Source organism: Cervus elaphus, chromosome 18, assembly GCF_910594005.1.
Source record: "Cervus elaphus chromosome 18, mCerEla1.1, whole genome shotgun sequence".
NCBI lineage: Eukaryota > Metazoa > Chordata > Mammalia > Artiodactyla > Cervidae > Cervus > Cervus elaphus.
Genome location: NC_057832.1, coordinates 117921296 through 117990578, shown reverse-complemented (window position 1 = coordinate 117990578; position 69283 = coordinate 117921296). Strand labels below are relative to the sequence as shown.

General features: G+C 53.0%; 4 protein-coding genes and 1 long non-coding RNA gene across 29 annotated transcripts in view; 1 reads left to right on the top strand and 4 right to left on the bottom strand.

Annotated features, from left to right (window-relative positions):
• The window catches only part of GIMAP8 (GTPase, IMAP family member 8), a 15876-nt gene extending 10317 nt beyond the window's left edge, over positions 1–5559 (bottom strand). The window contains 3 exon segments of the mRNA XM_043871829.1: positions 1–85; positions 87–354; positions 5084–5559. The exon segment at positions 1–85 is cut by the window's left edge and continues 311 nt beyond it. Of these exon segments, the coding sequence (XP_043727764.1) occupies positions 1–85; positions 87–354; positions 5084–5244 (514 nt within the window). The 5' untranslated portion in view covers positions 5245–5559.
• Positions 5560–22971: 17412 nt separating this feature from the next.
• LOC122673958 (zinc finger and SCAN domain-containing protein 2-like) lies at positions 22972–32802 on the bottom strand. Of its 9 annotated transcripts, none has more exons than XR_006334851.1 (5): positions 27980–29087; positions 26657–27801; positions 26145–26227; positions 25558–25735; positions 22972–23917 (listed from the first exon to the last, which is right to left on the bottom strand). XR_006334851.1 is itself a non-coding variant. In XM_043871850.1 (3 exons), exon 2 carries the CDS (start codon positions 30279–30281, stop codon positions 29670–29672), a length of 612 nt encoding a protein of 203 aa, XP_043727785.1. In that variant the 5' UTR covers positions 30282–30309; positions 32583–32802; the 3' UTR covers positions 27104–27801; positions 27980–29669. The 9 variants fall into 9 exon arrangements, 6 of the variants coding, with proteins under 6 accessions (XP_043727785.1, XP_043727783.1, XP_043727781.1 ...); XR_006334852.1 differs by having other exon boundaries at positions 25558–25680; XR_006334850.1 differs by lacking the exon at positions 25558–25735.
• LOC122673959 lies at positions 32148–38649 on the top strand. 2 transcript variants are annotated; one of them, XR_006334853.1, is made up of 3 exons: positions 32148–32242; positions 35011–35117; positions 38290–38649. It is a non-coding gene; the product is annotated as an uncharacterized LOC122673959 (long non-coding RNA). The 2 variants fall into 2 exon arrangements; XR_006334854.1 differs by lacking the exon at positions 38290–38649 and adding an exon at positions 35826–38052.
• A 1264-nt stretch (positions 38650–39913) lies between these two features.
• On the bottom strand, positions 39914–61267 carry ZNF775 (zinc finger protein 775). 14 transcript variants are annotated; one of them, XM_043871844.1, is made up of 5 exons: positions 60585–60672; positions 51163–51234; positions 50419–50483; positions 49640–49757; positions 39914–42199 (listed from the first exon to the last, which is right to left on the bottom strand). In XM_043871844.1, exon 5 carries the CDS (start codon positions 42183–42185, stop codon positions 40683–40685), a length of 1503 nt encoding a protein of 500 aa, XP_043727779.1. In that variant the 5' UTR covers positions 42186–42199; positions 49640–49757; positions 50419–50483; positions 51163–51234; positions 60585–60672; the 3' UTR covers positions 39914–40682. The 14 variants fall into 14 exon arrangements, with proteins under 14 accessions (XP_043727779.1, XP_043727773.1, XP_043727774.1 ...); XM_043871838.1 differs by lacking the exon at positions 49640–49757; XM_043871839.1 differs by lacking the exon at positions 49640–49757 and having other exon boundaries at positions 39914–42196.
• Positions 61268–64630: 3363 nt separating this feature from the next.
• Positions 64631–69283, bottom strand: part of REPIN1 (replication initiator 1) — a 5187-nt gene continuing 534 nt past the window's right edge. The window contains exons 2-3 of one of the 3 annotated variants that reach the window (XM_043872778.1): positions 68727–68873; positions 64631–67410 (exon numbers count right to left, since the gene is read on the bottom strand). In XM_043872778.1, the coding sequence (XP_043728713.1) occupies positions 65705–67396 (1692 nt within the window). In that variant the 5' untranslated portion in view covers positions 67397–67410; positions 68727–68873 and the 3' untranslated portion in view covers positions 64631–65704. Of the gene's footprint in view, positions 67411–68726; positions 68925–69283 lie in introns of all 3 variants that reach the window. The other 2 variants (XM_043872776.1, XM_043872777.1) reach the window with 2 other exon arrangements.

Sequence of the window (69283 nt, the reverse complement as noted above, 5' to 3'; positions counted from 1 at the left end):
TACAGTTGCCAATGGGAATTACCAGAAGCAGGGCGTGGAGGCCGGGAGCTGAGAGCTCCAAGCAGTGCTTAATGTTGCGTCGCTTTGTTATCCACACAAGCGATGTCATCTATTGAGGAGAAAAGGTCGGGGGTGTCGATGACCACAACCTCCCTCCCCTGCGTGACCCCACTCTCTCTCTGGCACCTTCTAGTCACCGGCTGCTCACTGAGCCTGGACTCGAACACGGCTTCACCCAGAATGCTGTTTCCTGTGGCACTTTTCCCTGCACCACCCTTCCCTAAGAGAAGCAGCCTCACTTCCATCATGGAGCCCCGCTCTGACTTGCTTTCCTGACTTGGGCTTTGAGTGGTTCTGTTGGGACAAAAAGCAACATATCAGTGATTAACGCTCAGCTGGTAAACAATCCGCCTGCAATGCAGGATTCGATCCCTGGGTTGGGAAGATCCCCTGGAGAAGGGAACGGCTACCCACTCTAGTATTCTTGGGCTTCCCTGGTGGCGCAGCTGATAAAGAATCTCCCTGCAATGTGGGAGATCTGGGTTCAGTCCCTGGGTTGGGAAGATCCCCTGGAGAAGGAAACGGCTAGCTGTAACTCCAGTATTCTGGCCTGGAGAATTCCATAGACTATAGTCCATGGGGTCGCAAAGAGTCGGACACGACTGAGCCACTCACTTTCAGTAACCAACTCACAGGGTGAATAGAGGACCAGCGTGAAAGTACCTTCTCCTTCTGACTCTTTTCTCCGAGGATTTGGACAACTGAAGTCCTAGACTCAGACTAGACGGGGACAAGGAATCCTGTTTCCCAGATTCTTCTCTGTGTTCTTGTCTCTAGAACAAACCCATATTCTTGCTAGCTAGACCTCAATTCAGAGCTGGGTATTTCACCACCCTCCAGTTTCCTTCTTTTTGAAAATCAGCTTGGGAGGATTGGGGTTTATGAAGTTAGAAGTGGTTGTTGTAAAATTTGGGAAAACCTCAAAAATGATGGAGAGGATAAAATTGAACTGTACTCCCAACACCAAAAAAAAAAAAAAAAGCAAAAACAAAATAAATTTAAAAATAAACCCATATTGGTAAAAATGTCAAAATATTGGTGATTGCCTAAACAAACACCAACCCCTTCTCTATACACATCACCAACTCTACATGCTGGAGGAAATCTACACACTCACTGAGATACACAGGATAAAGCGCCCCTTTTTAAAAAAGGGGGGGGCACACAGATGGCCATGTGCTAATTAATCCCTGGAATTTGTGACCAGGTGCATCACTCTACCTGGTACGGGGCTTAGCCAGTGTAACTAAGGACCTCAAGATGGAGAGACGTCCTTGGGTCACCGTGGTGGTGGCAGTTTAATCACTAGGTTGTATCCAACTCTTGGCAATCCCATGGACTGTGGCCTGCCAGGCTCCTCCATCCATGGGTTTCTCCAGGCAAGACTACTGGAGTGGGTTGCCATTTCCTTCTCCAGGGGATCTTCCCAACCCAGGAATCGAACCTGAGCCTCCTGCATTACAGGCATATTATTTACCGACTTAGCCATGAGGGTCACCGAGGTGGGCCCAATATAATCACATTATGAGAGGTTCCAGAGTGAGAAGAGATGGGGGAACAGAAGCAGAGATCAGCAACCGAGAGGCTCGAAAATGCTACACTGTTGACTTTAAAGATGGAGGAAGAGGTCATGAGCCAAGCTGGAAAAAGCAAGAAAACAGATTCTCAGGATCACAGTCCTGCCCAGCACCTTGATTTTAGGACTTCTGACCTCCAGAGCTGTCAAATAATAAATCTTTGGGTTTTGAGCAATTAAGTTTGTGTCAATTTGTAACAGCAACAGTAGGAAACTAATACATTCTCTCTCCCAACTTCCCTTCCAGCTAAGGGTGTCCATGGGACCCCCTTCTCCCTGGTGAGAGCTCAGGGAATACTTGCTTGGGCCTTCTGGAAATGCTATTGTTTTCCTGATGGCAGGGGCAGACTCAAGTCGAGAGCTCCTGTTGTCACCCCTTGCCCCTTCTTCTTGCATGAAATTTTAATGTGATTGCAAGAATCACAGCAGATATTGTGGGCAATGAGGCAACAAATAAGAGGGACGAGAAGTCAACGTTCATCACCAAGCTAGAGGCGGCAGAGCAGAAAGATAAAGAGGGTCCCCGATGATGTCATTGAGCTGCCCAAACACCCCTGAAACCCCTTGGTTAAATAAACAATTAATAGTCTTACAAGTTAAGCTGCTGCTACTCAAAATGCAATTCACAGACTAGCAATATTGCCAACAACTGGGTTCCTGTTAGAAACGCAGAGTCCTGGGCCCCACCCCAGCCCCCTGCATCAGCACCCATAGTTTCACAAATTCCAGCTGATTCCCGTGAACCTTCAAGTTTGAGAAGTCTGGGTGGGAGTCACCTTCAGTTCCTAACTGATTCAGAATCCACAGAAAGAGCCAAGCTTCCTCGTCCATTTCTCCAGTAGTCCATCCTTCCCAGATGATTCTGTCAGGTACCAGGGACCCCAATTGTCCAAGTGTGCCCCAGGGTTCTCTGTTGTGTCCCCTGGATTTGGTCTATTTGTGAACCAGAAAGCCTTAATCACCAAAATCAATATGACTTCTAGTATAATTTTAAAATAAGTCCTACTTTTCTGATCGAGCAAGTCTCAACCCCTTGCACGTGTTCAAAATTTTCTTGCCACTCTCAGCTTTTTTATCTTCTCTAGAACTTTTCAATCAGTTGTCACTTTCCTGATGAAATGCTGAACATTATTGCATTGAATTCACAGCTTTGGTTGAGAAGAACTGACATTTCAATGCTGCTGCTTTTTGTTTATCAGTTTTAAATATGTTCTAATTTCAGCTGTGATTTCTTTCCAACCATAAATTTTAAAAAGTGATTATTAAAAAATATATTGGGAGACTGACTGTCTTTTCATTTATTTTTGAATGTTATTGCTCTATGGTCAGAGAACAACATCTGTATGAAATAGCTGTCACTGGTAGAGGTTAACTTTTTGGCCGAATAAAATTTTTGTAAATGTCTCCTGTGGGCTTGAAAGGAATGTGTGGCCTGTAACCATAGATGCCTTTCACAATCAGAGACCCCACCTCATGTCTGCTCCCTTACTTCCAGTCCCCTACTAGGCACCCCCACCTCCTGTATGCCGGGAAACCCTCCATTTTACACCACTTAGCATGTCACCTCCGTGTCAAGCCCTTCCTGGTTTTTTCAGATTGAACTGGACTTCTGCAATAACTTAACTTCCTGCTTCTACCCTTCTCCTAGAATCTGTCATCCTTCTACAGTCAGAGACAGATGGTATCACTCATCAGCCCCAAGTCCCCCAGTGGCCTCCCACCCATTCAAAGAAAAGGCAAAGCCTTCACAGTGGCATCACCAACTCAATGGACATGAGTTTGAGCATGCTCTGGGAGCTGGTGATGGACAGGGAGGCCTGGTGAGCTGTAGTCCATGGGGTCGCAAAGAGCCGGACATGACTGAGCAACTGAACTGAACAAGACCCTACCCGATCTGGCCTCATCCACCACCTGTTTCCACCTTGCTTTGTCTGCCTCCCCGATAGTCCTCAAATATGTGACCTTGGGGCTTCATGCTGGTGGCTCACCTGAGCTAGAACATTCTCCCCTCAGACTTATGCCAGGCAGGTTCACTTCCTTTAGGTCTCCACCAGACCGTCTCTGTGGTTCAAGAGGCCTTCTTCAGTCATCCTATATTTAAAAGCTACTCTCCCCCCACACCCCGCAAACACAACCCATCCCCCTGCCCTGCTTTCTTTTTCTCCACAGCATCCACTTTCAATGAAAGGTGCATTCACTTGCTTATCACTTTCTTGTTTTGTCTCCCCATTACTAGAAGGAATTTGTTCTGTTTCATTCACTAGCATATCTACGTCAAGAAGGCATTCGATAAATACTCGCTATGACTGAGCAGATGGTTACTGACTTGAAGGATGAAGAACCACAGCTGAAGAAGGTGAAGGAGAAAAGCCCTTATTCTGTGTAGCTATCTGAAAGTTCCCGCCTCTTATGAGAAGAGTACTGGTGGACTGTGAGGAAGGAATCAGAGAAGGTAGCAAAAGACATACACCTGCCCTCAAGAAGCTTCACCTTAGAGGAAATATAGGGCTGGGCTGAGGAGAAGCTCATCAGGGCCATGGATGGACGCCTGGGCTCCTCCCTACAGGCATCTGCTGGATCTCCACACGATGCAAGAGGCAAAGCCCATCTCAGCTCAAAACACGCACCTCCAAGGTTACGGTAAGGACAGAAGCCCAGTCACTGCTGGGACTCTTCTAAGAGCCTCTTCTGACCCAGACACAACCCTGTATAAAGACATCCTCACCCTAATTCCCTATATCCTGACTCTCCTTATTGCCATTGTAACACTGTTTCTATCTAGTGTTATTTGTGTTTACTTTTTTCATTTTCTCTTTGCTGTCCTTAGCATGAAACTCAATAAGCCCAGAGACCATGCCTGTCTTGTTCTATGTCCCTGAGTCCTAATATTATGTCTGGCATAGAGTATATGCTCCATGAATGGTGTGAAATAAATGGTGAGAGTGACAGATGTGAAGAAAGGAAGAAAAACTGTTTTTAGAAGTGGAGAGGGAGACTGAAGTGATGTCTCCCTTTGAATAAGAAATAATAAAAGAGTAATTTGAATAACTTTGAATAATAAAAGAGAAGTGACTTTACGTTGTTTCCTGATCAAGTTAAGAAGTGGTATATTTTTGTACATTAATTTTTTTAAAAGATTAGTGAGTAAATAAGCTTAAGGAAGCAGAGACCTTCAGCAGGTCAAAGAAAAAAAGAATTTATTTCCCAAGTACACATCATTGTTTCATGTGGTTTCTCATCATGATGAAATGGATGAGTGTTTATTAGGCTCCTTCCAGCCAGTGATGCCATATTGAATCAGAACTAATTTTCTCTCCCTCTGTGTGTGTGTGTCTATATATATACATACAATTGCCCAACCTGTACCATTTTCTCCCAAGGGTACAGAAAATCCTTTTAAGGACAAAAGGGAACCAACCCACCCCCATTCTCTCCTTGATAACTCACATTTTCCTCATTATTTCCCAGACCACTCTGGAGACCCCAACAGAGCAACAGAGAGAAAAAGACACACAGACAGACTTTCTCCAGAACTCCTGCTGACATTCTGAGGCAGCCTCCACCTTCTTCTCAGAATATAGGCCAAGGGGGAACATGGCTTCAGGCATCCATCCAAACAATGCTTCCTCCCATATCAAGGGCAGTCCACATGCACAGAAAAAGTTGGTCAGAGAAGCTTCTGGAGCCCTTCCTGGAGAGATCTCAGTCCCAGTCCAGTAGGAGGAAGGAAAAGAGTTCAGCGGTGACAGCCTAGGAAGCTTAATTTTAGATAAAATCTGAAAGTATTTTGGCTTTCTGACCAAACACTGACCACTTTCAATGCACAGTCAATGGAATCTTAATTGTGCAAGGGCTGGGAAATATCTTTTGAGCTTTTTTTTTTTTTTTTTTTGAGCTTTTGAACTGTGGTGTTGGAGAAGACTCTTGAGAGTCCCTTGGACTGCAAGGAGATCCAACCAGTCCCTCCTAAAGGAAATCAGTCCCAAATGCTCACTGGAAGGACTGATGCTGAAGCTCCAATACTTTGGCAACCTGATGCGAAGAACTGACTCATTGGAAAAGATCCTGATGCTGGGAAAGATTGAGGGCGAGAGGAGAAGGGGACGGCAGAATATGAGATGGTTGGATGGCATCACCAACTCAAGAGACATGAGTTTGAGTAGACTCTGGAAGTTGGTGATGGACAGAGAGGCCTGGCATGCTACAGTCCACGGGGTCACAAAGAGTCGGACACGACTGAGCGACTGAACTGAACTGAACTGGGAAATAACAGGAAAGTAAATGTGGAAAATCAGTGTCCAAATGGCCAGCTTCCCTGCCCCCTGCTTCTCAAGGAGGCGGGCAGTTATCGCTGAATTCCTGAGGGCGGGGTGGGCGGGTGCGGTACTCTGTGTCCCAGTAGTGAAATTAGGGGATTCGAGGAGCGGATCGCGCCCCTTGATTTTCTTCCAGGCCTTCATCTCAGCCCTAGGTGGGGAGAGCAGCCTCTCCCAGACCTGCCCCTTCCTGGGAAGGCTGCCCTCCGGCATGACTCCCGGGATGGCGGGAACCTCTGGGTGCCCCCCCGCCCCCCCCCCCCCCGCAAATCCCGGCCCCACAGGCTGGAGCGGGAGGGACACCCCAGAGCCCCCAAAAGCAAGCCCTCAGGCGGCCGTGCCCCGCCCTGGGGGTCGGCCGCCTTCCCCTCCCCCATCCCCGCCCCCGCCCCGCACACGCACCTCGGTCCGGTGCCCCGGTCTGCCACAGCCTCAGCGCCGCCGGGTCCCGCCGGCCGCTGGGCTGGGTGAGGAGTCCGCTCGGTCCGCTCAGGGGATGGAGGAGCCGCGCGGGGAGAGCAGGGCAGAGGCAGGAGCACGTCGGAGGAGGAAGAGGTTTCTAGAAATAGGTTTCGAGGGCGGTGGGAGGGGAAGTTCAGTAAAGCGACGCCAGATCCGCAGGGTGAGAACGTCAGGGTCAGGATCAGAGTCCGGGAGGGACCGCGCCCACCCAGCTCGGCGCGCCCACAGGCCGGGCCCCCGCGGGGCCGAGGGGCGGAGCCCCAGCCGAGCTTCCGAAGGGGCCTTCGGAGGAGGAGGCTGGCTGTGCCCAGGGCCCAGGACGGGGTGCCCCCGGGGGCAACGGGCCAGCCGTGGGGAGGGCCCGCAGGTCCCCGCCCCCAGCCCTCCTCTGGATCCGGGTGGACACCCGCGAACACAGCTTACCTTCTCCCACCGCGTCCCTGCCCTCCTTCGGCCCTGCAGCAGCGCTCCCGGCCTGCTGTAACAGCGGCTCTCCTGCCTTCCGAGGAGGGGCCCTCCTTGAATCCCACCCGAGAGAAACTGGGACCTCGGACCCGCGCTGCTTACTGGAGGAAGTCAAGTTCTTTGCCCGCAGCTAGTCAAACATTTGAAATGCTAGACCTCCGATGCTTTCCTAGAGTTCATAAAAGAAAACCCTTTTTCCTGATCCCTAAGGGTTCAAAGCTTCTTACTAGAGGAGGAGGTCGAACGCAGAGGAAGACCTTATTTTATTTTACTGTGGTCAAAAAAAAAAAAAAACACCTCACACTGTGTAACACTGAATCCACTATCTTGGCCGTTTTTAAGTGTACAGCTCAGCAGCATCACGTGTCTTCTCCACGTTGTGTAGCGTTCCAGAACTTTTCCATCAGAAAACCTGAAGCCCCAGGCCCATTAGATGCAAATGCTCCTCCTCCAGCCCCTGGTAACCACCTTCGACTTTCTGCGGCTATGATTTTTGACAACTTGGGATACTTCCTGTGACTGGAATCAGGGGTGTTTGACCTCTGTGACTGACTTTTTCCTCTTAGCTTAATTTCCTTCCAGTGAGAGGACTTTCAGTCACTGTGCAGAGGCCCTTGAGCTTGCCTTGCCTCACCAGGCTGCAGTCCTTGAAATGTCTGAGACGGGCTGAGCCTCCAGGGACCCCGTGGAAGGAGGAGCAGTGGGGGTTTGAGGGGCTGCTCTGTCCCCGTGGGGTCCCCCTCCCCTCTGGGCTGGTCTTCAAGTTCAATCTGCCACCAAAAGGGACACACCTTGGAGGGGAAACTGACAAAGTCTCCCCCATCCCCTATCCTACTTGTTGTTTAGCCGCTCAGTCCTGTCCGAGTCTTTGCGACCCCATGGACTGCAGCCCACCAGGCCTCCCTGTCCTTCACCACCTCCCTGAGTTTGTTCAAACTCATATCCTCAGTTGAATTGGTGATGCCATTTAACCATCTCCTCCTGTCGCCTCCTTCTCCTCCTGCCCTCAGTCTTTCCCAGCCTCAGAATCTTTTCCGATGAGTCAGCTCTTCGCATCAGGTGGCCAAAGTATTGGAGCTTCAACTTCAGCATGAGTCCTTCCAATGAACATTCAGGGTTGATTTCCTTTAGAATTGACTGGTTTGATCTCCTTGCTGGCCAAGGGACTCTAAAGAGTCTTCTCCAACACCACTCCTTAGTAAGGAGGACCTTCCTCCAAAAAGACTCTCTCCATCCTGCCTGGGGCACTGGGTCATTTCACATAAAATCGACTCATTAAAAACCATCAGGAAGAAGCCTGCCACTTGGTCAGTCAACATCCCAGCTGTGTCACTGCCAGAAGTGGAGGTCAGGTCATGGCAGGGTCACAGGCCTGATGGGATATCATGTCCCCAAAACTGAGAAGACGATGAACTGAGATCAAGAAAAGTTCCCTCCTTCTTAGATGAAACAGAAGCTGTGGGGAGCACCCTGAGGAATACCAAAGCTTCAAATAACTCATCCATGATTTAGCAAGTTGGTTATCTGCTGAGTCGACCAGTTTGCAAAATGATCTTCAACACATCAGTTCCTGGGGAAAGGACCTGTTCAGGGAAGGTGGCTGTTCCTGGCTGGGCCCTGATCCAGGGAAGGATGGGACTTCTCTGCCCCCTAGTGGCCTTGGGGGTAATGACAAGGGCAGCAAAACCACTCCCCAGAAGGCAGGAGAAGGGGCCGACAGAGGATGAGGTAAGGTTGGATGGCATCACCGACTGCATGGACATGAGTTTGAGCAAGCTCCAGGAGCTGGTGATGGACAGGGAGGCCTGGCCTGCTGCAGTCCATGGGGTCGCAGAGTCGGACACGACTGAGCGACGGAACTGAACTGACTTGACTAAGGGAGTTCCGCAAGGGCTCTACCAGTAAGACACCCTTCCTTCCCTGCCCCTCCAGACTCTAGAAGGCAGCAGCGGGAGGAAGAGGGGCCGGACTTCCAGAAACAGGATAAGCCAGGAAGGCACATGTTTTCCGAGAAAGGAAGAAGCTACCAGGACCAAACACTGTGTCAGACACAGAGGCTCAAAGACTCTCCAGATGCGTCTCTGACTCAAGGAGCTCAATCAGATGAGGGGAAAGAGACTAAATGTGTGTATACAAAATGTGTGTAGATGCTACTATAGAGGTGTGTTCAGGGGGCCATGGAAGCAAAGAGGAAGCCTGTCAGCCCTGCAAGATGGAGAAACAATCAAGTGGGGGAAAAAAAAAACTCAGCAGCCAACCCAGAAGCCAACCATTTCCCACAGCAGGTGCTAGAATGAGGAGAGCACCACGCACTGAGGAGGAGGAGACTGCATCCAGGCGCTCCAGCCCAGCCGCAGTCCTGAAGGGCATCTAGAAGTTTCCCCCGGGAGGACTTTCAGGCAGGAGAGTGGTCAATGCCACCGGCAGGCAGAGGAAGGCGAGCAGCTTGAGCACATGGAGGAAACAGGCTCGGGCTGCAGGGCCAGTGAGAGGCTACTGCAGGAGTCCACGCTAGGAATAAAGGCCTGAACTAAAACAGTGACAGGGGAAATGGACGATGGAAAAAGGAACAGATTTATGATAGATTTAGGAGCTAGAGACGGCGCAAGAATAAAATAGACTCATTCAGGATGGCTGTTACAAGTGTTCGAGTTGTCAGATCAAAGGGAGTGCTACTCACAACATAGACATTTCTTATTTCGGAAAAAAAAATTATATGTTGTTTTCTTTCAAAGACAGGACATGTGTGTTTACTACAATTTTGGCAGATGGCAGTAAAAGTGTCTTGTAACTAAATTCGTATGTTTTGACAGTTTGGGGATGAAATTAAATGTCTTACTCAAACAGAGTCCTTGTTTGCTACAATATTTATTATTAGGAAATAACATGCCTATTTATAAACACTTAACTTGAAGAAGAGATATTTTCTTATTTTTCATAAAGGTTAGTGGCTGCCCTGGGCTGACCAGCTGTGGGATGTCTGGGATCACACACTTTCTAGTGGCCTTTGTGGAGCTCAGGCTATGAGAGGCTGGGGTTTTCAAGGGAGATGAGCTTGTGGACACTGAGTTTAAGGCTCTAGAGTCAGGGCAGGCAGAGAAATCCAAAAGGTCATGACTGGTCCCTGTTTACCACATTATTCACCCCAACCTCCCACTGAAAATAACTAAAACTAAACAGGATAAAGATGCTTAAATCTTCTCAAAAACGTCCAAGAAGCAAGAAGGCAATAAGGAACTACCAGGTCAAAGCAAAAACCTAGACCTCCGAGGCATGCTTTTCCCCATGGGCATGAGGCCAGCCTGGAAGATGAGGATCTGTCTTTGTAGCCTCCACAGCAGAGGGCAACAGAAACCAAGCCCTGGGGGAAGCGTCAAGACCAACTGCAGCAGCCACTGTGAAAACAGTTTAGAGGATCTTCAAAAACCTAGAACTAGAGTTGCCATAGGATCCAGCAATCCCACGCCTGGGTATATATCCAGAAAAAACTGCAATTCAGAAAGATCCATACCCCTATGTTCACAGCAGTCCTACTTACAATAGCCAAGATGTGGAAGCAATCTAAATTTCCATCAACGGATGAATGAATAAAGAAGATGTGGTGTATAGGCATATACAATGGAATAGTCCTCAGCCATAAAAAACAATGAAATAATATTATTTGCAGCAATATGGATGGACTTCAAGATTATCATACTAAATGCAGTAGGTCAGAAATGAGAAAAACAAATACAATATGCTATCACTTATATGTGGTACCTAAAATATGACACAAATGAATTTACCTATGAAACAGACTGACAAAGAACAGGCTTGTGTTTGCCAAGGAGGGAGGGAAGGGTTGGGAGTTGGGATTGGTAGATGCAAACTCTTGTATATAGAAATAGATAAACAACAAGGTCTTACTGTATAACACAGGGGACTATATTCAATATCCTGTGATAAACCATCATCTGGAAAAGAATATATATATATTCTTTTATATATATATAATATATATTTATATATTGTGTATATTATATTTATTATATATTATATATTTATTATATATATTTTTATATATTTAATATATGTTATATATAATATATATTTTATATATATGTAAAAGAATATATATATTCTTTTATATTCATGGCAACCCACTCCAGTATTCTTGCCTGGGGAGTCCCCAAGGACAGAGGAACCTGGTGGGCTACAGTCCATGGGGTTGCAAAGAGTTGGACATGACTGAAGTGACTTAGCACACACAGAAATTAACACAACATTGTAAATCAACTCTCAGTGAATAAGATAAATTAAGACAACAACCATGATTACCATATGCAAAATAGATAGCCAGTGGGAATCTCCTGTATATTGCAGGGAGCTCAAATCCGGTGCTCTGTGACCACCTAGAAATATGGGATGGGATGGGAGGTGGGCGGGAGATTCAAGAGGGAGGGGACATATGTACACCTATGGCTGATTCATGTTGATGTGTGGCAGAAACCAACCCAATATTGTAAAATAATCATCCTCCAGTTGAAAATAAAAACAACTGCAATAGCAACTACTGCAGCAGACAAAGGCAACCAGGCCAGGAAAACCAAGGCTCTGATAACAGGGACTAAAAACTGAAGTCAACCACTCAAACACCAGGAAGGATGTTCAGGGCTGGGGTGAGCCGCTGGAAAAGTACTGGTGGACATTTGGGGAAGCCTGTCACTGTGACGAGGCCGTGTGTGTTTGCTCACTGGAGCCCATCAAAGCCAGGCTTGACTCTCCCTGGCAGAAGAGAGATAGGTGGCTACATTTCAAAGGGGTAGACAGCTCCCACGTCCTTGAGACAGTTCTGGGTTGTAAAACTGGCAGGAGGCTTTTAAAAAGAGCTACATCTCAAAGAGGCAGAGAAAGAATTTGTAATTACAAGTTTTCTAAAATAAATGATCCATGGAAAGGGAGGTCAAGAGTCAGGACAGACGAGTCTGAAGCCGTTTGGCGGAGGAGAACATGAACGAGCTGGGCAAAAGGTGGCCTGATTACCCCAACTCTCCATCAACCGTGCCTCTGTCTGCACTGCAGATGGCCCCGGCGGAGACACAAGAACCTGCCCTATCTTTACAGTCAGATCACCATTCTCAGCGGACTCTAAGAGGGCATCATCTCTCTGTGTTGTAGTCCATTCACTCCCCCCAGTCCCATCAACCCCCTCCTACCTTCTCCTCTCCCATCTTTAAAAAAGAATATTCTTTCACCCCACGTTCTCCTCCAGCGACCATCTAATTTATCTCCCCCTTGTAGCATGTATTTGGAGAAGGAAATGGCAACCCACTCCTGCACTCTTGCCTGGAAAATCCCATGGACAGAGGAGCCTGATAGGCTACATTCCATGGGGTCACAAAGGGTCAGACACGACTGAGCAACTTCACTTCACTTTCTTTCCTGCGGCATGTATTACTGATGTAGTTGTCTAGACTCAGGTGTCTCGAGGCGCTGTAACCGCCTCGCTGGAAAGGAGATGGGATGACGAATGCCGAAAGCAGCTGCTCCATCCGCAGGTGTTATCATCACACCCACAGGATTTTATCAGAAGGACATCTGTCCCTGCTGCCTGGGCTGCCGGCTGGCAGGGAGGCAAGAGCAGGATTTTTAGTAAGCAGATAAAGGCCATATTATTATTCAAAAATCCTGCTCTAAGGCCACATGCTTTCCTGGTCACTCAGCTGGTAAAGAATCCACCTGCAGTGCAGTAGACCCTGGTTCAATTCCTGGGTCAGGAAGATTCCCTGGAGAAGGGATAGGCTACCCCATCCAGTCTTCTTGGACTCCCCTGGTGGCTGAGTCGGTAAAGAATTTGCCTGCCATGCGGGAGACCTGGGTTCGATCCCTGGGTGGGGAAGATCCCCTGAAGAAGGAAATGGCTACCCACTCCAGTGTTCTTGCCTGGAGAATCCCCATGAACAGAGGAGCCTGGTGGGCTTCAGTCCACAGGGTCAGAGTCAGACGCGACTGAGCACAAAGGCCACACGGGGGCGCCGAGAGCAACAGCGAGGCCAGAACACAAGTAAGAAGCCAGGAGGGACCTCGGACCTCGGAGGCCGGGGGTGTCTTACGTCTCGGCCTCGGGTGTTCTGGCTTCAGGAGCTGAGGGCCAGGTCCCAGGCTCAGACAAACCACAGCCCAGCCATGGCCCGCCTTCCAGAGCATTTTAGATAAATACGGATAGATAATGAAGAACAATTCAACACTCCTAAGAACTTCTGAGCTGAACAAAAATGTCCCCAGAAGCCTAGCTTGCCAATGGCGGCCTTGAGATTGCCACAAGACCTTCCTTTGTGCCCGGGACTGAGTCAGCACTTTCTGAGAAGCAGAGAAGGAGGTTAATCGCATTATATACTTGGGAGTCGTTAAGAGATTTGATCACAAATGTTACTGCCACACACACAAAAACACGTGAGGGAGAAAGTCGTTAACTAACCTCGCTGAGGTAAACGTGTTGCAGTATATACAAAGATCAAATCCTCTCACATACACCTCTGTTGTGTGTTCGGTCGCTCAGTCGTGTCCGACTCTTTGTGACCCCATGGACTGTAGCTCACAGGCCCTCTGTCCCTGGCATTTTCCAGGCAAGAATCCTGGAATGACTTTCTGTTCCCTTCTCCAGGGGAATCTCCCCGATCCAGAGATCGGAACTGCGTCTCTTACATTGGCAAGGGGTTCTTTACCACTGAGCTGCCTGGGAAGCCCAATCATACACCTTAAACTTACATATATTATATGTCAATAATATCTCAATAAAGCTAGGAAAAACTTAAAAACTAAAAAGTCACCCTTCTATTTAAAAACATAAAGCTCGCCACAAAGATACGACACTCAGGTCCTCTGACTCCCGATCACAGTGTTTTCTGTCCTTGATGACATGCGTCCCAGAAGCCTAATGAATTATAAGAGAGCCCAGGCATCCAGGGTTCCAGAGGCTTCTCCAGGGCCCCACAGAGCACCTGGAATTAGTCTTTCATCAGGAGATGTTGGTGACTCTTCTAGAAATAACCCACCTAGAAATCACATTCTGCATCAGTACAGACAGGAAGCAGGTTCTATTATCTTGCTTCCAGAAAGTGGGAGCCCACCTGGGGAGGTAGAGGAAAAACCTGCAGGGTCCCAGGTGACAACAGAGGAGCAGGTGTCTGGCCTCTTCCTTCCTGTACGTACAGAGCTGCTCCACGTACAGGAGCAGCTCTGTACGTGGTCTGACTTTTGGGCCGTGAACTTCCATCGCCTCCCGCAGACGTCTAGTATGTTGCCTTCTCCTGAGATGCGCCTGTTCCAGGTGAGGCCTGAGACCCCCGCCGAGTGCGGTCTCTCCGGCCCAATTAGTCCTCCTCGGCTCCCCAGTTTCTGGATGGCACTGTGCCCACCACAGATCACAGGACTCCTCAGATTGCATCTGGTCTCAGGGCGATTCCGCACAGAAAGGAGGGTTCTGGCCTCACCAGATCTGCAGCATCTTGAAGGGAAAGATGAGGCGGGGACACTTCAGACTCAGTACTCACACCCCATGCGAGGGGGCACTCACAGCTAGCACTAGCAGGAAGGTTTCAGGCAAGGAAAACTCACCTCCATTCTGTTCACAGTGGAAATGAAGACAGTCTGGCTACCATTTCTCAAACCCTTCAAATTAGAGAAACAGAAACTCGTTTCATTCTTCCAGCCCGAGTGGCAGTTCTGGAGGGTTTATCAGGGGCCTTTGAGAAGCCCTGGAAATCCCGACCCGCCAATCACTGCATTTCCACACCCCTGCTCAGGTGCCCTCCCAGCCATGGCCCTCCCTGCTCAAGGGTACCCCCGACTCTCCCCACCATGCGCCTCCTCCGCTGGCCAGGTGGGACGCAGGCGGCCAGGGTGGGGTGGTGCCTGTCCCGCGCTGGGACGAGGACTCAGGGGTGCAGCCCCGAAATGGACATTGAAGGAAGCTCTTTGGAAAGATGGGGACACATCGCACTAAGTGAAGTAAGCCAGACAGAGAAAGGCAAATACCACCTGATACCATTTATAGGTGAAGTCTGGAAAAATGACACAGATGAACTTATTTACGAAACACAGACAGACCCACAGCAGAGAAAACAAACTTATGGTTCCCAAAGGGGTAAGGGGGGGAGGGATAAAGTAGGAGTTTGGGATTAACATATACACATGACTGTGTACAAAATAGATAACCAACAAGGACCTACTGTATAGCACAGGGAACTCAACGCAATATTGTCTAATAACACATAAGGGAAAAGAATTTGAAAAGGAATATATATATAGATTCCCAGGTAGCAGTAGCGATAAAGAACCCACCTGCTGGTGCAGGAGACATAAGAGACTCGGGTTCAATCCCTGGGTCGGAAAGATCCCCTAGAGGAGGGCATGGCCTGGGAAATCCCTCTGGGCAGAGGAGCCTGGTGGCTACAGACTATGGGGTCACAAAGAGTCAGACATGACTGAATCAACTTAGCGCACACACACACATACACACACATATATATATAACTGAATCATTGTGCTACACCCTTGAGACTAACACAACACTATAAATCAATTATACCTCAATTGTTTTTTAAAGTTAGGAATACATAACAACAACAACAACAAAAAAAAAAAAACAGGGAGACACTCCCCAACAGGCACTCATGCCTTTCTTCAGGCAGAGAAACAGAAAATTCCTGTTAGGAGCCAGTTCACCCAAGATCACAGCTAGAAGTGGCAGAGCTGGGATTCTAACCCAGTTTTAACACCGAGACCCACGCTCTTCCAACCTTAGCCATTTCTGCACGGTGGTCACTGAAAAGTCAGCGGAAGCACCAGCGATGCAAACAGCAGTTCCGTGGCATCCCACCCTCCCCCATCCCACCTCATCCAGAAAGAAGACCCAGAGCGTGGAGCACAGAACCTGTCTCTACTAGAAGCTGAATTAACATTGCATTTCCTGATGCACTCCCTAGTCATTTCTAGCTTTCCTTAGAATTTTTCTAAGTTCAGGCAAACACGGAAATGACTTCCAAAAATTCAAAAGAGCAGCCATTCACTCAGAGAACTCTGTTACAGCTGAGCATCAACCTCTGAAATCCTGGCAGGGGCTCAGCATCCCCCACCGGCCCTCTTAGTATTTCAGAGGCATTGCACCTCACTCCCACACCAAGGGATCAGACTCCTCTGTAATCATAATCACACCAAAGACCTAGGATTCTCTCAGAAGTGCTTTATGTTGGTTTTCCTTTTAAACACATTTAGTTCAACAACAACAACAACAACCCTCAAGGCATTCCAGCTTAGAACTGCCATTCTCGAGGTCAAAAATTGATTCATACTCAACCAGCTGATTGTCTTTGAAGCAATTTTATTTCCTCAGTAGCATTTGGGAAAGTTTTCAAATTTTCCAGTTAATGTATCCTTAAGTCGATCCGACCACGAAGCAATTTGGCTCAATTACCTATTTAATAATTAGATCATCTTTCCTCATCTTGAAGAGACCGGTATATGACATCACCCCTTAAGAGGACATCCTCTGGGCTCCTCCCCATCCTCATCTTTTGGACAAAAGGAAAGGGCTCGAAACCAAGACTTTAAATCAGCCTCAACCATTTCCTCCCCGCCCCAAAACTTTAGCTTCTTCAGAAGTATTAAGAAGGGAACATTCAAAGGACTAGAAGGATTGGGCTCAAACATACTTCAACTTGTTATTACAGAAATCTTCTAACACATGACAATGGTAGACAGAAGGCTGTAATGACCCCCAGCTCCTCTTACCCAGCTTAAAATCATCAACACACAGTCAATACTGCCTCATCTCTAGCTGCACCTCCTCACACCCATGCCTCAGAAGGTCTTGAAGCAAATTTCAGAGAGCATTTCATTCCCCGTGTATCTCTAAAGATCCTTTCATTATGTAAGCACAATAACCTAATTACTAATTCCATATTGTCAAATATCCAATAAGTATTCCAATTTCCCTAATAACAGCTATGTTTTATCAATCTTTTTATTGACATATAGCTGATTTACAATGTTGTGCTAATTTCTGTGTACAGCAAAGTATTTCAGTTATACGTACATACACGTTCTTTTTTAACATATTCTTTTCCATTATGGTTTATCACAGGGTATTGAATATAGTTCTCTGTGCTATGTAGGCAGACCTTGCTGTTTATCCATGCTATATATAAAAGCTTACATCTGCTAGCCCCAACCTCCCACTCCACACACTCCTCAAGCCCCTCCTCTTTGGCAGTCACCAGTCTGCTCTCGGTGTCCGCCATTCTGTTTCTGTCTCATAGATAGGTTTGCCATGCTAAGCTGCTTCAGTCGTGTCCAACTCTGAGACCCCATGGGCTGTAACTCGCCAGGCTCCTCTGTCCATGGTGTTCTCCAAGCAAGAATACTGGAGTGAATTGCCATTCCCTTCTCCAGGGGAATCTTCCTGACCCAGGTATCCAGTCGGCGTCTCTTATGTCTAACCTGCATTGGCAGGTGGGTTCTTTACCACTAGCACCACCTATGAAAGTGAAAGTGAAAGTCACTCAGTCATGTCCAACTCTTTGTGACCCCATGGACTATACGGTCCATGGAATTCTCCAGGCCAAAATACTGGAGTGGGTAGCCTTTCCCTTCTCCAGGGGATCTACCTGACCCAGGAATCGAACCCAGGTCTCCTGCATTGCAGGCTGATTATTTACCAACTGAGCTATCAGGGAAGCCCACTATGGATAGGTTTATTTGTGTCATATTTTGGATTCCACATGTAAGTGTAGCGTCTATATTTTAAAGACTTGCTTACAGATGAAAACAACACACCGTTTTCAGCTGGTCTTTGTTCTTCCCACTCTTGCTATATTCTTCTTTTTCTCTCATCCTGCGGTCGACTCGGCAGCCTGTGGAGTTTGTGCCTCACCCCATTTGGGGCCTACTCCCTTTTAAAAAGTCCCTTTAAATAAACTTTGATGAGCAAACTTTCATTGCCGGATTTTTGGCTCATTCCCTTTGGAAAATTACTCCACGTTTTCTTCTTCTCCCCTCTTGAAACTCAGGCAAGAAATATATGTTGAAATTCATTACCTCCATATTTCTCTTTTCATCAACCTTTCTGTTATCATCAACCTTCCCTTCATCTCTAAGGGGACAGTTTACTTTACAACTCTTTTTTTTTTTCTTTTTTGGACTAACTTCCATAGGGCACTCTGAAAGCCTCATGGTTCTATTTATTCATCCAGCAAATATTTACTAACCACCTACACAGTCCCTGACTTGTACACTGTAATAAAAACGTGGCAAGGCAGGCCCCAGAGAACAAAGTCCAATTCACGCAACTCCAGTTCTCGAAATGTGCGCTAGAGGGCGCGTCTTTCCCGTTGGCATCTGACAACTCTACGGGCAGCCTACACCTCAGGACACAGTCAAGCGATAATCTCACACAACTTGCCCCTTAAAAACGAAGTAAATTCCATTTATTGGATTCACGGACAAAAAGAGAAATAAAGAAATTACATAATTCCCCCCAAGGTCCATTTTTCCAGACACCACAGGTAGAATGCCTAGGGCTTACAGGTTTGGCAAAATTACAAAAATGTTAAAGACTATTTTCATTCCAAAATACCCAAAGAAAACTGAAAAATTGAAATCAATAAACCTTCAACTGAATGTCAATGAGAGTGACATATCAACTTTGCTAACTGTTAACTGTAGACTCAAAAAGACTTCCTTACACTTAAAACAATTAACAAGTTTAATTCTCTATACAATAAAATTTCCTGAATATGCCCCAGTAACGGCCAAGAAACCCAAGTCAGCTGACACAACCAGTGTTTATACAGCACCTAACCTGTACCAGGCATTGTTCTGGGCTGTGGATGGACAGAGTCCCACTGCCCTTGGTGCTTACATTTGACGAGAGAGGTAATGAACAAGCCAACAAATAAATAAACAAGGTCAGGTCTGTGATCACTGTGACAGAGGAAATAAAGCTGGTTGATGGGGAAAAGAACAGATAGGGAGCTCTTGAGTCAAGTGTTTAGAAAATGTCTCCATGAGATGACAGCTATACAGATATCTCAGTGAAAAGAGAGCGCTGGGAATGTCTGGGAGCAGAAGTTTCCAGAATATTCCAGGAAGAGGGAACAGGGGCAAAGTCTTATCCATGAGAGTGTGAGGTTTTAAAAGATAAAGAAGAGTAGGAAAAGCACAAATAACAAGTATTAGGATGTGGAGAAAAGGGAACCCTCCTACTGTTGATGAGAATGTAAATTGGTGAGTCATTATGGAAAACATTACGGAGATTCCTCAAAAAACTAAAAATATAGTTACCATATGATCCAGTAACCCCAGTCCTGGGTATATACCTGAAGAAAATGAAAACCCTAATTTGAAAAGATATATGCACCCAATGCAATGGTGCAGTGGTAAAGAATACCCCTGCCAATGCAGAAGACAGAAGACACGCGGGAAGATCTGGATCGGGAAGATCTCCTGGAGAAGGAAATGGCAACCTGTTTCAGTACTCTTGCCTGGAGAATTCCATGGATGGGGGAGCCTGGTGGGCTACAGTCCATGGAGTCACAAAGAATTGGACACAACTGAGCAACTGAGCACACACACACTGTTTACAGGAGCTTTTTTTACAACAGCCAAGATAAGGAAACAACCAACTGTCCATTGACAGGTGAATGGATAAAGAAGATGTGGTGTATATATATATACAACGGAATACTACTCAGCCATTTAAAAAATGAAGTTTTGCCATTTACAGCAACAAGGATGGACCTGAAGGGCATTACGCTTAGTGAAATAAATCAGCAAGAGAAAGACAAATACTGTATGTTATCACTTATACATGGAATCTAAACTATAAAACAAATGAATAAATGTAACAAAGCAAACAAGCTCACAGGTATTGAGAACAAAACTAACCATTACCAGTGGGGAGCAGGAAGGAGTGAGGGGCAAGATAGGGGTAGTAGCCCCCCAGGCTCCTCTGTCCATGGAATTCTCCTGGCAAGAATACTGGAGTGGGTTGCCATTCCCTTCTCCAGGTGATCTTCCCGACCCAGAAATCAAATTCAGGTCTCCTGCACTGCAGGTAGATTCTTTACCATCTGAGCCACTCGCAGGTACAAACTACAGAGGTATAAAATAAATAAGCTACAAAGAGATGCTGTACAGCACAAGGAATATAGCCAGTATTTTATTATAATAACTTTAGAGTATAACCTATAAACAATTTGAATCTCCATGTTGTATATCTGAAACTAACATAATGCTAATATCAACTATACTTTCACTTAAAAAAAAATAACAGAGGAGGAAGGTATACTGAGATGAGGAGGAGGAAGACTGCTTTTTCTGAATCTACTGATATGACCATGCTTTTTCTCCATTAATCTGTTACAGTGGTATATTTCTTTAATAGATTTTCCTTATGTTGAAACCTCTTTATATTTTTTTACTAAAGCCTTTTTGGTCATGATGCATTTTTAAATATATTTCTGGATTTGACTTGCCAAGATTTTATTTTGGATTTTTGTGGAGATCCTCATATGTGAGATGGGCTGAAAATTTTCCTTCACTGTCCTGTCCTTGTCTGGTTTCATTTTCAAGATTATACCAGCCTCATTAAAACATTTGGGGATATTTTCCCCACTATTCTCTGTTTATATATGAAGAATTATCTCATCATTAGAGGTTGAAAGCCTTCCCAAATAAAGCAATCTGGGCTCCTATTTTAAAAGGTAAATTTTACCTTTCTTACTATTTTTTCTCCTCCTTTGGGCATATTCTATTGTTCTTTTCCTAACTTTTTAAGTTAAACTCTTGACTTCTTGATTTTCAAAATGTCCTCTCTTTTGATGAATATATTTAAGGGTAAAATTATAATTATAGTTGCATGACACAAGATTTGTAAGGTGGTGCTTTCACAGTCATTCATTCATTTTGTCATCTTTTTGTTAATTATAGGCGTACATCTTTTTATTGCACTTCACAGATGGTGCATTTTTTACAAACTGAAGGGTTATGGCAATACTGTGTTGGGCAAATCTACCTGCGTCATTCTTCCTACATCATTTGCTCACATCATGTTTGTGTCACATTTTTCCAATTCTCACGATATTGCAAACATTTTCATTATCATAATATGAAATAATGTTAACATATTACATTATAGTAATCTGTAATCAGTGATCTCTGATGTTACTCTAGGACTTACTGAAGACTCAGATAATGGTTAGAATTTTTTTGTAATATAGTATTTTTAAATTAAGTTGCCATACATGTTTTTTTTAGGTATAATCCTACTGCACACTAAACAGACTATGCTGCTGCTGCTGCTCAGTCGCTTCAGTCGTGTCCGACTCTGTGCGACCCTGTAGATGGAAGCCCACCAGGCTCCCCCGTCCCTGGGATTCTCCAGGCAAGAACACTGGAGTGGGTTGCCACTTCCTTCTTCAAGGCATGAGAGTGAAAAGTGAAAGTGAAGTCGTTCAGTCATGTCCAACTCTTAGTGACCCCATGGACTGCAGCCTACCAGGCTCCTCCATCCATGGGATTTTCCAGGCAAGAGTACTGGAGTGGGGTGCCATTGCTTTCTCCGAAATGGACTATAGTATAGTGTAAACAGAATTTTTATATGCACTAGAAGACAAAAAATTCACCTGATGCTTCATTACAATATTCACTTTATTGCGGCAGTCTGAAAGCAAACCCACAATATCTCACAGGTGTGCCCGTATTTCTAATTTCATTGTATTCACAGAATACAACCGCTCAATGATACCTATTTTTTTTAATATCATCTCATAAGTGGGACTGTTGTATTCACTGGCTCTGTCTGTTGATTTTCTTATATTGCAAGATTTCTTGGATATACCCAGAGTGATGGCCAAGAGAACAGTCCCCCTTTATATAACCCTCTCCAGGCATTCAGGAGGAGTGACTGCAAATATTAACATACACCAACCACAGAGTTCATGGGAACAGAAAGAAGGTCCAAAGGGGATTTTTTTGTCGTTGTTCCAACTCCAGCACCCTACCCAGAGCTCGAATCCAGTCAAAACCAACATGCCTTCCACCTATCCTGGGGAGGGGTGGGGCGGCAGAGAGATTTGCACATTAAAGCGAGGGAGAAACCAGAGTCCAGGGCTGGACTGGTCAGACCCCGGAGCCTGTCAGCTGACCCTCCCTTCCGGGAACACGTGCTCAGGTGTCTCCGAGTTCCCCGGACTGGAACTTTCGGTGGAGCCACTGGGCCTGCGCCTGGGATGCCAGCTCCAGGCTCACAGGTCACATGGGAAGCACGGGGAGAATGAGCTCCGTCCGAGGGACAGTGACTAGTCACATCAATCCTGTCCCTGGGACCCTGCAGCTGGAATAAAGAGGGGCGCGCAGAGCAGGCTGTCGAGGGCATTGGCAGAGAAAACAAGGCAGCTGGCCCGCTGAGCCAGCATGGAGATGAGGTGGGAAAGCGGGGGCCCAGCGTCCTGCTCCACCAGCCTGACACAGGCTGTTACACACAGGCCAAGCGCTCCCCAGCCCCTGGGACTCTCCAGGGCCCATTCTTCCTCCAGGAGCCCACAGCGCACCCCCCAGTCGTTTCTGGGGGTGCTCGTGTGCACTGGAGGCTGCCTGTCCCCTCTTTCCCCCAGCCGCTGTCTCTGCCACCTCTCGGGACCCACGGGCACCATCACGCCACCCCGCTCCAGAACCCCTCAGGCCCCACACCTGGACACAGTCCCTGCTGCTCCTGTAAACTCAGGCTCTCCTGAACCCATGCGCCTGAACCCTGATCTGGGATGCTGCCTGTCTGCTAGCAGGTTTCCAGGGATGGGGAAAGACCAGCTCAGCCCTTGGGGTCTTTTCCACATCTCAGAACCCAGTCCCCTCATGCTCTGCCTAACAATAGCCTTTCAAAAATGATTAGTACTGAAACAGATCGCCAGCCCAGGTTGGATGCATGAGACAAGTGCTCAGGGCTGGTGCACTGGGATGACCCAGAGGGATGCAATGCGGAGGGAGGCGGGAGGGGGGTTCAGGATGGGGAACACATGTAAATCCATGGCTGATTCATGTCAATGTATGGCAAAAACCACTACAATATTGTAAAGTAATTAGCCTCCAACTAATAAAAATAATTGGGAAAATAAAATAAAAATGATTAGTATTAAACACAAACGGCTTCCCAGGTGGTGCTGGTGGTATATAACCAACCTGCCAAGGTAGAAGAGGTGAGAGATGCGGGTTCCATCCCTGGGTGGGGAAGATCCCTTGGAGGCGGGCATGGTAACCCACTCCAGTACTCTTGCCTGGAGAATCCCATGGACAGAGGAGCCTGGCGGGCTACAGTCCATAGGGTCACAAAGAGTCGGACACGACTGAAGCAGCTTAGCATGCGTGCCCAAACACAACAAGCTAACATGCTGGTCTGAAGCATCTCTGTTTGAAATGCTACCTAAGTCTAAGGCTGGCATGAGAAAAGCAGTGGTTGTCTGTTCTACGTGGGTTTCACCACCTCACAAAGGACACAACCACCACCAATCTGTCCACCAGCGCTCTCTGATGAAAACCTACAGCAGCAGGCAGAACTCAATACTAGTCACGATCTCGTCTGCGCGAGATGCTTTGAGCGTGTCATTGAGCGTGCATGTCTCAGCGACACTGCCTTAGATTGAGGTCCTAAGAAGTGGAGCCTGAGCCAAAGATTCTATTCGAGGGGAATGAGAAGTGTTGGGAGGGGCTCTCTGGAGAAGGGGAGTGGGACGCAGGCTCAGGTGAGGGAAGGAGCCAGGGATGTGGTCTCAGCTGGAGCACAGAGTCGCCTGACCCCCAGCACAGGCTGCCCTCAGATCTGGCCCCACACCCGGACACAGTGACTGCTGGGTCAGCACTCGCTCGCAGTGGTGGGGATGGTCTGGGAGCAGCCCCCAGGCTAGGCAGCTGTGAACCTTGGCAGTCAGCGCTGGAAGCAGCTTGCACACGGAATCCACAGGGTCCCGGCAGCCTCCACCGCAGACATCCTCTCACCTGGGCGTTACTAGGGTGAGGAGAGGAAGGCTTAGCGATGCTTCAAAGGAGGTAAAGAGGGGACTCAGGGAGGGGGGCAGCAACGGGGTGGAGGAGCTGCTCTGCTTTCTCAGGACCCGCCCTTTCCTGGACCTTTCTCTCCTGTGCTGTGCTCTGGACTGATGGAAAATTCTCATAAAGCCAGGCTGGCCAGGCCAGGCTGGGCCCCGCCGATGAATGCTCTGGTCCCTGGGGACGTGGGACGGAGGGGCATTGTGTCTGGGATCCTGGACCCTGGAGGATCCTGGAGGTGGAGACAGAGTCTTGTCTCTACACCCCACAAGCTGCCTAAGACAAATGACATGCTTCAGTCCCCCCGCCCACACTTTGAACATGGCATGTCAGAGTCAAAAAGCCCACCCGAGAGAGGTGGGAAAGTGAGCTGGGGCAGACCACCTGCACAAACGACAGCCTGGACCTCTTGTTAAAGGGCCGTTTCTGATTAGAGTTGGGAGTGGGCTGCAATTTTGCAGTCATAACAAACCACGGGGTTGCTGGGCAGAGCAGGGGTGCTAGACTGCCACCTGGAGTCCACTCGCCCACTCTCTCAACTCTGGTTTTCCCTGGTGATTCGTCCCTTCCCCCTCCACACACACACACCATGGCCTCCAGGTGGAGCTGAGCCTCTCGGGGCGGCATGTGCCCAGGCCAGGCCGTCCAACACATGGCCCTCCTCGGATCTGGTGGAGCCACTGCTCTGGCAACAAGCATCAATGGATGCCAGCCGAGGACGGTCAGCCCTGCAGCTGGTTCTGACCCCAGGGAAACAACTGAGCCTGGGCAAGCAGAAGGCAGAGCTGCTGCCCGCTCCTGCCTGCCCTGCGAGATAAGGAGGCAGCAGAGAGGGAGATGGGCTGGGTCCCGGCCTCACAGTCAAGTCCCCGCCCTTCTCAGTTACAGATCCCACGGTTCCCCTTTAAGGTGTCAGTGGATCTGAGTTGAATGAAGTTCCTGCTTTGACTCACCCCGATCTGAGCCAGGTCTCCCAGGCCCTTGTCCACGAGTTACCCTGACTTGGGACCCTCATCAGCTGATAGAGACAATTGATGCAGCCCCAGGTCTGAGTCGAAAAGCGAGGCATGGAAGGAAGTTTCGGGAATGAGCCTGTGGCCGTGACCAGGCCCAGCCCTCACCAGGGGCAGGAGGGGAAATCACTCATCCAAGTCTTGGCAACCTGGCGGCGGGCCTGGCCCAACCCCAGGCTCCAGCGCCTTCTGCGGCAGGAGACTCCGGGCTGTGAAGCGAAGTGTCAGCGGCCGGGCCCGCCTTTGCTGACACGGCCCTGCCTCTGAGTGGTCTCTGCAGTGCACACGGTTTGCACACATGCTCATTTGAGTCTCACAACCCCTGACGTAGGAGGAGCAGGAAAGAAGACCCGAGTCAGGAGAGAGACAGGACCGGCCAGGGCCTCCCAGTGGGGATGGGCTGGTGCCCAGGCATCCCGGAGCTCAGGGACCGGCAGAGGGAACCACCTCGAAGGTTCTCAGCAGTTCTGCCTGGCCGCCAGCTGGGCAAGCTGCGGGGGCTTACTCCAAGGTGCCCCGATGTCTATCTATTACCCAATTCCAGTAGTGGTCATCATCCAGCTGGGGGGAGCCCAAGCTGACTCACTGTTGTGACTTTGGAGCTCCATGACCTTGAACATAACCCCCTCAGGGTGGGGGAAAATGAAGGAGGCCGAGGCAGAGGCTTCCCTGCTTCCAGCTGAGCTCAAATGACCACTCCTCACACGAGCTGATGTCAAGAAAACATCAATCCCCGTTAGTCAGCTGCGACAGGCATCAGTGACCTAGGGAGACATCCAGCCCGGACGTCCAATGCCACACACTCCTGAGGAGCCAGACCCGGTGGGGGTTGGGGTGGTGGTGCAGGGGGATGGGGTCTCTCCTGTCCCACTGCCCCAAGGAGGGGAGAACCCGAGGCCTCTCTTGACCTCCCATTATTGTCCAGGAGACCAGCCCACAGCCCAGTAAAATGCACTCAGTGGGCACACCTCCCCCCAGCCTCCCAGCCCACAGCCTCCAGCCCTGGACCCACCAGCCAGTGGGCAGCTACTTCCTGGGTGTATGAGCCCAGCCCTGCACTAGACCCTGCCGGGGTTCAAGAAGGAAGGACGCGGCCCTTGCCTTCAGGGAGCCCCCCTTCTCAGCGGAGGTCTCACGCACACAGAGGAAACTGGCGTATAAGCCTGCACATACCTCTCAGGGGCAAGATGGTGTGTTAACTCAGGGACTGTTCCGAGGACGGAGGAGTGTGTGCTAGGTGGTTCTGGAAGGCAGGCCTGGCGGAGAAGAGGGCTTAGGAGGGTGGAGCGGAGGTGGGCGGAGGGGCACAGGTCAGACCAGCACCAGGGGAGGCAGGAGATGAGCAGAGCAGGGGCGTCTGCAAGGGTGCCCCCAGGTGGGCCAAGGACCCAAGTGAGGGGAGTTCCAGAAGCACAGGGCCTTGTTCTCTGACCCCCGCAGAGCGGCCTGTTATCCCAGAAGCCAGTGTATGGCAGGTGGTCAGTAAGAACCCACGTGCAAACTACACCGGAGACCCATGGGGGCCCCCCAGCAACCCTGCCTGAACCCCAGCTCAGCCCTGTGATGCCACCCCCCATCTCAGCACAACTCCCCTAAGTCCTGGCACTCACATCCCTGGGATTTGACCTACATGTCATAACTAAAGGCCTCTCCCACCCCCGAGGGTTTCACTCCCCAAAACCCACCTTACAAAGTCTGGTTGTCCTCAAAACCCCAGCCCGGCTGTAGTGGGTCCCCCTTTTTCTGAGGGGTGGTTCATTCTGGGGAGGCCAGGGAGCTCCAGGCCAGGTGTGAAGCCCGGAGGAGCCCTCACCCTGCGGCCGGCCCCAGCCTCGCCTTCCTCTTGTTCCTCTGTGCCCTGCGGACACACGGAAGCTTGTCTGCCAGCCTCTCTCCCTGCCCAGAGCTGGCGGGCACCAGTAGGGAGGTGCCACTTCCTCCCCAGCCTCCCTCCTCGCCCTCTCCGCATCATGCTGAGCCAGCACTCAGGAAGCCAGAACAAGCAACCCCAAACCAGAGGAGAGTAGACCATCCCCCCGGAGCTTCCCGATGATGATGGCGGCTGGGGAAGGGGACTGAGGCTCCTGACGCGCCGTCTGTGGGGTGTGGAAGAAGACAGTGGCTACCCGGGGCCCCTCCTCAGAACTCTTTATTCCTGAAAAGGGAAGAAAGGTCGATGGGTATGGAATGGGGAAAACGAAATGTGACTCGAACGAAGACCCTGACCCAGGGCTCTGTGTCAGCTCAGGAAGGAGCAGCAGGCTAGCCCCAGGGCCTGGGGATCTCGACCTGGAGTCCCAGAGCTCCGGGAATCCCTCGTACATTCTGCGTCCCCGTGAGTATGTGTGTCTTCCTGGGGAGAAGGTTCATAACCTTTGCCATCTTGTCAGAGGGCTTCGTGAGCCCAAAAGTGTGAAGAAACGACTGCCCTGAAAGGAGAGGGAAGCCTGCAGGCGTGTCCATCCCTGGGGGGTGGTCTTGCCTCTGGAGCCGGGTGTCTGCTTCCACGTTTCCTGTCTCTGGTGGGCCAGGCGGGAGCACAGAAGTTGGCTCCCCACACAGGCACCATCGCTGCTACCACGGGAGAGGCTGGGCAGCCAGGACCACCTCTTCTTCGGCCGTGACTCCCAGCAGGCCAGGGGAGTTTTTCCACCGAGGCACAGAGTCTGTCTCTGATTCCAGGCTCCATCAGACCCTCTGCCTTCACCTCCTGAGGTAGGTCTTCTTAGGAGACATGGCCTCATGCTGGGGCACAGGCCCAGGGCCCCATTCTGAGTCTCTGTGTCAGAGGCGCCCTGCACACTGCCCAGAGCTCCTGACCACTCCACATCTGTGCATAAAGACGAAGAGACCAGGGTCAGGTCTCGGGTGGAACATGGCCCCGCCCAGCCCCCCCCCCCAACTCAGTCAGGGCTAGGAGGGAGCAGTCATGGGCCCCCTGCACCCAGTCCAGGGTTTTGCATCCTCTTAGCCCCTACCAAGCAGCCCAGGATTATAATCCCATTTACCAATGAGACATTGTGGGTTCAGGGGTGCTTGGTGACTTGGTTCCAGATGTCCCCGGTCCCGACTTAATCTCTTAATCTCCACCACTAAGCACCAGTCCACACTGCAACAGCCACCGATGGGTGGCAGGCAGAGGACAAGTGATCCCCGAGAAGCCACATGGCTCTAAGGAAAGGGGGGAGGGCAGAGACGGGTCTCCAGCACTGAGCAGCAGCCTGGGTGTGGAGCAAGGGCCCTGTGGGGGCAGGTCCTCTCCCAGCCCCCAACTGCTTTCTTCCCAACCCACCACCCAGGAGGCCACGTCCCCTGAAGACACCCTTATCTCCCACCAACACCCCTGCCCATGCTCCTACCACATGGTTCCCGCTTCCTCAAAGCGCCATTTTCCCACCTGTAGGAGCATCTCTTAATGATGGTACAGTAGAGATACAGGGTCTTAGGGTCCAGAATCCAAAACGAGGTCCAGGCCTGCATTGCTGCACCACTAACTCCTGTGTGTGACCCAGGGCCAGCCTGGGGCTGCCTCACTTTCTTTGTCGACCACACGGCAGAGAAGCCCAAGCATCAGCTTGGAATCTGAGGCCTGGGGGACAGGTCATGGCTCGCCCCTTTCTCACTGCATGACTTTGGCCAAGCCTCTCAGGGGACCTCAATTCTCTTGCCTGGATGACCCCAGGACCCCGGTCCCACTTCCATCTCTCCTTCTTGCTTCCAGTTGTCCTTGAACTGCACTCGGGCTCACTGGGCTCTTTCCATTAGACATTTTGGTGTCCCCTCCCCTTGCTACAAATCCTTTTTTAGAGCAAATACAAGCCTCCAAGTTCGGACCCCCACCTTAGAAATCTTCCACACTCTATGGAAGGTTCTATGTTCCCTATGAGTCCCCAGGACCCAGCTCAAACCATCAAATTGCCTTGGGTGTCGCCAGCCACCTCCCCACCCTCCAGAACACTTTCAGTCTGTCCCCTACGGTAGCAGGCATCACCCTGTATGAGCACCCCAGGGACAGGGCTATGCTCCTCCCAAGGACCCCACTCAGCACACGGCTTGGCACACTGGGGCACTCAATTAATGATGTCACCCCCTCTTATCTGCTAAACTTAGAGTCCTCAGAACATCCCCGGGAGGAGGAGGCCCTCATCTTCAGCCCCTACTTATACAGAAGCAAACTGCGCCTTGAAGTGAAATGACTTCTCCAAGGTACTAAGGAGGAAGCACTTGTGCCAGGAGACCTTGGGACTGGGGGAGGTCTGAGGACTGTGGAGAGTGTCCTCTCTCCGGGCGGCTTTTAATTCTGGCATTCAGGGAGTGAGGATCTTGTAAGACAATAGTCCTACACCGAGAAGCCCAGTCTGCCCCACCTCCCCCACGTGACCCCCAACAAGCCCAAGAGGGCTCTGGCCAGCGCCAGGTCTCACCTGCTCTAAGCTGGGTGTGCCTGTGGAGGAAGACCAACACAGGGGCCCAAAGCAGGCGTGTGCAGCCACCCGGAGGGTCCTGGAGGAGGAACGGAAGGAGGCGGCCCAAGCCCAGCAGCGGCCCGCTCCTTTTGAGACCCCCCAAGCCAGCCCTCACGGTCTCCCAGGATCCCATCCAGAGAGGGGGCCCCAGCCCAGCGGCATCTCCAGGGGTCACAGATGCGGCTCTGGGGCGGGAAACAGTCGGCGGCGGCGGCGGCAGGTTCTGCGTGCATCAGAGCACGCGGCCTAAATGGGCCGCCTGGCCCTCGGGCCCGTGGCCGTGACTGCGCTGGTGGGTCTTCAGCGAGCCCTCCCGCGCGAAGCTCTTGCCACAGCGGGCGCAAAAGTAGGGCCTGCGCTCCCCGAAGACGCCGGGGCGGCGCGGGTGCGGCGCGGGCATGCGCGCGTGGGTGCGCTGGTGGTTGAGCAGGAAGCGCGGCTCGCGGAAGCAGCGGCCGCACTGCGCGCACTGGTGCGGCTTCTCGCCGCTGTGGATGCGCTGGTGGGTGAGCAGGTTCTGCTTGAGGCTGAAGCAGCGCCCGCACTCGGGGCAGGGGAAGGGCCGCTCGCCCGTGTGGGTGCGCTGATGGACCTCTAGGTTGTGCTTGACGCTGAAGGCCTTGCCGCACTCCGGGCACACGAAGGCGGCTGCGCGGCCCGCCCCGGCGTGCGCCTTCTGGTGCCGCACCAGGCTGGGCTGCTGGGCGAAGGTCTGGCCACACAGCGGGCAGCGGTGCGGCTGCTCCTCCGCCGGGTGGTGGATGACCAGGCCTCGATCGTCCCCCAGGCCCTCCTCCCCGTCCCCCGCAGGGGACCCGCCCCCGGAGGATGCCAGCTCGGTCATGGGCACGTCCGGCTGCAATCACCGGCCCCTGAGGAGGCAGAAACAGAGAGAGGAGTCAGAGGGCACCCGAGGGTTGGCCAGCCCCCAGCCTCAGTGCCCATCATTCCCCAGTCTTGTTCGAGCCAGTGTCCCCCTGCTGGAATGTCCTTCTTTCTTCTCTACCCCTTAATTACATCCTACCCCTCCTTGGGGCCTTTCTCAAATGACCCCTCCTGCTAGAAGCCTTCCTTGACCCCTCCAGCCTCTTTTGAGCCACGTGGCCCAACCCTGTGACCCTCATGCATCACACAGCACACAGGGGCAATCATGCCACTTCTGTCTCCCTAACCTGTGGGCATCTTAAGGACAGGCCTGCTTCCTTTTATGACCCACATCAAACGCTGTGCCTACCACACAAGGCACAGAATAAATGCCGATAAGTAATACTCAGAGGCTTCCAGTCTTATAAGTTGTCCTGAACCCGGGTGCACCTTATCCCTCCAACCAGAGTCTCAGGGAGGAGGGGAGGGACAGACATCCCCAATCTGGAGGGGAGGGTGGGGTCGACAGTGATTTAAAGATATTTTTGCAAAGCTTAGAAGAAACAAAACAAAAGCCCTGTAAACTTGAAAGTAACCTCAGTTAAACATTAAAGGCAGCAGCTCTTTGTTTATCAAAATGAGGCATGCCTGTAAAAGGTTTGCAAGTCACTGAACCACAGTGTGAGCTCGCAGGGGGCGGGTCTCAGCTTGATTCCTCTTGGCATCCCCCCAGCAAAGCCTGGCCCAAGGCTGAGGAACACTCAACAGCTCAACAAACAGCCCCAAGTTCAGTTCCATCTCCTTCACGCTGCTTCTCCTAAGGATCCTCTTTCCCAGGGCACTGTGTCCCTCTTAAATTGTTGCCCACAACACCCTGAGGAAGGGGCAGGCTTATGGAACCCCAATTTATAGATGGGGAAACTGAGGCTCAGTGAGGTCGACTTACTTGCCCAAGGTCGCCCAGCAAGGTGAACCAGGACTAGGCTGTAAATTTCCTCATTGTCAAAAGTTCTTCTCAATGTCCTAGCTGCACACCAGCTAAGCGTCCCTCAAAACACACACACACACACACACACACACAGAAGACCACCACTCTCCCGGCCACCACAGGTCATCAGGACCCAAAGGACCACTGCTTCTGTGGGGTGCTGTCTGTGGCCAACACCCTCATGCCTCCCCAAACCCTGGGTTCCAGCTCCTGCAGAGCAGTAAGGCCTGCTTCGAGGGGCCAAGCTGACCTCCCCCCAGGCTTTCCCCCGCCCCTATCAGGGGAGCCTCCTGGCCCTTCACCTGGACCTCCATGCAGGCCTTCACACTTCCAGATCTCCCTGCTTACCACCGCCTCAGTGGACCTACCAGCAGAGTGGGGTCCCAGAGGTACCCCCTCTGTCTTCTCCTGCCCTCAGGCCCCTGGTGGAACACCACTCATCCCGGGGAAGGGGACAAGGACTACTTGCAACAGACCCCACCCCCAACTCTTTCCCCAGGCAGCTGCACGGCCGTTTGCAAAGACAGATCATCTCTGTCCCCTTGGGCCAATCTCAGCTTGGCCTTGTCTCTGAGCCGCCTCCCCACTCCCCCAGCTATACCCCTGGCCGAGGGCCCCGCCCGCCGAGAGGGTCTCAGGCCACGGTCCCCAGTCTCTCCGGCGGCAAGTTCCTCCATCCCATCCCGCACTCACAGCCCAGGCGGCGCCCCAGGTCCTCCGGCCTCCAGCAGTGGCTCTTTCCTCGAGTCTGCGCTGCCCAAGGCAAATACGGTAACTCTCCGCAACGCCTCCGGGGGCCCCTTCTCCCTCACCCCCAGAAAGACGGCCAACCTCCAGCACCGCTCTTCTTATCAGACCGCGGCGTGAATCGGAAGAGCTGACCCCACCCACCCGACCCCCCGCACACAACCTTGCCAGCTCCTCGGGCCAGAGCGAGATCCTGGAGAAATATGGTAAACTCTGCGTCGCAACCCCACCCCCCACGAAAATATGTAGGCCTCCCACTCTGCTGCAGCAACCCACCCCATTCCGCTGCAAGCGCTGGCTCCCTTAGGGAATTCGTGCAACCCACCCCGCTCCCGCAACGCCGGGGGTAGGGGGAGAAACCACGCCACCCCAGATAAATACGTAATTAAGTCTCGGCGCTCGCCACTCCCGGAAAGGGTCTGCGCGGCTCCCGGCAAATACGGTAGCGCGCCCGCAGTAACCCTCCCCCAAGGGTCCGGCACCGGCCGGGGTAAATACGGTAATCTCCCGCCGCGGCCTCCGCCCGGGACCCGGCCCGGGACTCACGAGGCGCCGCCTCCCCGCAGCCCGCCGCTCCGCCGCAGCCGCCAACGTCGCCGCAGCCGCACAGCAGCCCCGTGAGGCTGGGAGGTCTAACTCTCCCACAGCCTGGCAGGAGCACCGAGGAGGCCTGCGAGCGGGGCTCCCGCCAGGGGCAAGACAAGGAACCAGGCGGAGGGCCGATCGGGGGGGGGGGGGGGGGGGCGGTCAGGACGCCCAGGCGGGCGGGCGGGCGGGTCGCCCCGGGTCCCCTTTCCCCAGCCATTCCCGGGTCAGGATTCCCCGAGCCCCCCCCCCCCCCCCCCCCCCGATCAAGCAGTTAGAGCAGTCTCGCATCCCTCATCCTACGGCTGTGCTGTGCTTGGTCGCTCAGTCGTGTCAGACTCTTTGCGGCCCCATCCATAGACTGTAGGCCGCCAGGCTCCTCCGTCCATGGTGCTTCTCCAGGCAAGAATACTGGAGTGTGTTGCCATTCCCTTCTCCAGGGGGTCTCCCCCCACCCAGGGATTGAACCAGGGTCTCCCGCAGTGTAGGTGGATTCTTTACCGTCTGAGCCACCAGGGCAGCCGAGCTACTCTAGTTAGGCCCACAGACTGGCGCCAGCGTCTGGGAAGCTGGGTCTGGGGGGCGTGGGAGGGACAAAGCCTTTCCTTGCAAGAGAGAGAAAGGGGTGAACGCAGGAAACTGTCCCCCCACTCCCACCCCCGGGGAACCTTTCTGAGCAGGGGCTTCATGGGTGGGAAACCGAGCCCAGCCTACCACCAGGTTATGCCGTCAGGATGACTGGGTGGAATAGAAGAGACACTTATTCCCCTACCATGCCATCCTTCCCACAAAGGAGCCCATTACAGTCAAACTAAAGACAGCCCATGCAAGAGCCACTTATAACACCCTGGGGAGGCAGCTGGTGTGGGCAGAGCTAGGCTGAATTCCAGCTTCCAAATGTCACTTAATAATACACCTTACCTAGGCATTACTCCTCTCATTACAAAGCCCTTTCCCATGTATTATCTCGCAGCAGCCTTCCAATAACCAGTGCCGGCTGAACCATACAAGTGTTATTATCCCATTTCATAGATGGGAAAATAAAATAAAATTGAAACACAGAGCAACTCTGCCAACACCCCACCCCCGCCTCTCCCCGTCCCCCCTTCCCCCACTGCAGAGTCCAGGTGGAAAGGCAGGCCCAGCTCTCTCTCCTTGGCATCGCCCTGGTCCCTCAACAGAGAAACAGAAACAGCATGCTTACCAGGATCAGAAGGAATAATCTCATCCCAAAGGGGAAAATACCTCCAAATTTACATTTTACAGATGAAGAAACTGAGGCTGGAGAAGGAAAATGATTTTTTAAATTAAAAGTGCTAGAGGAACATTCTGGGCTTCCCAGGTGGCACTAGTGGTAAAGAACCCCGTCTGCCAATGCAGGAGACATAAGAGACTCAGGTTGAATTCCTGGGTCAGGAAGATCCCCTGGAGGAGGACAAGGCAACTCACTCCAGTATATTCTTGCCTAGAGAATCCCATGGACAGAGGAGCCTGGTGGTGGGAGAGGCAGGACAAAAAGAGTCAGAAAAGACTGAAGCGACTTAGCATGCAAGCACTCACGCAGAGGAATATCAGTTGGCCCTTTCTGCCCTGGCCCTCTGCAGCTGCTGCTGCTAAGTCACATCAGTCGTGTCCGACTCTGTGCGACCCCATAGACGGCAGCCCACCAGGCTCTGCCGTCCCTGGTGGATAAAACTGCTAGGATTCCAGAAGGTCCAGGCAGGGCTCCTTACAGCAGACAGTGGGTATGGCTGTTGGGGTGGCATTATCCCTGATGAAGGCTTCTGGGAGGCACAAGCCTCCCAGCCTCTGGAGGTGCCCCCCATAGCCCTACAGGCACCCCAGGTGCCTTCCAGGGCCTGGGAAATGAATTCCAGGTGGGGGTCCATCTGAGAGTAAAACCAGTCTCTCACTCCTGACACCAGCTTTCACAGCTCACCCCGTGGACCAGTTCACCGCAGCCGGTCCCCTCTTGGGTACTCTCAGCCTCTGAAGGACCCACCCCCATCCACACTCCTCCGGTAGCCCCTCACTGAGGTTTGTGGAGCTCCACAGGAGAGACACCCCAAGGAGATTGGTATTTCAAATAGAGTCAATGGTGGGGGCAGAATGCTGGGAAAGCCAAAGACGTGAAACCACCAGGGTAGATGTTTACTCCAGCGCCAAGTGTAGATCTCCCACGGCATTGACGAAAGGACCCTCTAACCACTGACGATAACCCACACCCACACCCTACCTGGCCCGTGGAGCACCCACACCCCACCTGGCCTGTGGAGCACCCACACCCCACCTGGCCCGTGGAGCTCGGTTCATGAACAGCCATGCTACCCAGCTCTCTTTGGTTGCAAACGTCACCTGCCAGAGCGAACAGCTTTCATCTCTCCCACAGGCTACAGGAGAAATGGGAACACTTAGGAAATGACCAGATTTCTCAGAAGCAAAACAGTATACCTGAGGACGTCACCCTTATTTTTAGCAGCTGTGCCATATTTCTGGGTAAGCTACATAGAAAGGGAAGGAACACAGCCGGGGTCAGGGTAGTGGAGGCGGACAACACCACCTCAAACTCGTCACTCTCAGCAGAATGCCCAGGGCTCCAGGAAGCCTCCTTCCTCAGCCCTGCCTGTGTGTGTGATTTCTGCTGACTCACTTCATGCCTCTGGTTTCATACACAGACACCCCCGCACGCATCTCCTGCTGCCGTTTGCACGTGCTGTCGTGAGCACAATAGAATGGCAGCGTGGAAATATTCTGCAAACGCAGTCACGCTTCTCCGTCCACGCAGGGCCAGAGGCTGGCATGGAGATCCCCACCACTCCAAAGAGGCTCATGTGACAGCTGGACTCGGGACCCTAAAAAAAAGGCCCCGGGCTGCTCACAGCCAAGAACAGCTGGCCCGTGAGCCCCCTCTGGGTAAAGGCGTGTCCAGCTCAGCTGAGTCCTGGCCAGGGCCCTGTATTCCCTCCCTCCCCCGCCTCTGGGGTACACTGGCTGGACCAGCAATCCCCGTGACTCCCCTGGACCCGTGTGCTCCCTCGCAGAGGTCAGCCTGGTCATCCTCTGTCTCCCCTAGCTCTGGGCTGCAGCCCCAGCACTTCTGCACTCAGTTCAGGGACCATGCTACCGCCCTCCATCAGCTCGTCCCATCTCCCCAGATTGGATGGCTCTCTAAGGGGACTTAGTTCACTTTGGTTTTCCCACCAGGTCATGAGCTTCAAAGGGCAGGACTCAACATCTCCATATCCCAAGAGCCCAGCATATCATAGACCCTCAGTCAGTGTCTGCCGAATGAATGAATGCACGTCTGCCAATTACATCTGGGGGCGGGGCACAGCCAGCAGGTGTGCTGATGTGATGTGTAAGGGGTGAGGGGCTGCAGGCAAGTTACAGCCCCAGCCACGGCTCTGAGGGCCAGGAGGCACTTCGAGACCTGGATGGTGCTGTGGGGCTCTGGACATGAGTTCTCATCTGCTCCAACGTTCTTTTTCTTTGGAATTAAAACCCAAGATATGACCTAGGACATCCATTCGACCCCTAAGCTTGTAGCCTGCTTGATACCAGCTAATTTCTATAGCAACTGAGCTCTGTTTGGGAAAAATATTTTCTTCTCTTTCCATGATATGACTTCCATTTCTACAAATGCCGTGCAAGTAGCCAGATATGGAGGTTCATTTTTTAAATGACAACAGCAATCATTTATTGACTGAGTGCTGTGTACCAGGAACCCACACTACATGCTGTACCTAGATGACTTGCCCAAGGTCCCCCAGCTTACATGGTTAAGGCCAGAATTTAACCACAGGACAGAATCTATCCACTATTCCTAACAACAAAAGAAAGCTCCTTTTAGACTGGGGTGAGAGATGGGGGCAAGAGAAAACATGTCTATTTCTCAATAGGAGCATTATTCCTAGGGCTGTACTGTCCAATAGCCACGTGTGGCTCTTTACATTGAAATTAACTAAAATAAAATAAAATGGAAAATTCATGTTTTCTGAGGTCCTCCACCCCACCAGCCACAGTTAAGTGCTCCACAACCACACGTGGCTGGTGGCCACGACATTGTGGGGCACAGATATGGAACATTTCATCATCACAGAAACTTCTGGATGGTACTGGTCTAGGGCCCCTCCCCCTCCAGAACTGAGAGACTGGTCTCTTTTTAACCCAAAGATCAACCTATGCTGGGATCATTCATTTCCGTCTATCTGCTGGGATCATGTAAAAGCCTACTGTTTTCAGCCCCAAGGACTCCTCTTGCCAAAAGGTCAAGGCTATTTCTTTAGCAAACCCAAACTACTTTAAAAAAGAAAAAGTAAAAAGCTCAGCAGAGGCTCCACTTCTGCCAGGCACTCCCTGCCAAGTCCCTGCTGGTCCTCCTCTCTCCCCTGGTTCAGGGACCTCTCCCTGGCGGCTCGCTGGGGCTGGGCAGTAGGGAACCACACTCTCCCAAGAAGGCTGCCATCTGGCTGGCTGAGTCGAAGCTCATGCTGCTTGCCAAGGACAAGCATTTGCCCAGTACCTAAGGCATTTGTCATAACTCCCAGCCTGCTCCTAACAAAGGACACAAGGATGCTGCAGGCAGTTCCTGGAACCCCACCCCACCAAGCTCATCCGGTGTGTTGGAAGCTTGGCCCCGGGTCCCCACTGTAGACTTGCACTTACATGGTTGTGGATAGGCTATAAAGAAGTCTTTGAAGATCCTGACTTATTTACTCAAGGTTGTTTTCTGTTCCCCCTTGCAAGCCTTTAATCTCAGCATGCTCTGGAACATTTTGAACTATAAAACACGAGGCCAGGTCTGACCTTGTCTTTGATTTTACGGCATGCCTCTTCCTAAATTTTCTCTAACCTAGTTTGATTATTTTTAAATGAAAGGGAATTAAAAATTGAAGCTGATGATGCCAGACCTCCCTCGGAGAGGCCTGAACCTTGCAAAGGTGGAAGAAGTTTAGGCTAACAGGAAGTCTAAGACCTACCACCCACTTGCAAGGGGACTTGGTGAACTAGTCCCACCCTCCCCACCTCCTCCCCTATATCGCTGTCCTGCCCAGTTCACAGCTCCCAGTGAGATGGCAAATAAGAAAACCTTGTCGGGAGAGCCGGGGCTGGGGATAATTTGTTGAAGAATTAACTGTATATAGATTGTTCCAAGCTATGTATCAAAATGAACTCCTCGAGGGCAGGGACTGTGACTGCTGTAGACTGAACTGTGTTCCCCAAATTTGTATATTGAATTCCTGACCCCCAGTATGATGGCATCTGGAGATGGAGCCTTTGGGAGGCAATTAGGGATTAGGTTTAGACAAAGTAGCTCCAATACTTAGGTCACCTGATGTGAAGAGCCGACTCATTAGAAAAGACCCTGATGGTGGGAAAGATTGAAGGCAGGAGGGGAAAGGGACAACAGAGGATGAGATGGTTGAATGGCATCACCAACTCGATGGACATGAGTTTGAGCAAGCTCTGGGAGATGATGAAGGCCAGGGAAGCCTGGCGTGCTGCAGTCCATGGGGTCGCAAAGAGTGGGACACGACTGAGCGACTGAACAACAAAAGTGGTAAGAGTGAGGTCCGCGTGGTGAGATGAGTGTCTAAGAGGAAGGGAGAGACCAGGTCCTCCCTCTCTCTCTACTTCTCCCTCTCCCCTCTCCGGCCCACCACGTCAGGACACCAAGAAAAGGCAGTTGTCTACAAGCCAGGAAGCAGGCCCTCAGCAGGAAAAGAACCTGCCAGCTCCTTCATCTTGGACTTCCAGCCTCCCAGACTGTGAGAAACACATGTCCATCGTTGAAGCGCCCAGCCTGTGGTGGTATTCTGCTGACCCGAGCTGACGAAGACAGTGGATTCTTCATCACAGCATCTGTGAGGTCTGACACAGTGCCTGGCACACTGGAGGCTTATTTAGGAAATCATGGGGCAGAGCTTGTTTAGGCTCTGCCATCCCATCATCCTGACCTGGTCAATGGGACCTGCACCTCAGTTACTCTTGGTCTGATGGACTTGGTCCTGTCCCCATTGTGACCCAGAGCACCCATTGTGAGGGGGTGGGCACCTGGGGTCAGTGAACAGGTATTCATTCTCATGACTTTGGTGGCCGGGAGTGGGGGGAGGAGGCAGTGGATGGGGCGCTGCAACCAGACCTCACTAACCCCAAATCCTACCAATACAGCTGTTTGATTGATCTGATCATCAAACACAGGACATTTGTGAATGGTAACACATTCATTGTACAGAAACTCCTGCCCAGCTGATCTCTTCAGGTATCTGCCTGCCCCGCCCCTCAGGAACCTGATCCAACCCGGCTCTAACACAGACATGGTACCTCTGGGATGATTCCTGGAGGAGGAAGGCTTGCATGAGTTGGCCTCAGGATTTGAGGAAACAAGTTCCCCATCGTTAAAGTGGGTTTTGATGAGATCCCGGCTTCCCTGAGCAGGGCAGGCTGGGGGAGGCGCTGCCGGAGAAGGGCAGGGAGACAGCAGAGCCCCTGGAGATGGGGAGGGCCAGAGAGCCTGCCCGGGAAAACCCTTGTGACCTGGCCCCCGCTGGTCCTCAGAGCTGAACTCCTAGATGGACACACCTCGTCTACTCATGAGGTCTCACACAGCGTGGTTTGCCATCAAAGGCCGGGACCACGAGTCAGCAGCCCCACCTGCACATTAACCATCCCCAGCATTGTGTTACCCAGAGAAGCTGGATCACCTCCATGTCTTTTTGTGATGCTTCTGCCAGATGAAAGGGATTAAACAAAACCTGAAAAGAGGGGTGGCCGGAAGCCAGGGTGACCGCACAGATCCCAGAGAAGGTCACACTTGTCTGAGTTCAAGGGAGAACCCGGCGGGTCCCTGGGAGGCAGGAAGGCAGAGCTCCTCCTACAGAATCATCCTAGGGTCCCCCTCTCCCCTCCCACTTTCCAGCTACCCAAACCTGGTACCCCCATACCCACCCCCTTGGCAATCCCCTCCTCTCCCACGTGGGCAGATGTGGTCCAAGGCCACGGTCGGGCTGGAGGCCTGGGTTCTCTGTTAGCACTAGGGCCCCAGAAGACTCTGCTTTTGGAAGGGTGTGAGCTGTGACCTCTGGGGGCCTGGAGGTCGAGGGGGTTATGTGAGAAGCGATCAAATTGTCTTGGAGAGGGAAAGGGGGAAGAGAATCCTGCCCTCCACCCCCAGCAAGAACTGGCCACTGGGACTGGCTGCCCCCAGCCGGGGTGGGGAACAAATGGATCCCTCCCAGCACACACGGACCCAGAGTTCAGGAGGGCAGCTTAGAAAGGACAAGGAGACCACGTGAGGCAGTCAGTCCTTCATTTCTCTCTTCTGCGACATCGGCATCAATAAGGGTCCCAGGCAGCTCCCACCAAGCAGGAGCAGCACGCTGGGCACCCTCCCTCTGCAGGGCCCTCCTCAAGGAACCAAACCCCAGTGAGACCACCCTCCGAGTCCCAGCCGTGACCGTCACACACACACACCGCAGTCCTAGGGTCAGGCCGCCCACGATAGCACCCAGGGCAGTGGGGCACTCGGGGTTGAGGGTCATCAAGCCGTTCACGCCTTCCTAACACATGAGTGGCCATTAAGTGCTGGGCACTGGCCTCACACTGGGGACATGCTCGCCCCTCCCCAGCTGCAGCTTCTAGCTCCCATCTGGGTATCTCTCAGTCTGTTGAGACTCACCGCCCCCCCCCCCGCCCCCCCCAAGGGATGGACCCTGGACGGCCACAGCTGACCAGCCCAGATCTGGGCCATCTCACCCAGGGCCTCCAACAGCTCCCTCATGCAATGCTTGAGAGCTGGGGTCACCTCCAAGGAAGGACACGTCCAGGCTCCACAGTGCGGGATGTGATATTTCTGCCTTCGGCCCTTCCCCGGGCTTTTCCCTTTCCCCTTTTGGGAGGCTCCTGGGATCTGTAGTCAGGTCTCGGAGCCTTGAGGAAGGCACCTTTGGAGAGGGTCTCAGCCCCTGCAGTTCTAAGCGCCATCATTCCTGGTTACTCGCCCACACGCACCAGGCAAGCCTCCTCCCACCCCGCCCACGGGCCTGCGTGGGTCCAGCCGCACTAGAGCGCGTCTCCCCTGGCGCTGATGGTGGGCGCCAGAGCCCCCAGGTGAACGCGCTGGTGCTTGAGGAGGTGCTGCTTCTGGCTGAAGCCGCGGCCGCAGGAGGCGCACAAGTAGGGCCGCTCGCCCGTGTGGTTGCGCCGGTGGCGCGTCAGGTTGGGCTTCTGGCTGAAGCGACGGCCGCACTCGGGGCAGGGGTAGGGCCGCTCGCCAGTGTGGATGCGCTGGTGGATGGTGAGCGCCGACCACCACGAGAAGCTCTTGCCGCACTCGTTGCAGATGAACTGGCGCGGCTCGCCCGGCGCCCCGGGCCGCGCCCGGCCCCACGGCAGGTCCCCGGGTCCCCGGGCGGGCGAGGGGCCCCGGGGCGGCGGTGACAGGCCAGGTACGGCCTGGGCGGGTGGCGGGACGGCAGCCGCCGCGGAGCGCGCGCGCGGGTGGGCTCGCAGTGCGGCGCGGCCGGGGCGGGGCGCGGCCCGGGCGCCAGGCTGGTGCGTGCGCTGGTGCTTCAGCAGGTGCTGCTTCTGGCGGAAGCGGCGGCCGCAGTGCGCGCAGGGGTGCGGCCGCTCGCCCGTGTGGTTGCGCAGGTGGCGGGTCAGGTTGGGCTTCTGGCTGAAGCGGCGGCCGCACTCGGGGCAGGGGTAGGGCCGCTCGCCCGTGTGGATGCGCTGGTGGATGTTCAGCGACGACCACCACGTGAAGCTCTTGCCGCACTCGTTGCAGATGAACTGGCGCGGCTCGCCGGGGGCGGCGGGCCGGGCCCCGGGAGGGCGCCACCAGCCCTGGCCGAGCCCCAGCCAGGCCCACTCGGGGCGGCCCCGCTGGGGCCCCGGCCGCGGGCGCCGGCTCCGGGGTGCCGCGGCGTTCCGCCGCAGTGCCGGCAGCCCGGCGCGGGCACCCTGGCGGTCCCGCGCGTGCGCACGCTGGTGGATGCGGAGGCCCACCTGGTGGCGGAAGCAGCGAGCGCACTCAGGGCACGGGTGGGTGGCGGGCCGGGAGTGGGTCTTCTGGTGCTTGAGCAGGTGCTGCTTCTGGCTGAAGCGCCGGGCGCACTCGGGGCAGCAGAAAGGCCGCTCGCCCGTGTGGTGCCTTTGGTGGCGCGCCAGGTTGGGCTTCTGGCTGAAGCTCTTGCCACACTTGCCGCACGGGTACGGCTTCTCGCCCGTGTGCGTGCGCTGGTGGATCTTCAGCGACGACCACCAGCTGAACCTCTTACCGCAGTCCGGGCACACAAAGTGACCCTCGCCGGCAGGAAGAGCCGGGCTCCGGGGGCCGGGAGCCGCCCCCGGAGCCTGGCCTGCCGGCCCCACGTCCTGCTCAGGGGGAGGGGCCCATCTTGGACCCCCTGTCTCGTCCGGGCGCCCCCAGGCTCGAGGCTTCCTCGCCGCCGTCTGGCATGGCGCGGGCACCCGACGGCGCCGGAAAATGTTCTCCTTATCCTTCTGCGAAAGCTCGGCCTGCGTCTGCAGCAGCCACTCGGGCGTCTCCTGCTTGATCTTCATCACCAGCCCATCTGCTGCCAGGGGAAAGGGAGAGAGGTCAGGGAGAGTCGTTCGGTGGGTGCTGTGCCCCTAGGGTGGAGGCAAAGGGCGGGTGGGGGGCAGGGAGTATCAGGGGGGCAGGGCGGGGCAGAAAACGGGGCAGAAAAGGATGCAGACGGAATATAGTAAAGGGAGAAGAGGCAATGGGGCAAAGGAGAGAGCAGGGAGGGTGGGAAGGACAATACAGTCAGAGGAGTGTGCAGGAGGGCAGAGAAAAAAGAAACGGTGAGTGTTGCAGATGCCAAGCACGTTGCTGCCCGCCTCCTCTACCCTGAGGGCCAGGAGACGCAAAGAAGATAAAGAAGCCAATCCAGGGGAGTCTTCCGACCCCGGGAGCAAGCGGAACGTGGCCAAGTTTCAAAACATCTTGTTTTCATCCTAAGAGGATGGACGTGCTGGGCGCTTGCTGGGTGAGTGCATGCCCAGTCCCCCAGAGGTTGGGCAACCAAGCCCGGCATCACTGCCAGGCAGCTCCCAGGCAGCAGCTGTGGTGCATGATCACCTCACCTGCTTGGCAGCTTCTCCTTTCTTCAACAAAACCAAGAACAAGAAAGCCAGCCAGAAAGCTCTCAGCACCCAGAACAGTTCAAGTGTTGCCTCATCCTTGTACTAAAGGAAGCCTACACACCCGCGGCACAGTCTGTCACTAATCTGCCCCTTAGAGCAGACTCAGGTCTGCTGGGAACTTTGCTTCCAGGCTCCTGGACATAAGCCATGATGGAAAAGGTCTGCTACAGACACTACATATACAGGCTATCTGAATTCCATTTATACAGAGGTCAAAAGCTGGCAACTAAAGGATGAGTTAGAGTTAAGAGTAATGCCCCTGACAGAGGGTGCTGTGGTTGGAAGGGGGCCCGGGGCACTTCTGGGGTGGATATATTCTCCTTATGGATCTGGGTGCTGGTTACATAGGCATGCTCACTTTGAGAATTTATAGAGCCCAAGACCTGTGCACTTTTCTGTGTGTTATATGTCAATAAAAAAATTTATGGCCTATAAAAATAGATGAAGCAGGGACTGCCCCGGCAGTCCAGTAGTTAGGACTCCATGCTTCCACAGCAGCAGATGTGGGTTTGATCCCCAGTCAGGGAACTAAGACTCCACATGCTGTGCAGCCAAAAAAAAACCCAAAAAAGTTGAAAAAAAAACAACTGTGAACAAAGGAGAGAAACCCTAAACAACAGGTGCCCATGTTAAAAAGACAATGACGTAAACCCAAAGGAAGTAAGAGGAAAGAATTAACACAGATGAAAGCAGAGATTACAGGATAAAGGGAACATAAAGATATAAAAAGGATTCTGATAAATCCCAAAAACCTATGTATAGACATATCAATTTGAAAAACCTATGTAAAACGGATGATTTGGTGAGAAAATAAATTAACAGAACTGACTCGAGGAGGTAGAAACCGTGTCTGCATAAACATAGAAGAGACTGAAAAGAAAGCTAAAGTGAACCTCAAAAATGGGCAACAGGTCACTTAACTGTACAAACAAGCTCTACTAAAACTTCAAGGGAAGCACTATTCCCAGCTTACACAGACCATGACCATGACTAGGCAGGCAGGGGGGTGGGGGGCTGGGGGTGTGGGGGGGGATGTGCTGGAAGCTTACATGATACATGACCCAAAACAAGGCAAGCGTTGGGTAGGCAGGAAATTACAGGTTTATCATTCTTTGAGAGTAGAGGTAAAAAAACAAACAAGCAAAAATACTGGCAAAGCCAGTTTGGCAATGTTAAGAGAACAACCATTTCATGACTTTGCTGGATCTTCCCCAGGAAAACAAAGATGACTCAACACAGTTCATGACACTGACTTTTTAAATATTAAACACCTTATACCATTTCAATAGAGGTGAGAAAGGTGCATAATAAAATTCAACATCATTTCTGGAGGAAAAGAAGGAGGAGAGGAAGTTAGGAGGAGGAAGGGAGGGAGGGAAAAAGAAAAAAGAAAGGAAGAAGGCTCTTAGCAAACTAAGAACATAAGGAAATTTCCTGAAATAAACAAAGGAGCTGCACTAGAAACTGTAGCAAATGTAATAACCGAAGGCAAAAGATTAGAAGCCTATTCCAGTGAGGACAAGGAGAAAAAAGAAAGATACATATAAATATTGGAGATTAAGAGAAAACTGTCATTTGCTGATTATCATTAACCTATAACTATCATTTACATGAGAATCCACTGAAGTTTGTATTAGAAATAAAAAGTTTCAGCAAAACTACCAGCTTAAAAAACATTAAAATTATAACTTTTTAAAATTGCAATAAAATAACTGTAAGTATACCTAATTTATAAACAAAACATAAAGAAAACTATTACTTTATTGAATGAATAAAAATGTAAATAAAAGAACAGGTACATCATATTTCTAGATAAGAAGCTTTTCACTCCAAACCAATGTTCAAATTCAGTATAATCTTAATTAAGTAAATTATAAAATTTACTGTGTAGTAAATCACCCACAAATTCTAAAAATGATCAAGGAAGAATTTGGCTCATGCAACATTAAAAGCTACAATACTATCACTGCACACCTGTTAGAATGGCTAAAATCCAAAACCCCAACAATACCAAATGCTAACAAGGATGTGAAGCAACAGGAACTCTCATTCACTGCTAGCAGGAATGCAAAATGGTACAGCCACTTTGGAAGACAGTGTTGTCAGCTTCTTACAAAACTAAATATATCCTTACAACACAATCCAGCAAATCATTCTCCTGTATATTTACCCAAAGGAGTTGAAAACTTAGGTCCACACAAAAAAACCTGCCAACAGATGTTTATAGCAGCTTTATTTGTAACAGTCAAAACCTGGAAGCATCTAAGAGATGTCCTTCAGTGGGGGGATGGATAAACAGTGGTATGCCGTACAATGGGGTATTATTCAGCAATAGAAAGAAATGAGCTCTCAAGCCATGGAAAGACATGGAGGAAATGTAAATGCATATTACTAAGTGAAAGAAACCAATCTGAAAAGGTACACGTATGACTCCAACTATATGACATTCTGGAAAGGCAAAACTATGAAGACAGTAAAAAGAGAGATCAGTGGTTGCCAGGGGTTGAAGGATCTGGGGGAAGGAATGAAGGAGGCAGAGCACAGAGGATTTTTAGGGCAGTGAACCTGCTCCATATGATACTATAGTGGTGGGTATAGGACGTTAAGCATTTATCCACAGAATGCACAACATAAAGAGTGAACCCTAATGCAAACTATGGACTTTATGTAATAAAAATGTATTAACAAAGGTTCATCAGTTGTAGCAAATGCACCACTCAATGCAAAATGTTGATAATGGGAGAAAATGGGGACTTCCCTAGCAGTCCAGGGGTTAGGACTTTACCTTCCAATGCAAGGGGTGCAAGTTCAGTTCCTGGGGAGCTATGATCCCATATGCCTCATGGCCAAAACACCAAAACATAAAACAGAAGCAATACTGTAACAAATTCAATAAAGACTCGAAAGATGGTCCACATTAAAAAAAAAAAAGAATCTTAAAAAAAAATTTTTTTTTTAATAGGAGAAACTGGAGAGAGGGGGCATAGGGCACTCCCTGAACTTTCTGCATTTTCTCCTATAAACATGACACTGCTCTAAAAAATGAAGTCCATTTTTAAAAAGTCTTGACAGATGCAGTTGTTATTGATATGGCTGCTCCATAGTGAGCCAGGTAAAGTGAGGCTGTGAGTGAGGGTCTCACCCACCCAAAAAATTAAAAAAAACCAACTAAAAACAATTATAAATGTTGAATACACATAACCAACAGATAAATCAAGAGAACAGAAACATTTGATAAGTGATACACGGTAGCAATATACACAGTAGCATTCCAAGTCAACAGTGAAAGGCTGGCCTATCCATCAGTTTAGGACAAACTAATTATTTGGGGAAAATATTCAAGTTACGTTTCCAGTTCATACAGTTTATAAAAATCAGTTCCAGATGGATTTAAGTGCTGGTTTAAAAGAAGCAAATACACATCGTAGAAGAATTAGGAGAATTTGTTTAGAATCCAGAGGTAATTGAAAACCTTCTTAAATAGGATGCAAAACATAAAAAATAAATTTAAAACACTTGTATGACAAAAGTCCCACACATGAGTAAAGTAGAAATGATCATTTGGGGCGGCCTTTCCCAACAGAGCTTTCCACAAGAGTGAAAATGCTTTGTTGCATCCAAGCTGCCCAATACATGTGGCCTCTAGCCACACATGGTTCCAGAGCACTGGAAATGCAGCGAGTACAGCCGAGGCCCTGAACTTCTTTTCTTTCATTTAAATTAACTTACATTTAAATAACCACATGTGGCTATTGGCCACCTACTGGATAGCACATGTCTGCTGCTGCTGCTAAATCGTTTCAGTCGTGTCCGACTCTGTGCGACCCCATAGACAGCAGCCCACCAGGCTCCCCCGTCCCTGGGATTCTCCAGGCAAGAACACTGGAGTGGGTTGCCATTTCCTCCTCCAATGCATGAAAGTGAAAGGTGAAACTGAAGTCGCTCAGTCGTGTCCAACTCTTTGCAACCCCTTGGACTGCAGCCTACCAGGCTCCTCCGTCCATGGGATTTTCAAGGCAAGAGTACTGGAGTGGGGTGCCATTGCCTTCTCCCAGCACATGTCTAGGAGAACACATATGCAGATATATAGTAGACCAAGGATTAATATTAATAGACCAAGGGGGTTTCCCTGATAACTCGGTGAAGAATCCACCTGCAATGCAAGAGACCCCATTTGATTCCTGGCTTGGGAAGAGCCCCTGGAGAAGGGATAGGTTACCCACTCTAGTATTCTGGCCTGGAGAATTCCATAGACTGTATAGTCCATGGGGTCGCAAAGTGTTGGGCACAACTGAATGACTTTCACTTATATAAAGGACCCCTATAGATGGATGAAAAGAGGCTCACCATCACTAGTAATTAGCAAAGTGCCAAATAACTGTGTAGCATCTCTTTACCCATCACACCAGCAAATATTGAAGAAATTGATAATATCCTGACTTCATGATACACATGGAAACTACACAGGAGGATAAGTACAACACGGATATGCTGGAGGCATAAATGAATTCAGACTCTTTGAGGATAACTTGACAGTGCTTATTAAAATTATAAATGTGTTCTATCTTTCTGTCATGTTGAACAAAAAGCTGAGCACTGAAGAATTGATGCTTTTGAACTGTGGTGTTGGAGAAGACTCTTGAGAGCCCTTGGACTGCAAGGAGATCAAACCAGTCCATCCTAAAGAAAATCAACCCTGAATTTTCATTGGAAGGACTGATGCCGAAGCTCCAATACTTTGGCCACCTGATGCCAAGAGCTGACTCATTGGAAAAGACCCTGATGCTGGGAAAGAGTGAAGGCAGGAGGAGAAGGGGATGACAGAGGATGAGATGGTTGGATGGCATCACTGACTAAATAGACGTGAGTGTGAGCAAACTCCAGGGGATGGTGAAGGACAGGGAAGCTGGTGTGCTGCAGCCCATGGGGTTGCAAAGAGTCAGACGCGACTGAGTGATACACTGACTGAGCAAGTGAAGAACAACAATCCTTCACCTCTTCCACCCAGTAATTTCACAATAGGTACTGATCCTAATAAATACATGCAAGTCCAAAGAGGAATGTCCAAGTATATTCACTGAAGCGCTGTTTGTAATAAGTGAAAAGGAGGATAACAACCAAATTACCTGTCAACAATAATCTAATACAATGTTCACTCCCTTCATAATGTGGAGAACTGTATAGAGACTGAAAAGAGCTATAAATGCTAATATGAAAAGATTTCAAAAGATTTTAAGAGAAAACAAACAACAACAACACCAAAAAAAAAAAAAGCACATTGAAAATCAGTATCAGAAGTCTGCTCCAATTTATGGAAAATAAAGCCATGCTTCTCTGTGTATATTCACATGCTCAATCCAGGCCAGTTCACACCAAACCCAAGATGGTGGTCACCTGGCGGGTGATATGGACCATAGCAGGACTAGATGGACAGGCAAGGGGGACTTGCACCTTGTACGTGCTATTTGAGTATTGTCATAAAAATTCAAACATTATAGTTTGTAAATCTTAACTATCTTAGGAAATAAAGAGAAAACCTTCCCTCTGATCCAGTGGCCTTTAGTTCTGAGACCAAAGAGCTCTGCTCCACTCCACAGCCTCACTGGCCCCATGAGAGCATAGAAACCAATGTGGTGACCCGGGGCGGGGGGTGGGGGGGTTGGGGGAGGCAAGTGGGGGTTCCCTTACAGAAAGCACCCATAAGGGGCCAACTTTCCTCCTGGCAAAACAATGCCATGGGTCCTCCCCAGGTGCTGGTTGTGAGAAATCATTTTATCAGGAGTAGTAATTTGAAAATGAAAGCAGTGATTTAAATTGTATACTGGCAGCAATCAAAAATGCATGTGTAATGAGTTTCATCGATTATAAAAACATTCCCTTAGATGCACTGACTTGTTGGCCAGTGGACGTCTTTGACAGGCCCAGCTGTCCAGATGGTGGTCGGGTAGTGAATCCCAAATACAGTCAGGTCAGAGGGGCACTGCTGTGCCCAAGTGACGAGGCGCCCATGAATGCCCCCACGCGTGCCTGCTCAGTCGCTAAGTCGTGTCCAGCTCTTTGCAACCCCAAGGACTGTAGCCTGTCAGGCTCCTCTGTTCATGGGATTTCCCAGGCAAGAATACTGGAGTGGGTTGCCACTTCCTTCTCCAGGAGATCAAACCCCCATCTCCTGTTTGGCTGGCAGATTCTTTACCACCGCACCGCCAGGGAAGCCCACGAATGCCCCCAGAACCCCACAAAAACCACTGCCTTTCCCTGATTAAACCTGGCCTGACATCCAATCATGTTTGACTGATGCCTCGGAAGGCTCACCCTCCCAGCCAGATGTATAGTGGAGCCTGAAAGCCCAGAGGATACCTCCATCCACTGCTCCAGGGCCCAGCTGGGTATACGTGGCTGAATTGTGTGGGGAGGCCAGGAAGCACGGGATGGCGGGTGTGGACCCGTGACTTCGACCATCCCGGGCACCTTCCTCTAGGGATCAGACACTGACACAGAGGGAAACAGGCCTCCGCCTGCCGGTTCCCAGGGTACTGCTCCTCAGTCAGCATAAAGAAGCATCATTTTTAAAATGTCTCCATGGTTCAGAAGAAACAGAAAGGAACGGAGGGCTGTTGCTTCGTGGGTACAGGTTCTGACGTTACGGGACACTTCGGGAAATGAATGGTGATGATGCTGTGCCTTTACGTGAATGTGCTTCGTGTCACTGAACTGTACCCTTCAAGGTGGGTAAAGGGGTAGATTTCATGTTACCTATGTTTTACCACAAATGTATTAAAAATACATTCAAATACAAATAAAAAAGTAAAGGGTACTTAAAAGAGGTAAAGTCTCAATTATGTTGAAACCTTCAGCTGTCCAGAAGAGTCATTCCTTCAGCCTGGCCAGCAGGCACGGGAGCCTGGAAGGCTGCGGCCGAGGGGTCCCCAGGCCCCGGGGTTTTTCCGCCTCTTCCTGGTGGTGGAGCTGCCATATGGACAGAGAAAGCCTGGTGGAGCCCACTGCTCGTGTCTGAATTAGGATCCCCCTTATGAGTTTATGTGGGCAAAAGGGTCCTGCAGGGACAGTTGGGGACTTTGGGGAAGGTCATGGACACACTGCTATATTTAAAATGGACGACCAACTAAGACCTGCTGAGCAGCACATGGAACTCTGCTCCATGTTATGTGCCAGCCTGCATGCGAGGGAGGTTTGACATGTATCTGTATGGCTGAGTCCCTTCACTGTACCTGAACCTATCACAACATTGTTAATTGGCTATACCCCAATGCAGAATGTTTTTGGTGTTAAAAAAATTAAAATTTGCACACACACACCCTCCCCCCGAGTGCTCTCAGCATTCACAGTGACAGCCTGGGAAGTGGGTTTTCCTGGAACTGCCATAATGTCAGCATAACACACACACACACACACACATACACACACACACACACACACACACACACACACACACACACACCCCCGAGTGCTCTCAGCATTCACAGTGACAGCCTGGGAAGTGGGTGGCTCTGCTCACTGCCCGGTGTCAGGACTCAGTCTCAGAACAGCGGCGTGTCATGGAGCATACTGGCCCCTGTGAGCCGGTGTTTTGTTTCTTTCTTATTCTGTTGCCTGATTTTTGTCTCACCTTAGGTCCACCGTAGTGACTGTCCTGGGGGCGGGGGCTGCTCTGGGGCCTTCGGGGCAACTCCCCTGGAGGGAACAGGAGATAAGGAAACCTGGTCACTGTGCCCACGAGGGGCAGAGCGCCCAGGTCCCGTCCCCTCTCCTGGGCTCAGAGCTCCCATCGGCCCAGCCGCACCCTCTGCAGGGCCTGCTGCAGAGGCTGGGAGAGAGGGTCTAGGGCCCGGGACTGCTTCATCCTGGAAGCAGGAAGCGGGCAGCTGGGGAGGGGTCTCCAGAGGGCACTTCCCACTCTCAGTGGCGCCCGCCCCCTGCCCGGGAGACACCAGGACTAACTGCTGTGTTTCCCCACCACCTCTGAGTGCATCAGCTGAGACAGACCCAGAAAGCTTTCATGGACGGAACTGGAAACGCGCTCCTGACAGACAGACAGCAGGGCTTGATTGTTCTAACCACGTGTCCTCTCCAGAGCACTGGTGTGTGTGTGTGTGTGTGTGTGTGTGTGTGTCTGTGTGTGTGTGTGTGGTGTGGTGTGGTGTGTGTGTCTGCGCCCCAGCCTGGCAAGCAGGGGCTGGGCTTGCCCAGCTCTTAGCCCCCAATTCTGTGTTTGCTCCATCCTTTCACGTGACCCTGGTGTCCTGGTCCTACACTGTGGGTCTACTGGCCACCAGCAAGCCCCGCTCAGCTGCAGAAGGACGGGGCTGGGGAGGAGGCTGCGGAGGGCTCACACCTGCCCACCTGCTCTTACCTGTGCCGCCAACCAGGCCATTCTCCATCCCCAGAGGCCCGTCTGCATCAGCCCAGCTCCCTGCCTGGCCGCCTGTGGGTGGGATGGAAGCAGAAGAGGGTTGGCCTGAGACAAATGGACCTCACACAGAGCAGTCCCCCTTTTTTTTTAAATTTTGGCCACATCACACAGCATATGGGATCTTAATTCCCCAACCAGGGATGCAACCCGTGCCCCCTGCAGTGGAAGCGTGGAGTCTTAGCCACTGGACCAGCAGGGAAGTCCTCAGTCCCTCTCTTTGACGTCTCTCTACCTATGGCTTCTGTTGAAACACGCAGGAATTTTCAGAGCACATAGATATACCTGCTCAGCAAGTAAAATGTGTACAATTCCCACTTTCTAAAGAAAACCTGAGCCCCCCGACATGCACCCACTCACGGAGGTGGCCAGACGGCAGAGCTGGTCAGGGTCCTGGGGCTTCTGACCCCCAGGCCAGAGCCTGATGCCCACACTCTCAACACCTGCGGGGTGAGGCGTGCAGGAGGCCACACATGAGAACCAGGAAACTCAAATAAGTCTAGAGATGCCCCCTCGTGGGCGCAAGGACACCCTGGCGGGGGGGTGGTCAGAACTGTCCCTCCAAAATCACCAGCCCTCTGTCCTTCAAAGCTCCTGTCCATGTCCCAGTGAAAAACCCTCCCAGGGCCTCCCTGCCATCCCCCGCTCCCAGCCCCGGGGTGGGGGACCATCCCAGAGGCCTGGTCCCTCACCCACCACTCCGGGCTCACGGTGAGCATTAAGCTTGGGTCTTTGGAGCATCTCCCAACTGGCTCATCTGGTGCCTGGAACACGATCAGGACGGGGTCCTGCTGCTCTGTCGCCTCTGCCTGGGGTGCCGCCCCCTTCCCAGGTCCCTGTGTGGCCACTGCCCCTTCCAGGCCCAAAGGTCACCTGCTCTGAGTGGTCTTCCCTGGAGACCCTGTGTACAATCACAACACTGGCTCCACCTCCCATTCCTCCCCGACACTTCCGCCATCCGACAGGGGCTGGCACCAAACAGTGGTGTGTGGCACCAACAGGCGGCCAGCTGTGGGCACTCAGAGGTGCGGCAGCTGCCCCGTGGTGCTGTGGGCAGGCCCTCCTGAGGACATGGATCTCATTTCCTGCGCCAGTACCCCTCTTGGCCCCCCTGCACTCCCAATGGGCCCCAGCCTCTGCCCCACACACCAGGGCCTGGCCACCACTCAGGCACAGGGGCCCCAGACCCCTCTTGCTCTGCACCTCAGGCCCCGGATAGCCTCCCCGCTTCTCTCTCCCAAGTCCTCTCCCCTCCCAGCACCTACTCCAGGGCAGGGACCCAGGCTGGGAATCTGAGCAGGGGGCCAGGGGTGTCAGGGAAACACAAATCTGATAGAAAAGTCTCTCTCCCTACTGAGAAAAGGGAAAGAGACTCCCTCCCCTTTCTTCCATTTTCTTTAGAAAAAACTTTTAACTGGAAGCCCTCTCTCTGTCCCTTCGAGGTATATGTAAATCTTTTGAAAAGTTCATGAAGTGTCTTGCCAGGACCCTTTCTCAAGGACCTGGGAGCCATCTTTTTGAAGCGCAAACATCAAGGGAACAGCAGCCAGTGTCCCCTACCGTGGGAGGTGGGAGCCTAACTCAGCAGCTCCAAGCTGCAAGCCTCCTCCCATCGTCACCGAGATCCAGGAAGTGTGTGCTTCCTTTGCATGAAGGCAGTTAGCTCTCCCGGGTGGCCGCCAATTCCAGGTGAATGTAGGGCAAACTCTGTGTGATGAATGGTGTTATCAGGTCCCTTCACCCAGAACCGGTTACACTTTCCCTCAAGAACCTGTATGTAGTGGGGTCGCATCTGCTGGGCTATGACATTTCTGTCTTTGCCGTCTCAGCACATCACCCATAACGTGCATCTTGCTGGCTTAATGCTTATCCACTAACAAAACTGTTTTCTTTCCCTTCTATCTTGGTGCAGACCTTTCCAGGGTAGGAAGGAGATTTTGTTTTTAACTCCATTTTCCCTGACACGGGTCTGTTACGTACTCCAGCTGTGGGTTCTCAGAGATGCTGAAACCTGCCTGGGGTGCAGAAGAAAGAGGGCCGCAAAGGAGGGCAAGAGAAAGACCCCCTCAGGGCCCCTGATGGATGCTGGTGCGCCTGCCTTAGCACCACCTCTTCCCTCCAGGTTACTCTACATCCCACACTGTGGGGCAGCCTCTCACCAACTGGAGAGTCAACGTCTGCCCAAGGAGATTCAGAAGGCTGGTGACGGGGAGGTCACCTGAACACAGGGAATCTCAGATGGAGGATGGAGGCTCGGGCCACAATTCAGGACAAGGACAGCGGGTGGGTCTTGGCTTCATTTATGAAACTCCTACACAACACAACTGAGGTCTTTACAGCCAAATCAAATATGTCCTGGTTGATCCGTTCTGTCTTAGGAGATATCCAGGAACTCAAAATCATCTCAGATGGCAGAAGGGCTTCGATTCTTGGTGACCAGTCTACGGAGTGTCACCAAACTGCTCATGGTCCAACAAAGACCAGAAGTGGAAATGGAAGGAAGGGACCCTCATGGGCCGAGGTGAAGAAGGGACAAAGGAGAGGGCAGGGCACAGGAGGACAGGCACAGGGGACAGGCGCAGGGCCAGGGGCTGTGTCTTGGGGGACCGCCTCCACCTGCGTGCTCAGGGGGGATGTGGCTGGAACCCAGGCCAACAGGAGTCCTGCAGGCAAACCCTTGAGACGGCCAGACCTCGGAAGGGCCCAGTGTGTAGCGGTGTTCTTCCAGGACGGCCAGGCCACGGCACACCCTGCCCGGCCACATGGCACTGCCCGCCCCTTCTCAACCACGAGACACATCGCTCAGCTGGCTGGAGGGAGACAAGCCCAGGGACCTGGCGAGCAGAACACCCCGGCCGTGGGGAGGCTGGTCCCCATCCACCAGCGCCCCGACTCTGGCCTCCGATGACCTCTCCCCTCCCTGCCTGGCAGCTCCCACGGAGGCCGGGACACCCACCAGGGCCAGGTCTCAGTACAGGGCCCTGTCACCTCCCCCTTCCCAGTCCCGGCTCTGGGTCAGGCCCCTGTGGGGATGAGAGCCCCGGGATGGGAAGGCCTCTTGGGCAGCTGCCATGACAACCGCCAGGCCACACGAATCGGGACCGTGGTCCACAGCAGGGGCTGCAATCTGGGAGGGGAGGGGAGGAAACAGAGGAGCTTTGGGCTCAGTGGGAATTTGAGGAGGGGGAGGTGCACAGCGGCCAGGGGGTGGACAAAGCCCATGGGCCAGAAGGGTCAAAGCAGGGATACATCCAGGCTACCCCGCCACATCCTCCTGATCTCAGGGCCCTGGATCTTTCCCACCAGGCCAGGACAGCTCTCTTCAGACTCAGGTCCCAGGTGGGGAAGAAGCAGATGGCACCTCGTGTGGCCTTTGTCACCAGTGGAACAGGATTGGCCACGTGCCCTCCACCGGGAACTGAGGCTTCTGGGGTGGCATTGCCCACACTCCGGCCAAAGCCCAGCTCCCAGGCTGGCTCCCCCCAGGGCCACACCCAGGTCCTCGTCCTTGGCCACTGCTCGCTTCTGCTCAGAGCCCCTCCCCATGGGAAACGGTGGACAGGGGGCGGTCTTCTCAAGGTACCCTCCCCATCAAGCTGACTGCCCCCCTGCCCTCATACCAGCAGTCAAGACCGCCAGGGAGAAGCGCAGGCCAGCATTTAGCTGGGGATGGGCCAGCCAGCCTCCACCCTGACAGTGCACTCTCAGAGTCCTCCGGGGACACACAGACCCTGTCTGTCCTTACCTCACTCACTGAGGTGGGCGTGGGGGCTTCCCTGGACACCTCAGTACTGAGCTGGCTCTGGGAAGAAGAGGGGCTGGCCAGCCAAGACTCAGTAGGGACCGGGAGACGGACTGTGTACCAAGCACTCAGCAAGCATCATCCGCTTCATTCTAAAGATACACGGCTCCGCTCCAAGACGTTAAGCGATTTGCTCAAGAACTGAACGAGCTGGGATGGGCCAGGTGGGTGGCTGCCCACCCCAGCCAGAGCGCCTTCTCCTGGACCACGCTGCCTCTAAGAGAAGGTGAGGGATACACCAAACCTGAAGCTGCCAGGACCTCATTTTCAGGCGTTTGCCCTCTGTACTCACATGTGGTTATTTAAGTGTCTATACGTTAAGTTAAAAACTCAGTTTCTCAATCATGCTGGCCACGTTTCAAGTGCTCAACGCCCACATGTGGCTAGAGCTACCATAACGTCCAATGGAAGAGAAGATTTCCAAGTTCACAAAGTTCTGCTCGAGATATAAAGCTCCGGGGAGTGGGGGTGGGGGTGGTCCCCACCTGCCTGGGCCCAAGAAGGAGAAGGTGCTCGGTTTATACTGAATGAATGCATGAAATTGGGAGGACTGATGAGGGGGGTCCTCTGGCCCCAGGGCTTCATCACAAATGACAGACACCTCAGGACGAGCTAATGATGTCCTCTGCCTGGGAAACGGAGTTCAGTTCATCCCAGTGGACGTTTCATTTAAAGGTTACAGTCACAGGTGGTTGCCAAGGGGGAGGGTATCGGGGGAGGGATGGATTGGGAGTTTGGGATTAGTAGAGGCAGACTATTATATAGAGGATGAACAAAAAACAGGGTCCTCCTATAGAGCACAGGAAACTATATCCAATAACCTGTGATAAACCACAGTGGGAAACAGTAAAAGAAATAATGTATATATATGCATGCTGCATGCATATATATATATATATATATATAGTTCATTATATATATATATGTATCACTGAATCACTTTGCTGTCCAAGAGAAATTACATCATCGTGAGTCAACTATACTTCAACTAACAAGATACTGATACAATACAATCATAGGCATAAGAACCCTCAGTGCACACAAAGACATCCAGACACAATCCTATCTCACATCCAACATGGCTGAGCACACACGAGTTTAAAGATGCAGAAATGCAGAGATACTCACACATACAAGAACACTTGCAAAACTGCACATGCAAAGTACAGAGAAGCTGAAATATGAAGAAACCCATGGACACCCCTACAGATCCACAGAGATACAAGTGAGCCACCGTGAACCACGTGAGCACAAGTCACTATCCTTTCACTGTTGGAGAAAACAGCAACATGACTCCCTGCTGACACAGGGCTACGACCAGCCCTCCAGGTCCACTGCTCCAAGGAACGGAACTCGGGGGGGCCCCGAGGCCACAGGGAGCCGGGAAGCGATGGCGGGGATAGGGAAGAGTCATCTGCTGGGTCACTTGTGGGGTGAGCTGAGGGCAGGGGCGGCGTGAGTCAGCGTGGAGAGAAGCTGGAAGGGCTCAGAAAGCTCTAGAAAGAAGATGAGGCTGTGCCCAGCAGGCCAGGGCAGCCCGAGACCCAAGGCCAGGCTGGAGGGGTCAGGCCAGGAGGCGACAGCAGGCTGCTGCCCGCTCCTGTGGGAAGCTGAGCCTCCAAATCCGCCCCTTGCAGTCCACTCCCAGCGCTGCCCCCTACTCAGGCCCACACACACCCGCACCCAGAATCAGGGGCCCTGAGTTCGAGCCCCACTGCCCTGGGCAAACGACTGCTCCTCTCCGCCTGGGTTCCCAGTGGTGAAGGTGACGGAAAACGCCTGCCATGGGGGTTTGCTGCCAACAGCAGGTGTGGAAACACTCGGCTTCCTAAAAGCCTATAAATCGTCTCTTCTCTTCCATCACCAGGGCCTGAGAACAACCCACACCTGAAGGTTCTGAGCCCTCTCCACAGATACCCTCATTGCCAGCTCACTCTAAACTGGCCTCTTCACGCAGCTTCAGAGTCTCCAGAGGCCCCCGAAGCCCACATGGGAACTCCACACTCTGCTCAGCAACGGGAGCTGGCCTCCCAGGGGAGCAGAGCGCAGACAGCTCTCAGGGCCAAGGCTGCTTGAGGAGCCAGGCTCCACAGGGCAGCTCCAGGTACCACCTCTCCCAGGAGATGGAAGCTGAGCCAGGAGGATGGTCTCCTCCGGGCTGAGTGGGGCAGGGCCTGAGTGCCAGGCAGGGGGCTGGACTAAAGAGCCTTGGACGCTCTGCCGGCCCAGCTCAGGCGAGCCCGGGGGCCTCACACCCCAACTCTACTGGGAGGAAAGGGGCTCATCCAGCCTCTGTCTCCCAGGAGACAGCCCCCAGGCCCTTTTCCAAAGCCGATCCCAGGCAGGCCACACATGCAGGAGGCCTGGTCTCTGGCTGGCCCCTGGATAATCAGCACCCTTTCTGAACTCCCATCCCTGGATCCACCAGACCTCGTACCTCCCTCTCCTCCAGAGTTTATGACCGAAGAGGACACACAGATCGATCCCCAAAAAGTGGCTTTTAAATGATATCAAAAAGGCAGGGTAACTGCCGTTCCCACTTTCTAGGGCCCCGTGCTGAGGACAGACAGGCAGACCTGGTGAGCATCACCTCCACCCCCACCTGCAGGCCCACCTCCAACCCACGTGCCAGCATCAGGCACGCCCAGCATCTTTCTACAAGTCCCACAGCACCTCCCAAGCCCCTCCAGGGCCCCCACCCCATCTTCCTGTCTCATTGCCTTCCCTGCTCCTCCCTCCTTCCTGGGGTCTATTCACCACTGGATCAGGTGTCCCCCTGCATGCCTACTGTTAGGGTCTCTAGGTGCCCCCTCTTCCCCTCCTCCTACACCAGCATCTTCAGGCCTCGGGTTCCCAAACACCGTGGTCCTCAGTCCCAGGAGAGGGGACAGAGGCGGGCAGCAAGGGGGTGGGGCAGGCCAGCATCCCACAGAGAGACCGGGCGGTAGGAAGGAGGAGGAGCCCTGGACCGGGAGGCCTGAGACCTGGGGACCCGGCTTACTTCTGGTTAGCCAGATGGCCCTGGACCAGCCAGTCTCCTTCCCTGGGCCCCAGTGTGTCCATCTGCAAACGGAAATCACACTTGGTCCTCTGGGTAGAATTGTTACCCCAAGCAGTGCGGGCAAACGTTGCGAAAGGACTCGGGGAAAGGTTCATGAGGTGCAAGAGGAGTTCTTTTTAGGTCGCTCAATGGCTGTCACCCCCTCCCTGCTCCTCAACTGGACCTCAGAACGGTACCTCACGGCTGCCCTGACAGGAATAGCCCAATTTAGGGACTTCAGCCTCAACATTCCCTGGGAATCAGGTCCACGGCTGGCCAGGGCAGCTGCCCAATCCCATCACGCCCGCCCACCTCCCAGAGGTCCTGGGTTCAACCCCCACACCAGTCCCCAAGGGACCGCCTTCCGGGGACTCCTGCTCCACCCGCCCCGCCCACACCTTTGCTGGGACCGTCCCACGCCCCGCCTCCCTGCCCCAGGCCTGACCCCGCCCATGGCATCCGCATCGCCAGTCTTTGCTCACCCATCTCCCTTCAGAAGACAGAGCAGCACCCATATTCTTCCGCCCCCAGTCCAAGACTCAAGAGCCTGCCAGGGTTTGGAGACCCCAGTTACCTGACCGAAGGCAAGGGATGAAACCAGCTGCTAACAACACTTTGAACAGTTATCACATTTTAATTCATAAACGCTTTTCCATCCCTCGCTATCTTCACAGGAGCTTGGCAAGGATAAGGAGTGTTTCCCCCTTTTTGGATGAGTTAGAGCTCAGGTCTTCTGCACAGCTTGCCTGCTACTTCCCTGCAGGCCACCCCCATCCTAGGAAACCTGAGATTCCACAGCTTACCCCTCACCAAGGGGGTAAGCTTGCACCAAGGGGTGCACGGACCAGCTCTACACTTTGCCCTGGGCATCCCTCGCCCCTCCAGGGGGGACTCTCCAGACCTCTCAAAACTCTCATCATCTTTCACTACTGCAGAGTGCAGCCCTCACAGTCCACAGGCCACTAAATCGTATTAGTGCTATTTTAATACCTCCAACATCTGCCACGGCTACAAGCTTCAGCTCACCTGGAAGCAGCACCCATATTACCGCTCACCTTGCTCTCCAATCCATCTGCCACCCAGACTCGGAGCAATTTTCCTAAAATTACAATTTAAACATGATATTCCTTTGCTTAAAAACTTCAGCGGGTCCCCAGTACTTTCAGGTTCTTCTACAAATTTCGTGGCAAGACCATTTAAAATCTGGCCTCTGAGCACCTCTCACTGCACCACCAACCTATCCCATTGTCCCCAAATGCAGCTCCCTGACCTTGCTGTGTCTGCAACACCTGTGATCAGTCTTGGAATACCCTTGCCCAACTCTTCTCTGCCCAGACCAAACCAGGGATTACTTTCACCAGGAAGCCCGTATGGATTCACCAGGCTCAGAGTGAGGACCTTCTCCATTTAACCTATGCACCCACTCAACCCAGTACCATCCACATGGTGTAAAATATAATTTGCCTCAACAGCATGACTGTAAACATCTTAACACAGGGAGCCTTTCTCTCCCCAACAGCCAGCACAAGGTCCAGAATGCTGTAAACCATTAATAAAAATGTTAATAAAGGAATATTTAAATAAAAGAAACAAGTTAGAAGCACTGAACCAGGGAACCTTAGAGCTGAAAGGAGACTAATACCCTCTAACCTCTTCATTTTACAGATGAACCCTGGGACCCAAAATGGACACCTAACAGTGGAGTCTGGCCATCACCTTGCCTCGGGGCTTTGGCCACACCCCATCCCAGGTCGGGAGGACCAAGCACGCACCAGGCTCCGTCCTCCAACATCTGCCACGGCTACAAGCTCCCAAAGGGCTGGAGCAACCGCATCTCCATATATTCCACCTTCAGGAGGGAAGAAACCCCCAGCGCCGACCCCCACCCCCACTAAGATCTTGGCTTCCTGTGCCCGTCTTCCTGGAATGGAGGTTTCGGGGAGACCCCTACACACACACACACACCCACACACCCCTTCGACTGATTTCCGTGGTGCTTCCCTCTCATTGTTCTCGTCCCCAAGCTCAGGCCCATTCATTTAATCATTTATTAAGCACCTACTATGTGTCACTCTGCGGCGAGGACTGGGGTTCCCGCCCCTGCAGGAACTCGGTCTCTGGGGGAGGCTGGCATCACTCCCAAACCTCGGGACCGGCTCTGGCAGAGCGCGCCCAGAGGCGGGCAGGGGAGGCCGAGGGGCAGTCCTCCCCACCCCAAGCTCACCTCCCCGCCTCTCCAGATCTCACGTCCCCGCTTCCAGCTCAGCCCCGGCCTGCAGCCCCTCCCCACGCACGACCCGAGCCCCTTTTTCCCGGGGAGCTGTGCGAGGGTGGGGAAAGTTCGGGACTGAGAGCGCGAGGGGCGGGGGGCTCGGGGGACCCCGGAGGCCGCCCCCAGCCCGAGGCTGGGTGGAAACGGCGCGGGAGGAGCCGGGCGCTGGCCCGCGACACTGCGCGTCCCTCCGCACGCCCCTCCCCGCCCGGATTCAGAGGGACTCGGAGGGAGGAGACGGGAATAAATACCTTTGACTTTGTGGCTAAGGTTAACGGGAACTGCCACCCCGGGGCGACTTGGGCACTGCGTTCCGGGCCCCGCCAGTCCCGGGGCGGGCGGGGCGGGCCCGCGCCCCTCATTGGCTGGCGGGCCCGGCCGTCCCCGGGGCCGCCCCGCCGTCTAATTGGCTGAGCCTCTCAGATGACCAGTTTAGCCCTATCGGAGAAGCCCGCGGGGCGGTCCCTTTGTTCTCCAGAGCCAATGGCTGGGGCGGGCCGGCTGACCCCGCCTCCAGTGAAACCAGCACCGGCCCAGCCTGACTTTGAAGCGCTTGCCGCGAGGCGGGCGCAGGGCTCTGGTCTCCCAGTGGGGAAGGGGGGATGGGGGCGACGCCGGGTGACTGGTGACCTGACGGTGCCGCAGCACCCGCTCCTCCCATCCGCCGAGCTCTCCCCTCCCGGTACTTGCCCCGCAGACGCGCTCTCTGAAACCGATCCAGTCGCTGGGCCACTCTCGGTCCGACGCCAGCTGCGCGCCGCACCGCACTAGGTGCCGGGATCTGGAGGAAATAAAAAAGACACACGGAGCCCGCTCCGACGCTCACACTCGAGTGTACATGTATCATGGTGGTGGCACTTTGCACGACAGCACACCAGGTGTTAGAGACGTTCGCGTCTCGTGTGACCAGAGAGATATCGCCCTCCGCACACGCGCGGCCCTAGGCACGTCGTAGGCGCGTGATAAATGACCCCGGGGTTTTCAGGAGGACTTAGACACCATTAAATCCAACCCCTCGCCCTGCAGTTGAGGAAACAGTGACTTAACGTTCCTGGGTGGAGTGCGACTGCTGATTTAGAGGCAGGGTTCAGATGGCCAAGCACGGTCTTAGTCCTTCAGAAGAGAGGGTTTTCTCATCTACCCACCCTGATCGGAAGGAAATGTTCCTTTTTTATAAAGTCAGTAAAATTCCTCACTGCCAGCTCAAAGCGGGCCGGCCAGCTAGGGCAAACTCCCACGGGCACACTCTCCGGAACTGCTTAGAAACCGCCTTTGGGAGATGAGGTTGATACGGAGAAAAGCCGGCCTCACTCTGAGACTTCCTACAAACCTTACTGTTAAACCGTTGGATCTTACTCTAATCAGTCAGCAACTGTCTACTAAGCGTTTGCCTCGGGCTCAGCTGTTTTTAGCCTCATAGCACAAGAGGAATCCGGAGCCCAAGATTCTATGTTTTGCCACAGTCTTCGTGTGCAGTTTTGTTCTGTTTTGTTTTCTTTTTAACAAAAGATACTTTCTGTCCCTGGACTTTGACTTATTCATCTGTAAGAGTTAATAATTTCCTAGTTACAGTCAGCTTTCCACATCTGCCGATTCCACATCCATGAATTCAACCAACACCCCAATAAAATATGCAGGAGGAAATAAGAGAAAGTTCCAAAAAAAGCAAAATTTGCATTTTCCTGGGCGCAGGCAACTGTATATAGCATTTACATTAAGTATTATAAGTAATCTAGAGGTAATTTAAAGTATACAAGAGGACATGAGTGCATAAGGTTATATGCAAATGCAATGCCATTTAAAGAAGGGACTCCTGCATCCAAAGATTTTGCTATCCAGGGGAGTCCTGGAAATAATCCCCTGAGGATCCTGAGAGACCTTGGGCTTTTGCAGGACCCTTAATGGTTCTACTGTCTACAGAAGTATTTGTAAAGTGTAAAACCCTACCCAGTGACCAGACATCCCTAGATTCAGTTCAGTTCAGTCGCTCAGTCATGTCCAACTCTGCGACCCCATAGACTGCAGCACGCCAGGCCTCCCTATCCATCACTAGGTTATCAACCCTTTAAAGAGTCTCCGTCATCTTATTTTCTAGAGTGCCTAGGGGAAAGTTCAACCAAGACTTACGGAATTCCTGTGTTTTGGTTCCTCTCTGCCACTGGCTGTGTGTGGGAAAGTCATCTCCACTCTCTGGCCTGCTCCCTCTTTCAACAGAGTGAAAGACTTCCTCCAGATGGACATTTCATGACCAAGGTTGCTTCAAGGGTGGAAAACAACAAAGAACATCTGGGATCCTATTTTCCCTGACGGAAAACAAGAGGGAGGCTGCACATGTGTGTTTGTGAAGGCACAGGGAAAATGTCAGGAAAGCCACCCCCGCACTCTTTACTGGATGCAGAGAGAAAAGCCACAGGGTTGGGGGGGGGGGGGGGTTGGGGGGAGAGGAGGGCTGGAGTGGGGGAAAGTAAAGGATAATTTTCACCTTAAAAAATAAACCTAAGTATCTCTTCATTGTTAAATTTGATAATTTAATACTTTGTAATTGTAGAAGGAGGGGGGAAAAAAACCTGGACTCTTTAGAAGGGGAGGTCCTGTTAGCAGCGTGTTGACCCCCTCCATTGGGGTCATCCCTCCTTGAAGCCTGCTGTCAGCATGTGCCCTGCTGAGCAAGGACTCAGCTCCCACCAGGCCCCCTGAGGGACTCAGGAAGGAGCCATGGGCAAGTTCACTCTATCCTTGCCCCCTCAAGGTCACTTCCGTGGCTTTCCCCGAACTTTGGTCCTCTCCTCACCCTCTGCCCCAAAGCAGTGGGCAGACATGTTTCTAGGGGACCCACCACCAGGCATTTCCAAGTAATGACTTCTCAGGAAGTCAGGAACCTGATCACATTCCCTCTCCTTCATCCTTTTCCCCAGTCACCCCATCCCAACCCTTGATGCCTGAGGACCTGTTTCCTGCCATCATCCTCAGACATCTAGCTACTTTCCTGATCACTCCGCAAAAAAGCTCCCTTCCCTTGAAGCTTTGAGCTCCCCGGCATGGCATGTGCATTCTCAGTCATGTGCATGTTCAGTCACGAGAGCGCTCCGTCGAGTCCAGCTCTTCGAAACCCCAGGGGCTGTAGCCCACCAGGCTCCTCTGTCCATGGAATTCTCCAGGGAAGAAATACTGGAGTGGGTTGCCATTTCCTTCTCTGGGGGATCTTCCTGACTCAGGGATGGAATGTGCATCTCTTGCATCTTCTGCATTGGCAGGCAGATTCTTTACCACGTGTACCACCTGGGAAGCCCTGAGCTCCCTTAAAAAGACGTATTTAAGTGGGGCTTTCTTGAGACCATGTTCCTAGGCTCCGAGAGATCATGTGCCCTCAGTGACACAGGTTTTTGAAGTGGCCCCATAACCCCATAAACCTCTAAAAAACTTTGAAGCTGTCTGCTTCCATCCTACACATTTAGAACCCACCCCACCCCACATCCATCTCTCTCTATTCACAATCTCTGTATACGAATCGGTCCTCCCAACTGAGGCCTCTTAGGGGTAAGACTGGGTCTTATTTTTGTAAACTCCCAGTTTCCACTGCATCAAGCACACCATAGACATTTAATACCTGTCTACACCAAAAGCAGCAGCACTGCATTTGTCTAATAAACATGCATTGGTGGTCAATAGCATGGTTTTCGGGTTGAACAGACCTGTGCTTGAATTGCTTCTGGTGATTCTCGGTTATTTGACCTTAAGCAAATGTTTTCATCCGGAAAGAAAAAAAAAAAAAAAAAACCCGAGTACCTATTGAACTCTAAGTTGTTAGATAATTTAGGTAAACTTCTTTGCGAGGTGCCAGTCATATAGACAAATGATGGTTGCACCACCCTCTGTGTTTGGTGCTGGAAATCTATGCAGAAACTAGTAAGACAGTCAGGAGAAGAGCCTGTCAAAAACAGGCACTCAAATGCATGTGAATCAACCGGTGCAGCGAAGCATACACAGTGACAGACATGAGCACTGCGGCAGGCCAGCCAGGGAGGCACAGCAGGGCAGCAGCAAGTCAGACCTTCTCTCCCTGATGGCTGACACTGAGCCGGGCTGACCTGACCCCACACAGAGCTGGACTCCTAGAGGAGAAACCCCCCCTGCTGAGGGTGCCTGACCCTCAGCGGGGGGTGGGGGGGTTACAGCCAGGGGCAGTAGCGAAGCTTGAACCCAGCCTTCACCCATCCCAGCCCCCAGTGGTGTGGAACTGCCAACCCCCTCCATCTCCACAGCTCCCCAGAACAAAGGAACACCTACAGCCACCAGCTCTAAAACCAGATCTTTATTCTCTAGTTGGAAAAGGAGGGTTAGTGGTTGTGTTTAGTTCCAGGGAACAAACAAGGCCCAACAGTAGAAATTACAGGGAAGCGGACTTCATTCATTATAAGGAAGAATTTCTAACAATTAGAATTATCCTACAATAGAACCAGGGCCTCAGGAGATTCCCTGTCACCTAAATGTTCAAGCAGAGGTTGGGGATCCACACGCTAGAATGTTGGAAGGGAAACTCACCCCCACTTCCCATCAGCTGGCCTTCCGTTATCAATGGGGCAGTCCTCCCCACAATGTGCTGAGCTCTGAAGGGAGTGAAGGCGGGCTGGGGTTTTCGGACAAAAGCCCTGACACAGGGCGGCTGACAGCCATGGGATTGCTCTAAGTGCTGGGAGGGTGGTTGGATGAAGGCAGTCGCAGCGTGGGAAGATGCTCTGGGAAGGACTGATCTTTCGGGGGAGGAAGGGGAGCCACGGCACTAACAGTAGACGGGTCTCTCCAAATCTGGATGCCTGTGCAGGGGCGGGAGCGAGGGGCCGGTCTGGGGCAGGCTGGAGGAGCTCGGCTTTGCCTCCCAGGACTGGAAAAGGCCCAGGTGCTGCCCAACAAGGCCAGCAGGTTCTCCGGGTGTGTCCAGCTGCTCCACTGATCCTCCCCGGCATTCATTCACTAAGGGCTGAACCACACCTACTTGCAAAAAAAAAAAAAAAAAAAACGAGCCAAAGGAACTCATAATAAGAGACGGGACGTTAAGGCGTTAACACCAGAGGAGAGGGGTCCTCCTGTCCACTGGTGGCCCCTCCGGCCGGAGGGCTGTAAGGGGTGGGTGGAGCTGCTATTGCTACTTTTCCAGGGCACAGGATAGTCTGGACCGAACCTTAGCAAACACCAGCTGGAGGCCGGGGTCCCTGCTCTGCAAGTGGACTCCCTGATTACAGCGGGGAACCTCCCTCCCTAACGGGGCCGGCTCACCCCACCTCGCCACCCCCCTCGCCGACAGCAGCAGCAGAGGGCACAGTGTGAACGACGCCCGGCCCACACTCCCTCGGCCTCCGCCGCCCCGGCCCGCTCAGACATCGTGCTTCTTCTGGTGGGCCAGGAGCTTCCCCTCGTCATCAAAGGTCTGGCCACAGATGGCGCAGCAGAAGGCGCCGTCCCGGATGTGGCTCTTGCGATGGGTGATGAGGTTGGACTTCTGGCTGAAGCTGCGGTCGCAGTCCGGGCAGGCGTAGGGGCGCTCGCCCGTGTGGATGCGCCGGTGGGACACCAGGTTGGACTTCTGGCTGAACGCCTTGCCACACTCAGGGCAGACGTACGGCTTCTCGCCGGTGTGAATGCGCCGGTGCGCGGCCAGGTAGGGCTTGTGGCGGAAGGCCTTCCCGCAGTCCGGGCACACGAAGGGCCGCTCGGGCGCGTGGTCGCGCCGGTGGGCGGCCAGGTGGCTCCCCTGGGAGAAGCGGCGCCCGCACTCCTCGCACGCGAAGGGCCGCTCGCCCGAGTGCACCCGGGAGTGCGCTACCAGGTGCGTCTTCTTGCCGAAGTGCTTGCCGCACTCGGCGCACGCGAAGGGCCGCTCGCCGCCGTGCTGCCGCTGGTGCGCGCGCAGGAAGCGCTCCAGCCGGAAGCCCCGCCCACAGTCGGCGCAGGTGTGGAGGGAGGGCGGGGCCTCCGCCTTGGCGCCTGGCGGCCCGGGCCCAGCAGAGACCTCAGCTGGCTCGGGGGCCGGCTCCGGAGGGGGTTCCGGGGCGCGCTCCGGGGCGCGCTCCGGGGCGCCGGCGGGCGGTTGGGGCCCGCCCTGCGCGGAGCCCTCGGAGCGCTTGTGGATCTTGCTGTGCGACAGCAGGTTGGGCTTGTGGCGGAAGCGGCGACCGCACTCGGTGCACGGGTACGGCTTCTCGCCCGTGTGGATGCGCCGGTGCGAGGTCAGGTAGGGCTTATTGGTGAAGCGCTTCCCGCACTCGGGGCACTGGTGCGGGCGCTCGCCCGTGTGCACGCGGCGGTGGGCGATCAGGTTGGGCTTGTGGCGGAAGCGCTTGCCACAGCAGGCACACTGGAACGGGCGGTCGATGGCGTCCCCGCCCGGCCGGGGCGCGGTCACTGCCGGGCGCCCCCGGGGCCGCGGCCCCAGGGCCTTGGCCGCCGCCTCCTCCAGCGCCTCGGCCACGTGGACCCGCTTGTGAGTCACCAGCTGGTCCCACTGGGCGAAGCTGCGGCCACAGTTGCCGCAGATGAAGGGCCGGGCCTCGGGGGCCGGGGGGTGGCAGCGCCGCGAATGGGCCCGCAGCTGCTTTCTCCGCCAGAAGCGTCTCTCGCAGGCTGGACAGGCGATGGGCCGTTTCGCCGCCGAGTGGGCCCGCAGGTGCAGAACCAGGGCCACCCAGCCTCGGAAGCTCTGCCCGCAGAGGTGGCAGGCAAAGCCCAGGTCTGGGGTGGCAGCGGCATGGACCTGGCAGTGCAGTGCCAAGAAAGGGGCGTGGCGGAAGCGGCGGCCGCACTCGGGACAGGGCCGGGGCAGGCGGGCCTGGCAGCGCCGGGCATGAAGCCAGAGGGCCACCCAGCCGGGGAAGTGCCTCCGACAGTGGGCACAGCGATGGGCCCGACCTAGGGCCTGGCTGCCCGACTGGGCCGCGGCGGTGCCTCGCGACCTCAGCCCCTGGGGCTCCTTCTCCAGAGTCTGGGGCGACTCCTGGGAGGGCCCAGAAAGGAGTCGGGGCTGGACGGGGCCCATGGCCACCGGGCCCCGGCAGCGACGTTCCAGCATCGGTTCTTCCTCTGCTGAGGGTGGAAAGGTACAGTCACGCTGGAGAACCACACAACCTGCGCCCCCCCACCCCAAGCTCCTCCCAGAGGACCCAAGAGGAGCCTGCCTCCTCCACTCCTCCAGCCCTGGAATCAGGACCACTAGACTACTCTTCTGTTTCCTCCTATTACGTTATTTCCATCTTGGGTTTCTAGAAAGCATTTCAAGTAAATCTGCTGTTAAGTCTTTACTGGCCCTGGAAACGACTAGAAGGAAGAACCCTGACCCTTCTTGGAATCCCCCTCCGGCATGGAGTAAACACGCCAGGGCTGGCTGCACAAAGATTGCTGCCTTGGGACTCACCAAAACACGCAGTCACCTCCCCCTTCAGCGCTTTATATGCTTTCCCAAGTGCTTCCCTGCCGCCCTCTACTTGTTTCTATTTGCTCTTGTCACATCTGAGCTTCGCAGCAACTCAGTGAGGCTGGACAAGAGATACGAACTCCCTGTCTGATGGAAGAAGCCACTGTCAGGCTCGACAGGGTGACAGGACTTGCCCCGGGGGGGCACAGAGTAAACCTACAGCAGAACCCGGACGAGGGCTCTCATCTAATCCCGTCTTAGGGAAGGCACTTTGACCTCCCTAGCCTCAGCCTCCCACGGCCAGGAGAGCCAGTGAGAACGACCCCTTCTCGGGAGCAGGAGAGAGCTCCGGATACTACTGCCAGCCCAGCGCGATGCCAGGCCACTGCCTGCCCAGACTGTGCCCGCATTCTGCCCGCCTGCCCTCCTCCACCCCCGCACGTGATGAGGACACTGCAGGAAGGAAAGCGCTCTTGAATCCAAAGAACACCCACAGCCTGCTGCCCTCGGGGGTGAGCCTGCCTCGCTGCCTACCCTCGGGGGACTGGGATTACTGGGGCACGGAAAGGGGAGGAAGGAGGAGATTGTAATCTCTGTCCCCTGTCCCGGCCTGCCCCAGCCCCGCCAGGGGCTGCCCCACGGGCAGCTCTTCCAGAACGGGGAGAACCCAGACTCCTGCGGGGGAGTCTCCTACACCCACTGCCAGATGGGGTGGTGATGAGACTCCTAAGGGACCTTCACTGCCTGCTCACAAGTTCCCCCGAAGTTCCCCCGAACCTGTACTCCTCTCCAGGAGCAGAGACATGACTCATTCCCAGCGGCCAGAATGAGCCCTGGGAAGACTCCCAGGATGTGATGAACCTGAAACATCCCCCCTCTCCCCCCGCCCTCAGCCCCCCCTTCTCCCCCCTCTCCCCCCCACCCCCCGCAGCGGGGCACTGGGGCCACGAAATGGTGCGAGAACCCAACAAAGAAGGCCACACTCTACCCTGGAGGCTGTGGAGCTGGAGATGAGGCTTGGCCCAGCTCCTCCTGGGGATGTTCCCGGGGATACTTCTGCGGCTGGAGCGCCTGCTTCGGCCCACACTCGGGTAGCCCCCGGATGTCAGCGAAAACTGCAGCAGTAAAGACACCCCTACCCCCATGGCAGAGCTCAGACCTCCGGTGGCAGAGAGGCCAGCCTTACCTGCGGGGAGGGGAGAGGACGCGTGCGTGAAGCTCAGCGCTCCCCGAGGGAAGTCATCTTTGTGTCCTCGGCAGCCACGGCCCCCTCCCCCACCCCGGCACCCTGCTGGGCAGAGTGACCTCAGTGGCCATCGGATTAATAACTGAACGTGCCCCCTTCACCAAGGAAGCCCGGGGCTGCGTTGAAGGCTCACTTCCTCCCCTGGTAAGGTCACAGCACGAACTGTCCATGCTAATGGCCAAAGGCCCCCAGGCCGAGGGCAGGAACTCTGAAATCCCCGCTGGCTCCCCTTCCCCCACCCTCCTCCCGACAGGAATTCCAGGCCGGGTTCCCAGGAGGGGCTGCCAGGCGCGCTCCTG

What these genes read in the sequence shown, in the direction of transcription:
- LOC122673958 (XM_043871850.1), bottom strand. Translation starts at nt 30,281, where the DNA reads ATGACCGAGCTGGCATCCTCCGGGGGCGGGTCCCCTGCGGGGGACGGG.
- ZNF775 (XM_043871831.1), bottom strand. Translation starts at nt 61,180, where the DNA reads ATGATACATGTACACTCGAGTGTGAGCGTCGGAGCGGGCTCCGTGTGT. An exon ending in TCAGAGAGCGCGTCTGCGGG is followed by an intron (nt 51,235 to 61,023) that starts GCAAGTACCGGG and finishes TCCCACCCACAG; the next exon opens with GCGGCCAGGCAGGGAGCTGG. An exon ending in TGGCCTGGTTGGCGGCACAG is followed by an intron (nt 42,200 to 51,162) that starts GTAAGAGCAGGT and finishes TTCCCCTGGCAG; the next exon opens with CAGATGGGCTGGTGATGAAG.